Source organism: Scylla paramamosain, chromosome 5, assembly GCF_035594125.1.
Source record: "Scylla paramamosain isolate STU-SP2022 chromosome 5, ASM3559412v1, whole genome shotgun sequence".
Lineage (NCBI taxonomy): Eukaryota > Metazoa > Arthropoda > Malacostraca > Decapoda > Portunidae > Scylla > Scylla paramamosain.
This window is the reverse complement of record NC_087155.1, coordinates 20,134,811-20,206,899: the sequence shown is the minus strand read 5'-3', so window position 1 is coordinate 20,206,899 and position 72,089 is coordinate 20,134,811.

Below are 72,089 nucleotides of genomic sequence, written 5' to 3'. Positions count from 1 at the left end.
TTCATCATTTTGGAATGTAAAAATTTCTCTATATACACGAGTTTCTGCGTTTATTGCCTTGTGGTTCTTTTAAAACTATAAAACACTCATTATACACCTTTCCCGTAATGTCCTTTTGTTTCCTAATATAGAGTGCTTTACATCCATTTTTGCATTTTTTGTAGGTAACAAGCTATCTTTTTGGTAATGTTATTCTATTTTTTTCATATAGGATGGTTTGCATCCGCTTTAGCGTTTTTCTACGTAAAACACTGAAAAGAAATGTTTCTGGTAAAGTTGTTTAACTTCCCTATATTGGTGGCTTTGCATGCACTTTAGGTTTTGGTACATAACAATAAGAAAAAAAAAGCTATAATTAACTTTCATAATAATGTTCTTTTTTCCACATAAATTCCCTGAATTTTGGCAGAATTTAGGCAATTTGGTACCTATGAAGATGAAAAAAAAATTCCCTTTTTTTTATTTTTTTATTTATTAATTTTTTTTCTAAAAAGTGTTATTTGTGGGTTTTAGTTTTTTGGTACTAAAGGAACTTAAAAAAACACTCATAATACACGTTTCTTGTAATGTCCTTTTGTTTCCCAAATATAAGGTTCTTTGCATGTATTTAAGCATTTTTATAGATAACATGATCAAAAACACTCAAAATACATGTATTTGGTAATATTATTCTGTTTCTCCATAAAATGTATTTTGCATGCGTTTTAGCGTTTTGGTATGTAAGGACCTCAAAAACACTAAAAGGCAAGTTCTTGGTAAAATTTGGTTTTATTCTCATGTAATGTGATTGCCCTGGCTTTTAGTGCTTTATTGCGTAACACGCTCAAAAGACAACTGAAAAGACATGCAAACCCTCCTATATGAGGAAATTAGGAACCTTACCAGAAATCTGTCTTTTGAGTGTTTTTCAGCAGGTTAGCCACCAAAAAAATAAATAATAAGGAACTCACTCTATGTGGGAATCCAAAACAAAATTACTGAAAACGTGTCTTCTCAGTGTTTTACGTAGAAAAACGCTAAAACTGATAAAAACCAACCAATATCAAGAAGCAGAAAAACATTACCAAAAATGTATATTTTGAGTGTTTTTGAGCTTGTTACCTACAAAAAAGCGCGAAAATGGATACAAAGCACTGTATATTGGGAAACAAAGGGACATTGCGAGAAAGGTGTATAATGAATGTTTTATAATTAAAAAAAAACACAAGGTAAAAAACGCAAAAACTCTTGTATATGGTGAAACTCATGAATAACACTCTTAATTGAGAAACAGAGCAACCTTACTAAATGCGTATCAAAAACACTAAAAGGCAAGTTTTTTCGTAAAAGTTGGTTTTATTCCTATGTAATTCCTATGTAATTCCTATGTAATTCCTTGCTTTTTAGTGCTTTATTGCCTAGCACGCTTAAAAACACTCAAAGGCACTTTTCTGGGAATGTCATTTTTTTTCCCACATAAAGCTAGTTTCGCATGGAATTTATTGTTTTGGTAACTAAGAATGTAAAAAAAAACACTCAAAATACACGAATTTTTTTCTGGTTGTTCTGTTTCTTGATTAAGAGTGTTATTCATGAGTTTCAGAATTTTCGTATCTTAGAAACTTCTCCATACAGTCGGGTTTTTGCGTTTTTTGCCTTGTGATTCTGGTGAAACTATAAAACACTCATTATACACGTTTCTCGTTATGTCCTTTTTTTCCTTATATAGAGTGCTTTGGATCCATTTTCGCGTTTTTTTTTATGTAAGAAGATCAAAAACACACAAAATATACTTTTTTGGTAATGTTATTCTATTTCTTCATATTGGTTGGTTTCCATCCGTTTTAACGTTTTTCTACGAAAATCTTTTAAAAGACACGTTTCCAGTAATTTTATTTTGGATTTCCATATAGAGTGACTTTCATAATATTTATAGTTTTGGTGCCTAACATACTTTTTGGTGCCTTTTGCTTCCCAATATAGAGTGCTTTCCATCCATTTTCGCGTTTTTTGTAGGTAACAATTTCAAAAACACTCAAAATATACCTTTTTGGTAATGTTATTCTATTTCTTGTTTTGGGTTGGTTTGCATCCGCTTTAGCGTTTTCTACATAAAACACCGAAAAGACACGTTTTCAGTAATTTTGTTTTGGATTCCCATATAGATTGACTTCCTTGGGTTTTATCGTGTTGGTTCCTAACATGCTGAAAAACACTCATAAAGCAGTTTTCTGGCAAAGACGTTTAATTTCCCCATATAGGTGCCTTTGCATGCACTTTAGGAGTTTGGTACATAACAGTCCGAAAAAAAAAGCTAAATTTAACTTTTTTGATAATATTCTTATTTCATATAATTTCCTAATCTTTGTCCGAATTTTGGCACCTCGTTACCTGTGAAGATAAATAAGAATGAAAAAAAATAGTATTTTTTTATTTATTTATTTTTTCTCAATAAAGAGTGTAGTTTGTGGCTTTTAGCTTTTTCGTAGTTAATGAACTTAAAAACACTCATAATACACGTTTCTCGTAATGTCCTTTCGTTTCCCAAAAATAGGGTTCTTTGCATGTATTTAAGCGTTTTTATTGGTAACATGATCAAAAACACTCAAAATATATGTTTTTTGTAATGTTATTCTGTTTCACCATAAAGTGTATTTTGCATGCATTTTAGTGTTTTGGTATATAAGGAGCTCAAATACACTTAAAGGCAAGTTCTTGTTAAAATTTTTTTTTTTTTCAATGTAATGTGATTGCCCTGCTTTTTAGTGCTTTATTGCCTAACACGCTTTGGTAGTTTTTAAATTTATAATGTACCAAAACGATAAAACATGCAAAACTCCTTTCTTGCAGAAATATAAAAACATTACCAAAAACGAGCATTTTGGGCAATTTTTCAGCTTGTTTTGTACAAAAGCGTCAAAATGCATACAAAGTACCCTATATAAGAAAACGAAAAGACATTAAGAGAAACCAGCATTATGAGTTTTTTTTTTTTTAGCTTATTAGGTACCGAAACGATAAAACGCACAATTTGTCTTCTGTATGGAGAAAAAGTGCATTTTAAGTGTATTTAGCTTTGTTAGGTATCAAAACGCCAAAATGCATGCAAAGCACCCGATATGGGGAAAATAAACGACATTTCCAGAAATATGTCTTTTGAGAGTTTATGAGTGTGTTAGGCACAAAAAGCTCTTAAAAAGCATGGAAAGTGTCGTAAATGCGAAAACATTAAGTGTTTTGAGGTACTTACATACCAAACCACTAAAACGGTTGCAAAACACTCTTTATGGAGAAACTCAACAGCTTTACCAAAAACATGCATTTTGAGAGATTTTGCGCCTGTTACGTACAAAAACGATAAAATACATGCAAATAACCCTAAAATGGGAAAAGAAAACATTAAAAGAAACGTATATTTTGAGTGGTATTGAGCTTCATAGGTACCAGAACACTAAAACGTATGAATAATACTCTATATGGAGAAACGGAACAAGTTTAACCAACCCTTGTGTTTTAAGGCTTTTTTCACGTTATTAGGTACCGCAACGCGAAAATGCATGCAAAGCATACTATATGGGGAAAGGAAACATTTCCAGAAACATGTCCTTTCACTGTTTATGAGCATGTTAGGTGCCAAGAAGCTAAAAACCAAGGAAAGCACCATAGAGGAGAAAACAAAATATTACAAAAACTTTTAATTTCAGTGCTTATGAGTTACTTACATACAAAAACGCTTAAATGCATCCAAAACGCCTTGGAAAAACTGAATAACATTACCAAAAAAGCGTGTATTTTCAGTGTTTTGAGCTTGTTACGCAAAAAAAAAGTAACCAATGACATTATGAGAAACTTATATAAAGAGCGTTTTTGAGCTTCTCAGGTACCAAAACGCGAAAATGCATAAATAATACTCTCTTTAGAGAAACTCAAGAATATTAGATACCAAAACGCTAAAAACCAACGAAAGCTCCCTATTTGGAAAAGCAAAACATTACCAAAAGCGTGTCTTTTGAGAGTTTTTACAGCTACGTACGTACCAAAACGCTAAAATGCATGCAAAGCACATTTTATGAAGAAACAGAATAACATTACCAGAAATATGCATTTTGAGTTTTTTTTATCTTACGTATAAAAAAAGCAAAAATGCATGCAAAGTAACCTAAATGGCGATACGAAAAGATATAAAAAGACACTTCATTTATCAGTGTTTTTGATATTCTTAGGTAACAAAATGCACAAACGCATGTATAACATTATATATGAAGAAACAGAACATTACAGAAAACGAATATTTTGAGTGTTTTTTCACATTGTTACGTAACAAAAACGCCAAAATGCATGGAAATCACCCAATATGGATAAAATATAGGACATTACGAGAAAGATGCCTTTACTGTTTTTGAGCGTCTTAGGTACCAAACGCAAAAACTATTTAGTACCACTGTATATGGAGAAACAGAACATTACCAAAAACGTTTATTTTGTGTTTTTCACAATTTTATGTACCAAAACGTCAAAATGACTCCAGAGCACCATCTATGAGGATATGAAACGATATTTCCAGAAACATGTCTTTTGAGTGTCGAGTGTTGTTGTTAGGTACCAAAGTTATATAAAACATGGAAAGCTACCTATATGAAAGAACAAGTCAACCAAAAATTTATTTTTTGGGTATTTTCAGCTACTTACGTACCATAACGCTGATGCTGTATGCAAAACACCCTTTATTACAATTTTTTTTCTTTTTAAATATAAAAAGAAACATAAATGCATGCAAAATACTTTGCATAAGGAAACGAAAAGACATTAGAAGAAACTTTTATAATATTTTTTTTATTTTTTATTTCTTAGGTACCAAGACCTATTTGACGCATTGAAGAACATTCTATATGGATAAGAGAACAAGATTACCAAAAATGTGCTTTTTGTGTGTTTTTTCACATTGTTAGGTACGAAAACACTCTATAAAGAGTGTCATTTGTGGGTTTTAGCTTTCTCATACTTAACGAACTTAAAAAAAACTCATAATACACGTTTCTCGTAACGTTCTTTCATTTTCGAAATATAGGGTTCTATCCATGTATTTTAGCTTTTTTTTATAGTTAACATGATGAAAAACACTCAAAATACATGTTTTTTGGTAATATTATTCTGTTTCTCCGTAAAGGGTGTTTTGCATGCGTTTTAGCGTTTTGGTATGTAAGCTCAAAAACACAAGTTCTTGGTAAAAGTTCGTTTTATTACCATTTAATGTGATTCCCGTGCTTTTTACTGCTTTATTGCTTATCACGCTCAAAAACTTTTTGGTAATGTCATTTTTTTCCCACATAAAGCTAGTTTCGCATGCAATTTGGGGTTTTTGTAACTAAGAATGTGAAAAGCACTCAAAATACACGCATTTGGTAAAGCTGTTCTGTATTCTTAATTAAGAGTTTTATTCCTGAGTTTCAGCATTTTGGTATCTAAGAAAATTCTTTATATACACGAGTTTTTGCGTTTTTTGCCTTGTGGTTCTTGTGAAACTATAAAACACTCATTATACACATTTCACGTAATGTCCTTTTGTATCCAAATATAGAGTGCTTTCCATCCATTTTCGCATTTTTTTTAAGGTAATAAGCTCAAAAACATTAAAAATATACCTTTTTGGTAATATTATTCTATTTCTTCATATTCGCTGGTTTGCATCCTGTTTAGCGTTTTTCTACGTAAACGTAGAAAGACGTAAAACGTAAAAAGACACTTTTTTTCAGCAATTTTGTGATCGATTCCCATTTTCAGTGACTTCCATATTATTTATCGTTTTGGTGCCTAACATACTAAAAAACACTCGAAAGACAGGTTTCTGGTAAAATCGTTTAATTTCCCAATATAGGAGGCTTTGGATGCACTTTAAGGTTTGGTACATAACAGTCTGAAAAAAAGATAAAATTAACTTTTTTTCATAATGTTCTTTTTTCACGTAATTTCCCTGAATTTTTCCAGAAATTTGGCATCTCGGTACCTATTAAGATGAATAACAAAAAAAAAAAAAAATTCCTATTTCTTTTATTTATTTATTTATTTCTCTATAAAGAGTGTTATTTGTGGGTTTTAGCTTTTTGGTACTTGAGGAACTTAAAAACAATCATTATACACGTTTCTCGAAATGTTATTTCTTTTCTCAAACATAAGGTTCTTTGCATGTACTTAAGCGCTTTTATAGGTAACATGATCAAAAACACTCAAAATACATGTTTTTTGTAATGTTATGATGTTTCTCCATATTGGGTGTTTTGCATACTTTTTTTTAGCGTTTTGGTATATAAGGAGCTCAAAAACACTTAAAGGCAAGTTCTTGCTAAAAGTTTATTTTATTCCTATGTAATGTGATTACCCTGCTTTTTATTGTTTTATTGCCTATCATGCTAAAAAAAAAAAAAAACACTTAAAAGACACTTTTCTGGTTTGTCATTTTTTTCCCACATAAAGCTACTTTCACATGCAATTTGGGGTTTTGGTAACTAAGAATGTGAAAAACATTCAAAATACACGCATTTGGTAAGGTTGTTCTGTTTCTCAATTAAGAGTGTTATTCAGGAGTTTCAGCATTTTGGTATCTAAGAAACTTTTCTATATATACGAGTTTTTTACGTTTTTTGCCTTGTGGTTCTTCAGAATATATAAAACACTCATTACACACATTTCTCGTAATGTCCTTTTGTTAACGAATATAGAGAGCTTTGCATCCATTTTCGCGTTTTTTGTAAGTAAAGAGCTCAAAAACACTCAAAATGTACCTTTTTGGTAATGTTATTCTATTTCTTCATATTGCTTGGTTTGCATCCGTTTTAGCGGTTTTCTACGTAAAACACGGAAAAGACACGTTTTCAGTAATTTTGTTTTGGATTCCCACATAGAATGACTTCCATATTATTTATTGTTTTGGTCACTAACATGCTGAAAAACACTCACAACACAGGTATCTCATAAAGTCGTTTAATTTCCTCATATAGTTAGCTTTGTATGTACTTTGGGGTTTGGTACATAAGAGTCCGAAAAAAAAGCTGAAATTAACTTTTTTGATAATGTTCTTTTTTCACATAATTTCCCTGAATTTTGCCAGAATTGTAGCATCTCGGTACCTATGAAGAAGAATAACAAAAAAAAACAAAAACCTATTTTTTTATTAATTTTTTTTTCTTTCTCTATAAAGAGGTTTTAGCACGAGTTTTTTTGCGTTTTTTGCCTTGTGGTTCTTTTGAACTATAAAACATTCATTGTGCCATTTTCTCGCAATGTCCCTTTCTTTCCCAATATACAGTGCTCTGCATCAATTTTCGCGTTTTTTTGTAGGTAACAAGCACAAAAACACTCAAAATATACCTTTTTGGTAATGTTTTTCTGCTTCTTGAAGTTGGTTGGTTTGCATCCGTTTTAGCGTTTTTCTACGTAAAACACTGAGAAGATACGTTTTCAGTAATTTTGTTTTGGTTTGCCATATAGAGTGAGTTCCTTATTATTTATCGTTTTGGTGCCTAACATCCTGAAAACACTCAAAACACAGATTTCTGGTAAGGTCGTTTGATTTCTTCATATGGGAGGCTTTGCATGCACTTTAGTGGTAACAAAAAAAAAAAAATATTTTCTTTTCTTTTATTTATTTATTTATTTATTTTTTATTTTTTTTTCTTCATAAAAAGTGTTATTTATGGGTTTTAGCTTTTTGGTATTTAAGTAACTTAAAAACATTTATAATACATGTTTCTCGTAATGTCCTTTCGTTTCCCAAACATAGGATTCTTTGCATGTATTTAAGCGTTTTTATAGGTAACATGATCAAAAACACTCAAGATACATGTTTTTTGTAATGTTTTTGTTTTTCTCCATAAAGGATTTTTGCATTCGTTTTAGCGTTTTGGTATGTAATGAGCTCAAAAATATTTAACGGCAAGTTCTTGGTAAAATTTTTTTTTATTCACATGTAATGTGATTGCCCTTTTTTTAAGTACTTTATTGCCTAACACGCTCATAAACACTGAAAAAAAACATTTCTTTCAATATAATTTTTTCCACACATATACCTAGTTTCGCATGCAATTTCGTGTTTTGGTGACAAAGAATGTGAAAAACACTCAAAATACACGTATTTGGTAAGGTTGTTCTGTATCTCAATCAAGAGTGTTATTCATGAGTTTCAGCATTTTGGTATCTAAGAAACTTTTGCCTTGTGGATGTTGTGAAACTATAAAACACTCATTATACAGGTTTCTCGTAATGTCCTTTTGTTTCCCAATATAGAGTGCTTTGCATCCATTTTCGCGTTTTTTGTAGGTAACAGGCTCAAAAACACTCAAAATATACCTTTTTGGCAATGTTATTCTATTTCTTCATACTGGTTTGTTTGCATCCGTTTTAGCGTGTTTCTACGTAAAACGCTGAAAAGACAAGTGTTAAGTGATTTTGTTTTGGATTCCCATATAGAGTGACTTCCATATTATTTATTGTTTTGGTGCCTAACATGCTGAAAAACACTCAAAAGACAGGTTTCTGGTAAAGTCGTTTAATTTCCTATATAGGTGGCTTTGCATGCAATTTAGGTTTTGGTACATAACTGTCCGAAAAAAAAGCTAAAATTAACTTTTTTTTTATAATGTTCTTTTTTCCATATAATTTCCCTGAATTTTGCCAGAATTTTGGTATCTCGGTACCTATGAAGAAGTATAACAAAAAAAAAGGAAAATTCTTTTTTTTCTCTATTAAGAGTGTTATTTGTGGATTTTAGCTTTTTGGTGCTTAAGAAATTTAATAATATTCATAATAAACGTTTCACGTAATGTCCTTTCGTTTCCCAAACATAGGGTTCTTTCCATGTATTTAAGCGTTTTTATAGGTAACATGATCAAAAACACTCAAAATACATGTTTTTGGTAATGTTATTCTGTTTCTTCATAAAGGGTGTTTTGCATGCGTTTTAGTGTGTTGGTATGTTAGGAGCTCAAAAACACTTAAAGGCAAGTTCTTGGTAAAAGTTGGTTTTATTCCCATGTAATGTGATTGCCTTGCTTTTTAGTGCTTTATTGCCTAACACGCTCAAAAACACTGAAAAGACATTTTTCTGGAAATGTCTTTTTTTTTTTCTTTCCACATAAAGCTAGTTTCGTATGCAATTTGGGGTTTTGGTAACCAAGATTGTGAAAACAATCAAAATACACGCATTTAGTAAGGTTGTTCTGTTTCTCAATTAACAGTGTTATTCATGAATTTCAGGGTTTTGGTATCTAAGAATCTCAAAAACACTTATAATGCACGTTTTTCGTAATGTCCCTTTTTTTTCCTCATTTAGGGTGCTTTGCATGCACCCTAAATTTACTAACAACACTACTAATTCCACTATCCAAGTCATTGACATATATTACAAACAACATCGGCCCTAATACTAATAATCCCTTTGACACCCCACTAATTACTTGGATTTAGAGCCGTTTATTACAACACTCTGTCGCCTGCCGCTTTCCCATGACGTTATCCAGATTACTTATAACCTTTTTCCAATTCTTAAATACTGTGGAATATATTTCATCTGGTCCTGGTGACTTGAACTTTTCAGCTTATCTATCTCCTGTTCCACTATCTGTTTAGTTATGGTAATATCTGTCAGCTTCTCATTTTCTTCTACTCTAAATATCTTGTCACTATTCGGCAAATCCTGCATGTTTTCCTGGGCAAAGACAGTTAAAAAATACTCGTTCACAATTTTACTAATCTCCTCCCAACAACTAAGCAGGTCCCATTCTGCTGTCTTTAAAGAACTATTGTTTCTCTATTCTTCGTCTTATATGCCTGATAAAATCCCTTGGGGTCCATCTTCGCTTGGCTGGCTACCTTTAATTCATAACTATTTTCAGCTTTCCTTGTTAAACTCCTGACTTTTCTAATTCATTATATTATGGCCTTAAAACCACTTTCCCTGTCTTTAATCTCATATATACTTCTCTTTCGCCCTATGTAATGTTTTAACCTCTTTCATCCATTTATGATCATTTTTTCTGCGATCTTATTCTTGTGTAAGGGATATACCCTAACTGTCCTGAATGTAATTTATCAACGAAATATTTATTTCGCTTCTCTATAAAGGGTGTTTTGCTTGAGTTTTAGCGTTTCTGTACATAAGAACCTTTAAAACACGTTTTTAGTAATGTTATTTTGTGTTCCTTTATGGAGCGCTTTCCATGCTTTTTAGCGTTCTGGTGTCTAACACGTTGAAAAACACTCAAAAGACACGTTGATGAAAATGTCGTTTCGATTCCCGATAAAGGGGGCTTCCAATACATTTTGTCTTTTGGTACTTAACAATATGAAAACAAAAGTTTAAGTAAAAGTTTTCGGTTGAGTTATTTTTTCATATAAAGTTCTAATCATGTGTTTTTGAGTCTGGGTACCTAAAAAGCTCAAAATCTCTCATAATACACTTTTCTCGTAATGTCCTTTCTTTTCTCCATGAAGGATGCTTTACGTGTAATTTGGCACTTTTATACTTAACAAGCACAAAAACAATCAAAATACAAGTTTTTGGTAATGCTAATTTGTTTCTCCGTAAAGGTTGTTTTGCATGCTTTTCTGCGATATCGGATGTAAGAAGGTGAAAAACACTCTAAAGATACTTTCTTGGTAATGTTATTTTATATTGCCAAATAGGGTGCTTTCAATGTTTTTTAGCATTTTGATTCTTAACACTCAAGTAAACACTCAAAAGATACGTTTCCTGTAATATCGTTTTGTTTCTTCATATAGGGATCTGCATGCATTATGATGTTTTGCTACATAATGTGAAAAACGCTCAAAATAAAGATTTTAGGTAATGTTGTTCTTTTTCTCTATATAGGGTGCTATTCATCCTTTTTAGCGTTTTGGTACTTAGGAAGCTTACTTAGGAAGCTCAGAAACACAAATAAAACTTGTTTCTCCAAACCTCTTTCCATTTCCCCATAAAGATTGCTTTGTATGTATTTTGACGTTTTGGTACATAAAAAGGAAAAAATAAAACACAAAAACACGTTTTTGGTGATGTTCTGTTTCTCTATTAAGAGATATAGAATATATTTAATTTTCATTCAGGCGGTTTAGTGTTTGGTACCTAAGAGACTCAAAACTCTGATAATACACGTTTCTCGTAATGTCCTATCGTTTCCTCATACAGGGTGCTTTAAATGCATTTTTAAGATGATGTACGTAACAGACTCAAAAAGACTCAAAATACACGTTTTTGGTAAGGTTTTTTTTCTGTTTGGTAAGATTATTCGTGTTTGTTGCACGCGTTTTAGCGTTTTGGAACGTAAAAAGTTTAAAACACTTAAAAGACATGCTTATTATTTTGCATTTCTATATAAGGTGCTTTCCATGCTATTTAGTGTTTTCGTGCCTAACACGCGGAAAAACACATAAAAACACATTTGTTATATTGTTGTTTAATTTTCTCGTATAGCGAGCAAGCATTATGGTGTTTTGCTACCTGACAATGTGAAAACATTCAAATTACACGATTTCGGTAATGTTTTTTTCTTTCTCCATTTTTGCGTTTTGGTACCTGAGAAGCTAAAAAAAAAAATAAAACTCATAATACACGTTTTTTTGTCATGTCCTTTCGTTTCCTCATATACGCTGTTTTTGGTGCTTTGGTACCTAACAGGGTGTTTGCACGTATTTTGACATTTAAGTTCGTAAGAACCTAAAAAAACACTCTAAAGACACGTTTTAGTAAAGTTCTCTTGTATTCTCCTATGGGGTGATTTCGTTGCTTCTTACTGATTTGGTGCCTAACACGCCCAAAAAATAACAAAAGACAAGTTTGTAGTGATTTCGTTTCGTTTCTTCATATAGGTTGCTTTACATGGATGTTGGCGTTCTGGTAATTATCAATGTAAAAAAATACCCGTTTTTGGTAAGTTTGTTCTTTTTCTTCAGAGCACTATTGAAGTACTGATTTGGTACTTAAGAAAGTAATAAAAAAAAAAATAAAAAAAAAACGTTTCTCGTAATGTCCTTTTTATTTCCATATGCAGGGTGATTTGTTTGATGACAGGCGATTTTGTACATAATAAGCTCAAAAAAAAAAAAACACAAAATACACGTTTTTGGTTAATGTATTCTGTTTCTCTATATATGGTATTTTCATACGTTTTTAAAGTCGTTTCATATATCTATATATGGGTCTTTGCATGAATTTTGGCTTTTTGGTAACTAACAATGTCGTAACACTCAAAATGCACGTTTTTTTTTTTTTTTGGCAGTATTGTTCTGTTTCTCCATATAGAGTGTTTTCATGCGTTTTACCCTTTTGATACTAAGAAAATCAAAAACACTCATAATACACGTTTCTCGTTATGTCTTTTAATTTTTCCCATATAGGGTATTTCCGACTCATTTAGGCGTCTTTTTACGTAACAATCTTACAAAAGACTCAAAATACTTGTTTTGTATGCGTTTTAGCGTTTCCGTATGTAAGGAGCTTAAAAACACTTAAAGGCAAGTTATTGGTAAAAGATGGTTTTATTCCCATGTAATGTGATTGCCCTGCTTTTTAGTGCTTTATTGTCTAACACGCTCAAAAAAACCTCAAAAGACACTTTTCTGGTGATATTTTTTTTTTTCATACATAAAGCTAGTTTCGCATGCAATTTGGGGTTTTGGTAAGTAAGAATGTTAAAAAGATTAAAAATACACCCATTTGGTAAAGTTGTTGTTTCTCAATTGAGTGTTATTCATGAATTTCAGCATTTTGGTATAAAAGAAACATCTCCATATACACGAGTTTTTGCGTGTTTTGCCTTGTGGTTCTTGTGAAACTATAAAACACTCATTATATACGTTTCTCGTAATGTCCTTTTCTTTCCCAATATAGAGTGCTTTGCAACTATTTTCGCGTTTTCTGTAGGTAACAAGCTCAAAAACACTCAAAATATAACCTTTTAGTAATATTATTCTATTTCTTCATATTGGTTGGTTTGCATCCGTTTTAATGTTTTTCTACGTAAAACACTAAAAAGACACGTTTTCAGTAATTTTGTTTTGGATTCCCATATAGAGTGACTTCCATATTATTTATCGTTTTGGTGCCTAACTTGCTGAAAAAACACTGAAAAGACAGGTATCTGGTAAAGTCGTTTAATTTCCCCATATAGGTGGCTTTGCATACACTTTACGGTTTGGTACATAACAGTCCGAAAAAAAAAAGGATCTAAAATTAACTTTTTTCATAATATTATTTTTTTCACATAATTTCCCTGAATTTTGCCAGAATTTTGGCATCTCGGTACCTATGAAGATAAATAACAAAAAAAAATATCCTAGTTTTTATTTATTTATTTATTTTCTCTATAAAGAGTATTATTTGTGGGTTTTAACTCTTTTCGTACTTATGGAACTTGAAAACACTCATAATATACGTTTCTCGTAATGTCCTTTCGTTTCCCAAACATAGATTTCTTTGCATGTATTTAAGCGTTTTTATACGTAACAGATCAAAAACACTGAAAATTAATGTTTTTCGTAAGGTTATTTTGTTTCTCCATAAAGGGTGTTTTGCATGCATTTTAGTGTTTTGGTATGTAAGGAGCTGAAAAACACTTAAAGACAAGTTCTTGGTAAATGTTGGTTTTATTCCGATGTAATATCATTGCCCTGCTTTTTTGTGCTTTATTTCCTAACACGCTCAAAAACACTCAAAAGACACTTTTTTTTCTGGTAATGTCATTTATTTCCCACATAAAGCTAGTTTCGCATGTAATTTCGGGTTTTGGTAACTAAGAATGTGAAAAAAAACTCAAAATACACGCATTTGGTAAGGTTGTTCTGTTTCTCAATTAAAAGTGTTATTCATGAATTTCAGCGTTTTGGTAGCTAAGAAACATCTCCATATACACGAGTTTTTGCTTGTTTCTTCCTTGTGGTTCTTGTGAAACTATAAAACACATTATAAACGTTTCTCGTAATGTCCTTTTGTTTCCCAATATAGAGAGATTTGCATCCATTTTCGCTCAATAACAAAAAATAATACCTTTTTTGGTAATATTATTCTATTTCATGATATTGGTTGATTTGCATTCGTTTTAGCGTTTTTCTACATAAAACACTGAAAAGACACGTTTTCAGTAATTTTGCTTTGGATTTCCATACAGAGCGACTTCCATATTATTTATTGTTTTGGTGCCTAACATACTGAAAAACAGGCAAAAGACAGGTTTCAGGTAAAGTCGTTTAATTTCCCCATATAGGTAGCTTTGCATACACTTTAGGGTTTGGTACATAACAGTCAGAAAAAAAGCTAAAATTAACCTTTTTCATAATATTCTTTTTTCACGTAATTTTCCTGAATATCTACATGCAGTTTAGGGTTTGGTACATAACAGTTTGAAAATAAAAGCTAAAATTAAATTTTTTGATTTTTTTTTCACATAAATTCCCTGAATTTTGCCAGAATTTTGGCGTCTCGGTACCTATGAAGATTAATAAAAAAAAATGCTATTTTTTCATTTATTTATTTATTTTTGGTACTTAAGGAACGTATGAAAACTCATAATACTCGTTTCTCGTAATGTCCTTTTTTTTCTTAAAGATAAGGTTCTTTGCATGTATTTAAGCGTTTTTATAGGTAACATGATCAAAAACACTCAAAATATACCTTTTTCGTAATGTTATTCTATTTCTTCATATTGGTTGGTTTCCATCCGTTTTAGCGTTTTTCTACGTAAAACACAGAAAAGACACGTTTTCAGTAATTTTGTTTTGGATTCCCATATAGAGTGACTTCCATGTTATTTATCGTTTTGGTGCCTAACATGCTGAAAAAAAACAATCAAAAGACGGGTTTCTTGTAAAGTCGTTTAATTTCCCCATATAGGTAGCTTTGCATACACTTTAGGGTTTGGTACATAACAGTCAGAAAAAAAGCTAAAATTAACCTCTTTCATAATATTTTTTTTCACGTAATTTTCCTGAATTTTGCCAGAATTTTGGCTTCTTGGTACCTATGAAGATCAATAAAAAAAATGCTATTTTTTTTTTTTTCTATAAAGACTGTTATTTGTGGGCGTTTAGCTTTTTGGTACTTAGGGAACTTCTAAACACTCAAAATACACATTCCTCGCAATGTCTTTTCATTCCCAAACATAGGGTTCTTTGCATGTATTTAGGCGTTTTTATTGGTAACAAGCCCAAAAACACTCAAAATACATGTTTTTGAGAATGTTATTCTGTTTTTCCATAAAGGGTGTTTTGCATGGGTTTTAGCGTTTTGGTATGTAAGGAGCTCAAAAAAACTTAAAGGCAAGTTCTTGGTAAAAGTTGGTTATATTCCCATGTAATGTGATTGACCTGCTTTTTAGTGCTTTATTACCTATCACGCTGAAAATCACTAAAAAGACACTTTTCTAGTAATTTTTTTTCCACAGTTTCGCATGTAATTTGGGGTTGGACCACTAAGAATGTGAAAAAATAACTCAAAATACACTCATTTCCTAAGATTGTTCTGTTTCTCAATTAAGAGTATTATTCATGAGTTTCAGCATTTCGGTATCTAAGAAACTTCTCCATATATACGAGTTTTTGCGTTTTTTGCCTTATGGTTCTTCAAAACTATTAAAACATTCATTATACAATTTTCTTGTAATATCCTTTTTTTTTCTTTGTAATATCCTTTCATTTTTACGTTTTTTGTAGGTAACAAGCTCAAAAACACTCAACTTTTTTGTAATGTTATTCTATTTCTTCATATTGGTTGGTTTGCATCCGTTTTTAGGGTTCTACGCTAAAACTGAAAAGACACGTTTTCAGTAATATTGTTGAAATAGCTGAAAACAAAGACACGTTTCTTGTAAAGTCGTGTAATTTCCCCATATAGGTTGCTTTGCATGCACTTCCATGTTTCGTACATAACTCCGGAAAAAGCTTAAATTATTTTTTTTTTCACATTTTTTCCCTGAATTTTCTCAGAATTTTGGCATCTCGGTACCTATGAAGATGAATAACAAAAAAAAAAATATATTTTTTTATTTTTTATTTTTTTTCTCTATAAAGAGTGTTATTTGTGGGTTTTAGATTTTTGGTACTTAAGGAACTTAAACATACTCATAATACACGATTTTCGTAATGTCCTTTCGTTTCACAAATATAGCGTTCTTTGCATGTATTTAAGCGATTTTATAGGCAACATGATCAAAAATACTCAAAATACATGTTTATGGTAATGTTATTCTGTTTCTCCATGAAGGTTGTTTTGCATGTGTTTAGCGGTTTGGTATGTAAGGAGTTAAAAAACACTTAAAGGAAAGTTCTTCGTAAAATTTGGTTTTATTCCAATGTAATGTGATTGTTCTGCTTTTTAGTGTTTTGTTGCATATAACGCTCAAAAACACTGAAAAGACACTTTTCTGGTAATGTCATTTTTTTCCCACATAAAACTAGTTTCGCATATAATTTGGGATTTTCGTAACTAAGAATGTGAAAAACACTCAAAATACACACATTTGGTAAGGTAGTTCTGTTTTTCAATTAAAAGTGTTATTCATGAGTTTTAGCGTTTTGGTATGTAAGAAACTTCTCTATATACACGAATTTTTGCGTTTTTTGCCTTGTGGTTCTTGTGAAACTATAAAACACTCATTATACACGTTTCTCGTAACGTCTTTTGCTTCCCTATATAGAGTGCTTACCATCCATTTGCGCGTTTTTTGTAGGTAAAAAGCTCAAAAACACTTTTTGGTAATGTTATTCTATTTCTTCATATTTGTTGGTTTGCATCCGTTTTAGTGTTTTTCTACGTAAAACACTGAAAAGACACGTTTTCAGTAATTTTGTTTTGGATTCACATATTGACTGACTTCTATATTATTTATCGTTTTGGTGCCTAACATGCAGGAAAACACTGAAAATACAGGTTTCTGGTAAAGTTGTTTAACTTCCTTATATAGGTGGTATGTACTTTAGAGTTTGGAACATAAAAATCCGAAAAAGAGCTATAATTAACTTTTTTGATAATGTAAGAAAATAAAAAAATGGGATTTTTTTTTTGTTATTCATCTTCATAGGTACCGAGATGCCAAAATCCTTGAAAAATTCAGGGCTATTATATGATTAAAGAAAATTATTAAAAACGTTAATTTTATTTTATTTTTTTTTTTCGGACTGTTATGTACCAAACCCTAAAGAGGAAATTAAACGACCTCAACAGAAATCTGTTTTTTTGAGTGTTTTTCAGCATATAAAACGATAAATAGCACCAAAACGATAAATAATAAGGATCTCACTCTATATGTGAATCCAAAACAAAATTGCTGAAAACGTGTTTTTTTTTTTGTTTTACGTAGAAAAACGCTAAAACGGATGCAAACCAACCAATATCAAGAAATAAAAAACATTACCAAAAAGGTATATTTTGAATGTTTTTGAGCTTGTTACCAACAAAAAACGCGAAAATTGATGCAAAGCACTCTATATTAGAAAACAAAAGGACTTAGCAAGAAAAGTGTATAATGAGATTTTTTATAGTTCAAAAGAACCAAAAGGCAAAAAACACAAAATCTCGTGTATATGGAGAAGGTTCCTAGATACCAAAATGCTGAAACTCATGAATAACACTCTTAATTGAGAAACAGAACAACCCTACTAAATGCGTGTATTTTGAGTGCTTTTCACATTCTTAGTTACCAAAACCCCAAATTGCATGCGAAACAACCTTTATGTGAGAAAAAAATGACATTACCAAAAAAGTGTCTTTTAAGTGTTTTTGAGAGTGATAGGCGATAAAGCACTAAAAAGCAGGGTAATCATATTACATTGGAATAACACCAATTTATACCAAAAACTTGCTTTAAAAGTTTTTGAGCTCCTTATATCCCAAACCGCTAAAACGCATGCAAAACAAACTTAATGGAGAAACAGAATAACATTACGAAAAATATGTATTTTGAGTGTTTTTGATCATGTTACCTATAAAAACGCTTAAATACATGCAAAGAACCTTATGTTTGGGAAACATTACGAGACATTACAGGACATTACGAGAAATATGTATTATGAGTATTTTTTAGTTCCTTAAGTACCGAAAAGCTAAAAGCCACAAATAACACTCTTTATTTACAAAAAATAAATAAATAAAAAATAAAAAAATAGGATTTTTTTTTTTTTTTTTTTTGTTATTCATCTTCATAGGTACCGAGATGCCAAAATTCTGGGAAAATTCCGGGCTATTATATGATAAAAGAAAATTATAAAAAAAGTTTTTTTTTTGCTTTTTTTTCGGACTGTTATATACCAAACCCTAAAGTGCATGCAAAGTCTTTTATATGAGGAAATTAAACGACTTTACCAGAAATCTGTCTTTTGAGTGTTTTTCAGCATGTTAGGCACCAAAATGATAAATAATAAGGAACTCACTTTATATGGGAATCCAAAACAAAATTACTGAAAACGTGTCTTCCCAATGTTTTACGTAGAAAAACGTTAAAATGGATGCAAACCAACCAATATCAAGAAATAGAAAAAAACATTACCAAAAAGGTATATTTTGAGTTTTTTTGAGCTTGTTACCTACAAAAAAAACGCTAAAATTGATACAAAGGACTCTATTTTGGGAAACAAAGGGACATTGCGAGAAAAGTGTATAATGAGTGTATTATAGTTCAAAAGAACAACAAGGCAAAAAACGCAAAAACTCGTGTATATGGAGAAGTTTCCTAGATACCAAAATGCTGAAACTCATGTATAACACTCTTAATTGAGAAACAGAACAACTTTACTAAATGCGTGTATTTTGAGTGCTTTTCACATTCTTAGTTACCAAAATCCCAAATTGCATGCGAAACCAGATTTATGTGGAAAAAAAATGACATTACCAGAAAAGTGTCTTTTGAGTGTTTTTGAGCGAGATAGGCAATAAAGCACTAAAAAGCATGGGAATCACTCTACATGGCAATAAAATAATTTTTTACCAAGAACTTGCCTTTAAGTGTTTTGAGCTCCTTATATACCAAAACGCTAAAACGCCTGCAAAACACACTTAATGGAGAAAGAGAATAGCATTACCAAAAACATATATTTTGAGTGTTTTTGATCATGTTACCAATAAAAACGCTTAAATACATGCAAAGAACCCTATTTTTGGGAAACGAAAGGATATTACGAGAAACGTGTATTATGAGTGTTTTTAAGATCACTATTTACCAAAAAGCTAAAAGCCACAAATAACACTTTTTATTGAGAAAAAAAACAAAAAATAAATAAATACGATATTTTTTTCTTTCTTTTTTCATCTTCACAGGTACCTAGATGCCAGAATTTGGACAAAATTCAGGAAATTATGAGTCAATTATCAAAAAAGTTAATTTTAGCTTTTTTTCGTACTGTTATGTACCAAACACTAAAGTGCATGCAAAGCCACTTATATGGGGAAATCAAACGTCTTTGCCAGAAAACTGTCTTATGAGTGTTTTTCAGCTTGTTAAGCACCATAATGGTAAATAATATGCAAGTCACTCTCTATGGGAATGTAAAACAAAATTACTGAAAACGTGTCTTTTCGGTGTTTTACGTAGAAAAACGCTAAAACGGATGCAAACCAACCAATAAGAAGAAATAAAATAACATTACCAAAAAGGTACATTTTGAGTGTTTTTGAGCTTGTTACCTACAAAAAACGCGAAAATGGATGCAAAGCACTCCCTATTGGGAAACAAAAGGACATTACAAGAAACGTGTGTAATGAGTGTCTTATTATTTTTAAGCAAAAGAACTTGTGGTTCACAAGAACCAAAACGCAAAAAACGCAAAAACTCGTGTATATAAAGAAGTTTCTTAGATACCAAAATGCTAAAACTCATGAATAACAATATTAATTGAGAAACAGAACAACCTTACCATATGCGTGTATTTTGAGTGTTTTCACATTCTTAGTTAGCATAACTCGAAATAGCACGCAAAACTATGTTGGAAAAAAAATGACATTACCAGAAGTGTCTTTTGAGTGTTTTTGAGCGTGTTAGGCAATAAATCACACACACAAAAAAAAAACAGGGCAATCACATTACATGGGAATAAAACCAACTTTTACCAAGAACGTGCCTTGAAGTGTTTTTGAGCTCCTTAGAAACCAAAACGCTAAAACGCATGCAAAAAACTCCTTTATGGAGAAGCAGAATAACATTACTAAAAACATGTGTTTTAAGTGTTTTGATCATGTTACCTATAAAAACGCTTAAATACATGAAAAAAACCCTATGTTTGTGGAACGAAAGGACATTACGAGAAACGTGTATTAGGACCGTTTTTAAGTTCCTTAAGTACCAAAACGCTAAAACCCACAAATAACACTCTTTACAGAGAGAAAAAAAAAAAAATAAAATAAAATAAAATAAAAAAATAGCTTTTTTTTATATTGATTTACATATGTACCAAGATGCCAAAATTCTGCCAAATTCAGGGAATTTATGTGGAAAAAAGAACATTATCAAAAAAGTTAATTATAGCTCTTTTTCGGATTTTTATGTACCAAACTCTAAAGTACATGCCACCTATATAAGGCAGTTAAACGACTTTACCAGAAACCTGTATTTTCAGTGTTTTTAAGCATGTTAGGCACTAAAACGATAAATAATATGGAAGTCAGTCAATATGTGAATCCAAAACAAAATTACTGAAAACATGTCTTTTCAGTGTTTTACGTAGAAAAAGACTAAAACGGATGCAAACCAACAAATATGAAGAAATAGAATAACATTACCAAAAAGTGTTTTTGAGCTTTTTACTTACAAAAAACGCGCAAATGGATGGTAAGCACTCTATATAGAGAAGCAAAAGACGTTACGAGAAACGTGTATAATGAGTGTTTTATAGTTTCACAAGAACCACAAGGCAAAAAACGCAAAAATTCGTATATATAGAGAAGTTTCTTACCAAAACGCTAAAACTCATGAATAACACTTTTAATTCAAAAACAGAACTACCTTACCAAATGTGTGAATTTTGAGTGTTTTTCACATTCTTAGTTACGAAAATCCCAAATTACATGCGAAACTAGCTTTATGTGGGAAAAAAATGACATTACCAGAAAGTGTCTTTTCAGTGTTTTTGAGCGTTATATGCAACAAAACACTAAAAAGCAGAACAATCACATTACATTAGAATAAAACCAAATTTTACGAAGAACTTGCCTTTAAGTGTTTTTTAACTCCTTACATACCAAACCGCTAAACACATGCAAAACAACCTTTATGGAGAAACAGAATAACATTACCATAAACATGTATTTTGAGTGTTTTTGATCATGTTACCTATAAAATCGCTTAAATACATGCAAAGAACGCTATATTTGTGAAACGAAAGGACATTACGAAAATCGTGTATTATGAGTATGTTTAAGTTCCTTAAGTACCAAAAATCTAAAACCCACAAATAACACTCTTTATAGAGAAAAAAAATAAAAAAAATGGATTTTTTTTTTTGTTATTCATCTTCATAGGTACCGAAATGCCAAAATTCTGAGAAAATTCAGGGAACAAATGTGAAAAAAAAAAAAATTTAAGCTTTTTCCGGAGTTATGTACAAAACACGGAAGTGCATGCAAAGCAACCTATATGGGGAAATTACACGACTTTACAAGAAACGTGTCTTTGTTTTCAGCTATTTCAACAATATTACTGAAAACGTGTCTTTTCAGTTTTAGCGTAGAACCCTAAAACGGATGCAAACCAACCAATATGAAGAAAAAGAATAACATTACAAAAAAGTTGAGTGTTTTTGAGCTTGTTACCTACAAAAAACGTAAAAGTGATTGCAAAGCAGTCTGTATTGGGAAAAAAAAAATTACAAGAAAATTGTATAATGAATGTTTTAATAGTTTTGAAGAACCATAAGGCAAAAAACGCAAAAACTCGTATACATGGAGAAGTTTCTTAGATACCAAAATGCTGAAACTCATGAATAATACTCTTAATTGAGAAACAGAACAATCTTAGGAAATGAGTGTATTTTGAGTTTTTTTTCACATTCTTAGTGGTCCAACCCCAAATTACATGCAAAACTGTGGAAAAAAAATTACTGGAAAAGTGTCTTTTTAGTGATTTTCAGCGTGTTAGGTAATAAAGCACTAAAAAGCAGGTCAATCACATTACATGGGAATATAACCAACTTTTACCAAGAACTTGCCTTTAAGTTTTTTTGAGCCCCTTACATACCAAAACGCTAAAACCCATGCAAAACACCCTTTATGGAAAAACAGAATAACATTCTCAAAAACATGTACGAGTATTTTGAGTTTTTTTGGGCTTGTTACCAATGAAAACGCCTAAATACATGCAAAGAACCCTATGTTTGGGAATGAAAAGACATTGCGAGGAATGTGTATTATGAGTGTTTAGAAATTCCTTAAGTACCAAAAAGCTAAAACCCACAAATAACAGTCTTTATAGAAAAAAATATAAATAAAAAAAAGCATTTTTTTTATTGATCTTCATAGGTACCAAGATGCCAAAATTCTGGCAAAATTCAGGAAAATTACGTGAAAAAAGAATATTATGAAAAAGGTTAATTTTAGCTTTTTTCTGACTGTTATGTACCAAACCCTAAAGTTATACATATAGGTAGCAAAGCTACCTATATGCGGAAATTAAACGACTTTACAAGAAACCCGTCTTTTGATTGTTTTTTTCAGCATGTTAGGCACCAAAACGATAAATAACATGGAAGTCACTCTATATGGGAATCCAAAACAAAATTACTGAAAACGTGTCTTTTCTGTGTTTTACGTAGAAAAACGCTAAAACGGATGGAAACCAACCAATATGAAGAAATAGAATAACATTACGAAAAAGGTATATTTTGAGTGTTTTTGATCATGTTACCTATAAAAACGCTTAAATACATGCAAAGAACCTTATCTTTAGGAAACAAAAGGACATTACGAGAAACGAGTATTATGAGTTTTTATACGTTCCTTAAGTACCAAAAATAAATAAATAAATGAAAAAATAGCATTTTTTTTTATTATTCTTCATAGGTACCGAGACGCCAAAATTCTGGCAAAATTCAGGGAATTTATGTGAAAAAAAATCAAAAAAGTTAATTTTAGCTTTTTTTTCAGACTGTTATGTACCAAACCCTAAACTGCATGTAGATCCACCTATATGGGGAAATTAAACGACTTTACCTGAAACCTGTCTTTTGCCTGTTTTTCAGTATGTTAGGCACCAAAACAATCAATAATATGGAAGTCACTCTCTATGGAAATCCGAAGCAAAATTACTGAAAACGTGTCTTTTCAGTGTTTTACGTAGAAAAACGCTAAAACGAATGCAAATCAACCAATATCATGAAATAGAATAATATTACCAAAAAAGGTATTATTTTTTGTTATTGAGCGAAAATGGATGCAAATCTCTCTATATTGGGAAACAAAAGGACATTACGAGAAACGTTTATAATGTGTTTTATAGTTTCACAAGAACCACAAGGAAAGAACAAGCAAAAACTCGTGTATATGGAGATGTTTCTTAGATACCAAAACGCTGAAATTCATGAATAACACTCTTAATTGAGAAACAGAACAACCTTACCAAATGCGTGTATTTTGAGTTTTTTTTCACATTCTTAGTTACCAAAACCCGAAATTACATGCGAAACTAGTTTTATGTGGGAAATAAATGACATTACCAGAAAAAAAAAGTGTCTTTTGAGTGTTTTTGAGCGTGTTAGGAAATAAAGCACAAAAAAGCAGGGCAATGATATTACATCGGAATAAAACCAACATTTACCAAGAACTTGTCTTTAAGTGTTTTTCAGCTCCTTACATACTAAAACACTAAAATGCATGCAAAACACCCTTTATGGAGAAACAAAATAACATTACGAAAAAACATTAATTTTCAGTGTTTTTGATCTGTTACGTATAAAAACGCTTAAATACATGCAAAGAAATCTATGTTTGGGAAACGAAAGGACATTACGAGAAACATATATTATGAGTGTTTTCAAGTTCCATCAGTACGAAAAGAGTTAAAACCCACAAATAATACTCTTTATAGAGAAAATATGAATAAATAAAAACTAGGATATTTTTTTTTTGTTATTTATCTTCATAGGTACCGAGATGCCAAAATTCTGGCAAAATTCAGGGAAATTATGTGAAAAAAATAATATTATGAAAAAAGTTAATTTTAGCTTCTTTTTTTTTCGGACTGTTATGTACCAAAACCTAAAGTGTATGCAAAGCCACATATATGAGGAAATTAAACGACTTTACCAGATACCTGTCTTTTCAGTGTTTTTTCAGCAAGTCAGGCACCAAAACGATAAATAATATGGAAGTCACTCTATATGGGAATCCAAAACAAAATTACTGAAAACGTGTCTTTTTAGTGTTTTACTTAGAAAAACATTAAAACGGATGCAAACCAACCAATATGCAGAAATAGAATAATATTACTAAAAAGTTATATTTTGAGTGTTTTTGAGCTTGTTACCTACAGAAAACGCGAAAATAGTTGCAAAGCACTCTATATTGAGAAAGAAAAGGACATTACGAGAAACGTATATAATGAGTGTTTTATAGTTTCACAAGAACCACAAGGCAAAACACGCAAAAACTCGTGTATATGGAGATGTTTCTTTTATACCAAAATGATGAAATTCATGAATAACACTCAATTGAGAAACAGAACAACTTTACCAAATGGGTGTATTTTGAATCTTTTTAACATTCTTACTTACCAAAACCCCAAATTGTATTCGAAACTAGCTTTATGTGTGAAAAAAAAAAAAATATTACCAGAAAAGTGTCTTTTGAGTTTTTTTTTGAGCGTGTTAGGCAATAAAGCACTAAAAAGCAGGGCAATCACATTACATGGGAATAAAACCATCTTTTACCAATAACTTGCCTTTAAGTGTTTTTAAGCTCCTTACATACGAAAACGCTAAAACGCATGCAAAACAAGTATTTTGAGTCTTTTGTAAGATTGTTACGTAAAAAAAACGCCTAAATGAATCGGAAATACCCTATATGGGAAAAATTAAAAGACATTACGAGAAACGTGTATTATGAGTGTTTTTGATTTTCTTAGTATCAAAAGGGTAAAACGCAGGAAAACACTCTATATACATTTATGGTAATGTTTTTCTACTTCTTGATATTGGTTGGTTTCCATTCGTTTAGCGTTTTTCTACGTAAAACACTGAGAAGAAACGTTTTCAGTAATTTTGTTTTGGATTCCTATATAGAGTGAGTTACTTATTATTTATCGTTTTGGTGCCTAACATGCTAAAAAAAAACTCAAAAGACAGATTTCTGGTAAGGTCGTTTAATTTCCTCATATGGGAGGCTTTGCATGTCTTTTGAGTATTTTTAACCGTGTTAGGCAATAAAGCAATAAAAGGCAGGGCAATCACATTACATGGAAATAAAACCAAATTTTACCAAGAACTTGCCTTTAAGTGTTTTTGACATCCTTACATACCAAAACGCTAAAACGCATACAAAACAAATTTTGCATTACCAAAAACATGTATTTTGAGTGTTTTTGATCATGTTATCTATAAAAACGCTTAAAAACATGCAAAGAACCTTATGTTTGGGAAACGAAAGGACGTTACGAGAAACGTTTAATATGAATGTTTTTAAGTTCTTTCATTATCAAAAAGCTAAAACCCACAAATAACACTGCTTATTTACAAAAAATAAAATAAATAAATAAAAAACAATAAAGAAAGAGGAATTTTTTTTTATTTATCTTCATAGGTACCGAGATGCCAAAATTCTGCCAAAATTCGGGGAATTTATGTGGAAAAAAGAACATTATCAACAAAGTTAATTATAGCTTTTTTTTTCGGATTCCTATGTAACAAACCCTAAAGTGCATGCAAAGCCACCTATATAGGAAAGTTAAACTACTTTACCAGAAACCTGTATTTTCAGTTCTTTTCAGCATGTTAGGCACCAAAGGATAAATAATATGGAAGTCAGTCAATGTGAATCCAAAAAAAAAAATTACTGAAAACGTGTCTTTTCAGTGTTTTACGTAGAGAAACGCTAAAACGGATGCAAACCAACCAATATGAAGAAATAGAAAAACATTACCAAATATATATATTTTCAGTGTTTTGAGCTTGTTACCTTCAAAAATGCAAAAATGGATGGAAAGCATATTATATTAGGAAACAAAAGGACATTACGAGAAACGTGTGTAATGAGTGTTTTATAGTTTCACAAGAACAACAAGGAAATAAACGCAAAAACTCGGGTATATAGAGAAGTTTCTTACATACCAAAATGATGAAATGCATAAATAACACTTTTTCTTGAGAAATAGAACTACCTTACCAAATTGTGTACTTTGAATGTTTTTCACATTCTTAGTTACGAAAATGCCAAAGTATATGCGAAACTAGTTTTATCTGGGAAAAAAATGACATTACCAGAAAAATGTCTTTTCAGTGTTTTTGAGCGTGATATGCAACAAAGCACTAAAAAGCAGAACAATCACATTACATGGGAATAAAACCAACTTTTACGAAGAACTCTCCTTTAAGTGTTTTTTAACTCCTTACATACCAAAACGCTAAAACGCATGCAAAACACCATTTAAGGAGAAACAGAATAACATTACCAAAAAACATGTATTTTGAGTGTTTTTTATCATATTACCTATAAAAACGCTTAAATATATGTAAAGATCACTATGTTTGTATAAGTAAAGGATATAACGAAAATCGTGTATAATGAGTGTTTTTAAGTTCCTTAAGTACCAAAAAGCTAAAACCCACAAATAATACTCTTTATAGAGTAAAAAAAAAAAATTATTTATCTTCATAGGAACCAAGATGCCAAAATTCTGGCAAAATTCAGGGAAACTTTGTAAAAAGAATCATTATAAAAAAAAAATTTAGCTTTTTTTCCGTACTTATGTACGAAACTTTGAAGTACATGCAAAGCCATCTATATGGGGAAATTACACAACTTTACCAGAAACCTGTCTTTTGAGTGTTTTTCAGCAATTTCAACAATCTTACTGAAAAAGTGTCTTTTTACTGATTTACGTAGAAAAACGGTAAAACGATTGCAAACCAACCAATATGAAGAAACAGTATAACATTACCAAAAAGATATATTTTTGTGTTTTTAAACTTGTTACCTACAACAAATGCGAAAATGGATGGAAAGCACTCTATATTGAGAAAGAAAAGGACATTACGAGAAACGTGTATAATGAGTGTTTTATAGTTTCACAAGAACCACAAGGCAAAAATCTCAAAAACTCGTAAACATAGAGAAGTTTCTTACATACCAAAATGCTGAAACTCATGAATAACTTTTAATTGAGAAACAGAACTACCCTACCAAATGTGTGTATTAGAGAAGTTTCTTACACACCAAAATGCTGAAACTCATGAATAACACTTTTAATTAAGAAACAGAACAACCTTACTAAATGCGTGAATTTTGAGTGCTTTTCACATTCTTAGTTACGAAAACTCCAAATTGCATGCGAAACCAGCTTTGTGGGAAAAAAAATGACATTACCGGAAAAGTGTCTTTTGAGTGTTTTTGAGCGTGATAGGCAATAAAGCACTAAAAAGTAGGGCAATCACATTACATTGGAGTAAAACCATTAAGTGTTTTTGAGCTTCTTATATATGAAAACACTAAAACGCATGGAAAACACACTTTATGGTGAAACAGAATAACATTACCAAAATCATGTATTTTGAGCGTTTTTGATTATGTTACTAATAAAAACGCTGAAATACATGCAAGGAACCCTATTTTTGGTAAAGGAAAGGACACTACGAGAAACATGTATTATGAGTGTTTTTAATTTCATTAATTACCAAAAAGCTAAAAGCCTCAAATAACATTCTTTATTGAGAAACAATCAATAGATAAAAAAAATACGAAATTTTTTTTCTTTCTTATTCATCTTCACAGGTTCCGAGATGCAAAAATTCGGGGAAATTTCAGGAAATTATGTGAAATAAAAACATTATCAAAAAAGTTAAATTTACCTTTTTTTCTTTTGGACTGTTATGCACCAAACCTTTAAAGTGCATGGAAAGCCACCTATATGGGGAAATTAAACGTCTTTGCCAGAAAACTGTCTTATAAGTGTTTTTTTCATCATGTTAGGAACTAACAAGATAAATTACATGGAAGTCAATCTATATGGGAATCCAAAAAAAAATTACTGAAAACGTGGCTTTTCGGTGTTTTACGTAGAAAAACGCTAAAACGGATGCAAACCAACCAATATGGAAAATAGAATAACATTACCAAAAAGGTATATTTTCAGTGTTTTTGAAATTGTTACCTACAAAAAACGCGAAAATGGATGGAATGCACTCTATATTGGGAAGCAAAAGGACATTACGAGAAACGTGTATAACTGGTGTTTTATAGTTTCACAAGAACCACAAGGCAAAAAACGCAAAAACACGTGTATATAGAGAAGTTTCTTACATTCCAAAATACTGAAACTCTGGAATAACACTTTTAATTGAGAAACAGAACTATGATACCAAATGTGAGTATTTTGAGTGTTTTCCAAATTCTTAGTTACGAAAATCTCAAATTACATGCGAAACTAGCTTTATGTGAAAAAAAAAAACTACCAGAAAAGTGTCTTTTGAGTGTTTTTGAGCGTAATATGGAACAAAGCACCAAAAAGCAGAAGAATCATATTACATGGGAATAAAACCACCTTTTATCAAGAACTTGCCATTAAATGTTTTTTAACTCCTTACATACCAAAACGCTAAAACGCATGCAAAACACCCTTTATGGAGAAACAAAACATTACCAAAAAACAAGAATTTTGAGTGTTTTTGATCATGTTATCTATAAAAACGCTTAAATACATGCAAAGAACCCTATATTTGTGAAACGAAAGGACATTACGAAAGTTGTGTATTATGAGTGTTTTTAAGTTCCTTAAGTACCAAAAAGCTAAAACCCACAAATAACACTCTTTATCGAGAAAAAAAAAATAGAATTTTTTTTGTTATTCATCTTCATAAGTACCGAAATGCCAAAATTCTTGCAAAATTCAGGGAAATTAGAAAAAAAAAATGTTCAAAAAAAATAATTTTAGCTTTTTTCCGGAGTTATGTACCAAACCCTGAAGTGTATGCAAAGCCACCTATATGGGGAAATTACACGACTTTACCAGAAACCTGTCTCTTAAGTGTTTTTTCAGCAATTTCAACAATATTACTGAAAACGTGTCTTTTCAGAGATTTACGAAGAAAAACGCTAAAACGATGCAAACCAACCTATATGAAGAAATAGAATAACATTATCAAAAAGATAGATTTTGAATATTTTTGAGCTTGTTACCTACAAAAAATGCGAAAATGGATGGAAAGCACTCTATATTGGGAAACAAAAGGACATTACGAGAAACGTGTTTAATGAGTGTTTTATAGTTTAACAAGAACCACAAGGCAAGAAACGCAAAAACTCGTGTATAGAGAGAAGTTTCTTACATACCAAAATGCTGAAATGCATGAATAACACTTTTAATTGAGAAACAGAACTATCTTAACAAATGTGTGTATTTTAAGTGTTTTTCACATTCTTAGTTACGAAAATCCCAAATTAAATGCGAAACTAGCTTTATGTGGAAAAAAATGACATTATCAGAAAAGTGTCTTTTTGAATGTTTAAGCAACAAAGCACTAAAAAGCAGAACAATCACATTATATGGGAATAAAACCAACTTTTACGAAGAACTTACCTTTAAGTGCTTTAACTCCTTACATACCAAAACGCTAAAACGCATGCAAAACACACTTTATGGAGAAACAGAATAACATTACCAAAGACATGTATTTTTAATGTTTTTGATCATGTTATTTATAAAAACGCTTAAATACATGCAAAAAACATTATGTTTGGGAAACGAAAGGACATTACGAGAAACGTGTATTATGAGTGTTTTTAAGTTCCTTTTTGTACCAAATAACACTCTTTATAGAGAAAAAAAAAAAATATATATATATTTTTTTTTTTGTTATCCATCTTCATCGCTAAATCGGATGCAAACAAACCAATATGAAGAAATAGAATAACATTACGAAAAAACTATATTTTGTTTGTTTTTGAGCTTTTTACCTACAAAAAACGCGAAAATGGACGCAAAGCATTCTCTATTGGGAAACAAAAGGACATTACGAGAAAAGTGTATAATAAGTGTGTTATTATTTTCGGGCAAAAGAACTTGTGGTTCACAAGAACCACAAGGCAAAAAACGCAAAAACTCGTGTATATAAAGAAGTTTCTTAGATACCAAAATACTGAAACTCATGAATAACAATCTTAATTGAGAAACAGAAGAACCTTACCAAATGCGTGTATTTTGAGTTTTTTTCTCATTCTTAGCAAAACCCCAAATAGCATTCGAAACTAGCTTCATGTGGGAAAAAAAATGACATTACCGAAAGTGTTTTTTGAATGTTTTTGAGCGTGTTAGGCAATAAAGCACTAAGAAAGAGGGCATTCACATTACATAGGAATAAAACCAACTTTTACCAAGAACTTGCCTTAAAGTATTTTTGAGCTCCTTACATACCAAAACGCTAAAACGCATGCAAAACACTGTTTTATGGAAAAGCAGAATAACCACCAAAAAAATGTCTTTTGAGTGTTTTTCATCCTGTTACCTATAAAAACGCTTAAATATATGCAAAGGTCCCTATATTTGGGAAACGAAAGGACATTATGAGAAATGTGTATTATGAATATTTTTTTTTTAGTTCTTTAAGTACCAAAGCGTTAATAACACTCTTTATAGAGAAAAAAAAAATTAAAAAATAAATGAAAAAATAGCATTTTTTTTTTTGTTATTGATGTTCATAGGTACAAAGATGCCAAAATTGTGCCAAAATTCAGGGAAATTATGTAGAAAAAAAGAACATTATAGAAAAAGTTAATTTTAGTTTTTTTCGGAGTTATGTACCAATCCCTAAAGTGTATGCAAAGCCACGTATATGGGGAAATTAAACGACTTTACAAGAAACCTGTCTTTTGATTGTTTTTCCGCATGTTAGGCACCAAACGATAAATAATATGAAAGTCACTATCTATCGAAATCCAAAACAAAATTATAAAAAAAAGGTGTCTTTTCAAAGATTTACGTAGAAAAACGCTAAAACGGATGCAAACCAACTAATATGAAGAAATAGAATAACATTACCAAAAAGGTATATTTTGAGTGTTTTTGAGATTATTATATATAAAAAAAACGCAAAAATGGATGCAAAGCACTCTATATTAGGAAAAAAAGGACATAACGAAAAACGTGTATAATGAGTGTTTTATAGTTTTACAAGAATCACAAGGCAAAAAACGCAAAACGTCATGTGTATGGAGAAGTTTCTAAGATACCAAAATGCAGAAACTCATGAATAACTCTCTTAATTAAGAAACAGAACAACCTTACTAAATACGTGTATTTTGAGTGTTTATTATATTCTTAGTTACCAAAATCCCAAATTCCATGTGAAATTAGCTTTATGTGGGAAAAAAATAATATTACCAGAAAATGTCTTTGTGTGTTTTTGACCGTGTTAGTCACGCACTAAAAATATCCCTATATTTGGGAAACGAAACGGTATTACGAGAAATGTGTATTATGAATATTTTTAGGTTAAGTGTCAAAACTTTAATAACACTCTTTATAGAGAAAAAAAAAATAAGTAAAAATAAGTAAAAAATAGCATTTTTTTTTTTTTTGATGTTTATAGGTACTAAGATGCCAAAATTCTGCCAAAATTAAGGGAAATTATGTGGAAAAAAGAACATTATAAAATAAAACCAACTTTTACCAAGAACTTACCTTTAATGTTTTTGAGAAGCATTTAATAAGGTTGTTCTGTTTCTCAATTAAGAGTGTTATTCATGAGTTTCAGTATTTTTGTATCTAGGAATTTACTCCATATACACGAGTTTTTTGCGTTTTTTGCCTTTTGGTTCTTTTGAACTATAAAACATTCATTATACACTTTTCTCGAAATGTCCCTTTGTTTCCCAATATAGAGTGTTTTGTATTAATTTTAGCGTTTTTTTTTTTTTGTAGGTAACAAGCTCAAAAAAACTCAAAATATACATATTTGATAATGTTTTTCTACTTCTTGATATTTATTGGTTTGCATCCGTTTTAGCGTTTTTCTACGTAAAACACTGAGAGGACACGTTTTCAGTAATTTTGTTTTGGATTCCCATATAGAGTGAGTTCCTTATTATTTATCGTTTTGGTGCCTAACATGCTGAAAAAACATTCAAAAGACTGATTTCTGGTAAGGTCGTTTAATTTCCTCATATGCGAGGCTTTGCATGTCTTTTGAGTGTTTTTCAGCGTGTTAGGCAATAAAGCACTAAAAGGCAGGGCAATCACATTACATGGAAATAAAACCAAATTTTACCAAGAACTTACCTTTAAGTGTTTTTGACATCCTTACATACCAAAACGCTAAAACGCATGCAAAACACCTTTTGCATTACCAAAAACATGTATTTTGAGTGTTTTTGATCATGTTATCTTTAAAAATGCTTAAAAAAATGCAAAGAACCTTATGTTTGGGACACGAAAGGACATTACGAGAAACGTGTATTATGAGTGTTTTTAAGTTCCATTAGTATCAAAAAGCTGAAACCCACAAATAACACTATTTAGAAAAAAAAAAATTAATAAATAAAAAAAAAGGAATTTTTTTTTTTTATTCATCTTCATAGGTACCGAGATGGCAAAATTCTGCCAAGATTCAGGGAATTTATGTGGAAAAAAAAACATTATAAAAAAAGTTAATTATAGCTTTTTTTTCGGATTGTTATGTACCAAACCCTAAAGTGCATGCAAAATTACCTATATAGGGAAGTTAAACGACTTTACCAGAAACCTTTCTTTTCAGTGTTTTTCAGCAATGTTAGGTACCAAAGGATAAATAATATGGAAATCAGTCAATGTGAATCCAAAACAAAATTACTGAAAACGTGTCTTTTCAGTGTTTTTCGTAGAAAAACGCTAAAACGAATGCAAACCAACCAATATGAAGAAATAGAATAACATTATCAAAAAGAAATATTTCCAGTGTTTTTGAGCTTGTTACCTACAAAAAATGCATAAATGGATGGAAAGCACACTATATTAGGAAACAAAAGGACATTATGAGAAACGTGTATAATGAGTGTTTTATAGTTTCAGAAGAACCACAAGGCAAAAAAAGCAAAAATTCGGGTATATAGAGAAGTTTCTTAATACCAAAATGATGAAATGCATAAATAACACTTTTTATCGAGAAATAGAACTACCTTATCAAATTGTGTACTATGAATGTTTTTCACATTCTTAGTTACGAAAATGCCAAATTACATGCAAAACTAGCTTTATGTGGGAAAAAAAAATATATTACCAGAAAATGTCTTTTGAGTGTTTTTGAGCTTAATATGCAACAAAACACTAAAAAGCAGAACAATCACATTACCTGGGAATAAAACCAACTTTTACGAAGAACTTGCCTTTAAGTGTTTTTTAACTCCTTACATACCAAAACGTTTAAACGCATGCAAAACACCCTTTATGGAGAAACAGAATAACATTACCAAAAACATGTATTTTGAGTGTTTTTGATCATGTTACCTATAAAAACGCTTAAATACATCTGAAGAACACTATGTTTGTATTACAAAAGGACATTACGAAAATCGTGTATTATCAGTGTTTTTAAGTTCCTTAAGTACCAAATAGCTAAAACCCACAAATAACACTCTTTATAGAAAAAAAAAAAATTATTCATCTTCGTAGGTACCGAGATGCCAAAATTCTGGCAAAATTCAGGGAAATTTTGTAAAAAAAAATCATTATAAAAAAAAATAATTTTACCTTTTTTTCCGGACTTATGTACAAAACCCTGAAGTGCATGCAAAGCTACCTATATGGGGAAAGTACACGACTTTTCCAGAAACCTGTCTTTTGAGTGTTTTTCAGCAATTTCAAAAATATTACTGAAAAGTGTCTTTTTAGTGATTTACGTAGAAAAATGCTAAAACGGATGCAAACCAACCAATATGAAGAAACAGAATAACATTACAAAAAGATATATTTTTATGTTTTTGAGCTTGTTACCTACAAGAAATGCGAAAATGGATGGAAAGCACTCTATATTGAGAAAGAAAAGGACATTACGAGAAACGTGTATAATGAGTGTTTTATAGTTTCACAAGAACCACAAGGCAAAAAACTGAAAAACTCGTGTACCTAGAGAAGTTTCTTACATACCAAAATGCTGAAACTCATGAATAACTTTTAATTGAGAAACAGAACTACCTTACCAAATGTGTGTATTAGAGAAGTTTCTTACATACCAAAATGCTAAAACTCATGAATAACACTTTTTATTAAGAAACTGAACAACCTTACTAAAGGCCTGTATTTTGTGTGTTTTTCACATTCTTAGTTACCAAAACCCCAAATTGCATGCGAAACCAGCTTTGTGGGGAAAAAAAAAAAATGACATAACCAGAAAAGTGTCTTTTGGGTGTTTTTTAAGCGTGATAGGCAATTAAGCACTAAAAAGCAGGGCAATCACATTACATTGGAATAAAACCAATTTTTATCAAGAAAGTGCCTTTAAGTGTTTTTGAGCTCCTTATATACCAAACCGCTAAAACGCATGCAAAACACACTTTATGGAGAAACAGAATAACAATACGAAAAACATGTATTTTGAGTGTTTTTGATGTTGTCTATAAAAACGCTTAAATACATGCAAAGAACTTTATGTCCGGGAAACGAAAGGATATTACGAAAAACGTGTATTATGAGTATTTTTAAGTTCCTTAAGTACCAAAAAGCTAAAACCCACAAATAACACTCTTTATTTAGAAAAAAAAAATGGATAACAAAAATATAAAAATTATATATATATATATATATATATATATATATATATATATATATATATATATATATATATATATATATATATATATATATATATATATATATATATATATATATATATATATATATATATATATATATATCTTTTTTTTTTGTTATTCATCTTTATAGGTACCGAGATGACAAAATTCGGGCAAAATTCAGGAAATTATGTGAAATAAGAACATTATAAAAAAAGTAAATTTTAGCTTTTTTTTTCGGACTGTTTTGTACCAAACCCTAAAGTGCATGCAAAGCCACCTATATGGGGAATTTAAACGTCTTTGCTGGAAAACTGTCTTATGAGTGTTTTTCAGCATGTTAGGCACCAAAACGACAAATAACATGGAAGTCACTCTATATGGGAATCCAAAACAAAATTACTGTAAACGTGTCTTTTCGGTGTTTTACGTAGAAAAACGCTAAAACGGATGCAAACCAACCAATATGAAAAAATAAAATAACACTACCAAGAAGGTATATTTTGAGTGTTTTTGAGCTTGTTACCTACAAAAAACGCAAAAATTGATGCAAATCACTCCCTTTTGGGAAACAAAAGGACATTACGAGAAACGTGTATAATAGTATAGTATCTTATTTTTTGGGGGCAAAAGAACTTGTGGTTCACAAGAACCACAAGCCAAAAAACGCAAAAACTCGTGTATATAAAAAAGTTTCTTAGATACCAAAATGCTGAAACTCATGAATAACAATCTTAATTGAGAAACAGAAAAGCCTTACCAAATGCGTGCATTTTGAGTTTTTTTTTTCACATTCTTAGCAATACCCCAAATAGCATGTGAAACTAGCTTTATGTGGAAAAAAAATGACATTACCAGAAGTGTCTTTTCAGTGTTTTTGAGCGTGTTAGGAAATAAAGCACTAAAAAGCAGGGCAATCACATTAGATCGGAATAAAACCAACTTTTACCAAGAACTTGCCTTGAAGTATTTTTGACCTCCTTACATACCAAAACGCTAAAACGCATGCAAAACACTCCTTTAAGGGGAAGAAGAGTAACATTACCAAGAACATGTGTTTTTAGTGTTTTTTATCATGTTACCTATAAAAACGCTTAAATACATGCAAAGAACCTTATGTTTATGAAACAAAAGGACATAACGAGAAACGTGTATTATGTGTGTTATTAAGTTCCTTAAGTACCAAAACGTTAAAACCCACAAATAACTCTCTTTATGAAGAAAAAAATGAATAAATAAATAAATAGGAAAATAGCAAATTTTTTTTTGTTATTGATATTCATAGCTACCAAGATGCCAAAATTCTGCCAAAATTAAGGAAAATTATATGGAAAAAAGAACATCATCGAAAAAGTTAATTTTAGGTTTTAGTTAATTTTAGGTTTAGTTATGTACCAAACCCTAAAGTGTATGCAAATTAATTAAAGTGTATGGGGAAATTAAATGACTTTACAAGAAACCTTTCTTTTGAGTGTTTTTCTGCATGTTAGGCACCAAAACGATAAATAATATGAAAGCTTCCTATATGAGAAAATTAAAACACCTTATCAGAAATCTGTCTTTTGAGTGTTGTTCAGCATGTTAGGCACCAAAACGATATATAAAAAGGAACTCACTCTATATGGGAATTCAAAACAAAATTACTCAAAAAACGTGTCTTCTTAGTTTTTTACGTAGAAAAACGCTAAAACGGATGGAAACCAACCAATATAAAGAAATAGAAAAACATTACCAAAAAGGTATATTTTGAGTGTTTTTGAGCTTGTTGCCTATAAAAAACGCAAAAATTAATGCAAAGCCCTGTATAATGGGAAAGAAAAGGACATTGCAAGAAAAATGTATAATGAGTGTTTTATAGTTCAGAAGAACCACAAGGCAAAAAATGAAGAAGTTTCCTAGATACCAAGATGCTTAAACTCATGAACAACACTCTTAATTGAGAAACAGAATATCCTTACTAAATGCGTGTATTTTTAATGCTTTTCACATTCTTAGTTACTAAAATCCCAAATTGCATGCGAAACCAGCTTTATGTGGGAAAAAAATAACATTACCAGAAAAATGTCTTTTGAGAGTTTTTGAGTATGATAGGCAATAAAGCACTAAAAAGCAGGGCAATCTCATTACATTAGAATAAAACCATTTTTCACCAAGAAATTGCCTTTAAGTGTTTTTGAGCTCCTTATATACCAAAACACTAAAACGCATGCAAAATATACTTTATGGTGAAATAGAGTAAAATTACCAAAAACATGTATTTTGAGTGTTTCTGATCATGGTACCAATGAAAACGCTTAAATACATGCAAAGAACCCTATTTTTGGGAAACGAAAGGAAATTACGAGAAACGTGTATTATGAGTGTTTTTAAGTTCATTAAGTACGAAAAAGCTAAAAGACTCAAATAACATTCTTTATTGAGAAAAAAAAAATAAATAAACAATAAAAAATTACGATTTTTTTTTTTTTATTCTTATTCATCTTCACAGGTAACGAGATGTCAAAATTCAGTCAAAGTTCAGGAAATTATGGAAAATAAGAACATTATTAAAAAGTTAAATTTAGCTTTTTTTCCGAACTGTTATGTACCAAACCCCTAAAGTGCATGCAAAGCCACCTATATAGGGAAATTAAACGTCTTTACCAAAAAACTGTCTTATGATTGTTTTTTAGCATGTTAGAAACCAACATGATAAAACCCATGGAAGTCAATCTATATGGGTATCCAAAACAAAATTATGGAAACGTGTCTCTTCGGTGATTTACGTAGAAAAACGCTAAAACAAATGCAAACCAACCAATATGAAGAAATAGAATAACATTACCAAAAAGGTATGTTTTGAGTGTTTTTGAAATTGTTACCTACAAAAAACGCGAAAATGGATGGAAAGCACTCTAAATTGGGAAGCAAAACGAAATTACGAGAAACGTGTATAATGAGTGTTTTATAGTTTCACAAGAACCAGAAGGCAAAAAACGCAAAAACTCGTGTATATAGAGAAGTTTCTTACATTCCACAATGCTGAAACTCATGAATAACACTTTTAATTGAGAAACAGAACTATCTTACCAAATTTGAGTATTTTGAGTGTTTTTCACATTCTTAGTTACAAAAATCCTAAATTACATGCGAAACTAGTTTTATATGGGAAAAAATGACATTACCAGAAAAGTGTCTTTTGAGTTTTTTTGAGCGTGATATGCAACACAGCACTAAAAAGCAGAACAATAACATTACATGGCAATAAAACCAACTTTTACTAAAAACTTGTCTTCGTGTTTTTTATCTCCTTACATACCAAAACGCTAAAACTCATGCAAAACACCTTTTATGGATAAACAAAATAACATTACCAAAAACATGAATTTAAAGTGCTTTTTATCATGTTACCTATAAAAACGGTTAAATACATGCAAAGAACCCCAAGTTTTTGAAACGAAAGGATATTACTAAAATTGTGTATTATGAGATTTTATAATTTCCTTAAATACCACAAAGCTAAAACCCACAAATAAATCTCTTTATAGAGAAAAAAATAAATAAATACATATATCAATAAAAAATAAAAAAAATTTTTTATTCATCTTCATAGGTACCGAGATGCCAAAATTCTGGCAAAATTCAGGGAAATTAGGTAAAAAAAACATTATAAAAAAAAAAACAATTTTAGCTTTTTTCCGGAGTTATGTACCAAACCCTGAAGTGCATGCAAAGCCACCTATATGGGAAAATTACATGACTTTACCAGAAACGTGTCTTTTGAGTGTTTTTTTTTGCAGAAATTTCAACAATATTACTGAAAACGTGTCTTTTCAGAGATTTACGAAGAAAAACGCTAAAACGGATGCAAACCAACCAATATGAAGAAATAGAATAACATTACCAAAAAGATATATTTTAAGTGTTTTTAAGCTTATTACCTACAAAAAATGCAAAAATGGATGGAAAGCACTCTATATTAGGAAACAAAGGGACCTTACGAGAAACGTGTATAAAGAGTGTTTTATAGTTTCACAAGAACCACAAGGCAATAAACGCAAAAAACTCGTGTATATAGAGAAGTTTCTTACATATCAAAATGATGAAATGCATGAATAACACTTTTAATCGAGAAACAGAACTACCTTACCAAATTGTGTATTTTGAGTGTTTTTCACATTCTTATTTACGAAAATGCCAAATTACATGCGAAACTAGCTTTATGTGGGAAAAAATTGACATTACCAGAAAAATGTCTTTTGAATGTTTTTGAGCGTGATATGCAACAAAACACTAAAAAGCAAAACAATCACATTACATGGGAATAAAACTAACTTTTACGAAGAACTTGCCTTTAAGTGTTTTTATAACACCTTACATACCAAAACGCTAAAACGTATGCAAAACACCCTTTATGGAGAAACAGAATAATATTACCAAAAACATGTATTTTGAATGTTTCTGATCATGTTACCAATAAAAACGCTTAAATACATGAAAAGAACCCTATTTATGGGAAACGAAAGGATATTACGAGAAACGTGTATTTTGAGTGTTTTTAAGTTCATTAAGTATATAAAAGCTAAAAGCCTCAAATAACATTCTTTATCGAGAAAAAATAAATAAATAATAAAAAATTACGATATTTTTTTTCATTCTTATTCATCTTCACAGGTAACGAGATGTCAAAATTCGGGCAAAGATCAGGAAATTATGGGAAATAAGAACATTATAAAAAAGTTAAATTTAGCTTTTTTTTCGGACTGTTATGTACCAAACCCCTAAAGTGCATGCAAAGCCACCTATATGGGGAAATTAAATGTCTTTGCCAGAAAACTGTCTTATGAGTGTTTTTCAGCATGTTAAGAACCAACACGATAAAACCCATGGAAGTCAATTTATATGGGAATCCAGTTTAAAATTACTGAAAACGTGTCTTTTCGGTGTTTTACGTAGAAAAACGCTAAAACGGATGCAAACCAACCAATATGAAGAAATAGAATAACATAACCAAAAAGGTATATTTTGAGTATTTTTCAAATTGTTACCTACAAAAAACGCGAAAATGGATGGAAAGCACTATATATTGGGAAGCAAAAGGAAATTACGAGAAACGTGTATAAATAGTGTTTTATAGTTTCACAAGAACCACAAGGCAAAAAACACAAAAATTCGTGTATATAGAGAAGTTTCTTACATTCCAAAATGCTGAAACTCATGAATAACACTTTTAATTGAGAAACAGAACTATCTTACCAAATTTGAGTATTTTGAGCGTTTTTCACATTCTTAGTTACGAAAATCCTAAATTACATGCGAAACTAGTTTTATGTGGGAAAAAATGACATTACCAGAAAAGTGTCTTTTGAGTGTTTTTGAGCGTGATATGCAACACAGCACTAAAAAGCAGAACAATCACATTATATGGGAATAAAACCAACTTTTACGAAAAACTTGCCTTTGTGTTTTTTAATTCCTTACATACCAAAACGCTAAAACTCATGCAAAACACCCCTTATGGAGAAACAAAATAACATTACCAAAAACATGAATTTTAAGTGTTTTTGATCATGTTAAATATAAAAACGCTTCAATACATGGAAAGAACCCTAAGTTTTTGAAACGAAAGGATATTACGAAAATTATGTACGAGTATTATGAGAGTTTTTAAGTTCCTTAAATACCAAAAAGCTAAAACCCACAAATAACTCTCTTTATAGAGAAAAAATAAATAAATATATCAATAAAAAAAAATTGTTATTCATCTTCATAGGTACTGAGATGTCAAAATTCTGGCAAAATTCAGGGAAATTAGGTAAAAAAAAATATCAAAAAAACAATCTTAGCTTTTTTCCGGAGTTATGTACCAAACCCTGAAGTGCATGCAAAGCCACCTATATGGGAAAATTACATGTCTTTACCAGAAACCTGTCTTTTGACTGTTTTTCAGAAATTTGACAATATTACTGAAAACGTGTCTTTTCAGAGATTTACGAAGAAAAACGCTAAAACGGATGCAAACCAACCAATATGAAGAAATAGAATAACATTACCAAAAAAATATATTTTAAGTGTTTTAAGCTTATTACCTACAAAAAAAGCAAAAAATGGATGGATAGCACTCTATATTAGGAAACAAAGGAACATTACGAGAAACGTGTATAATCAGTGTTTTATAGTTTCACAAGAACCACAAGGCAATAAACGGAAAAACTCGTGTATATAGAGAAGTTTCTTACATACCAAAATGATGAAATGCATGAATAACACTTTTAATCGAGAAATAGAACTACATTACCAAATTGTGTATTTTGAGTGTTTTGCACATTTTTAGTTATGAAAATGCCAAATTACATGCGAAACTAGCTTTATGTGGGAAAAAAAATGACATTACCAGAAAAGTGTCTTTTGAGTGTTTTTGAGCGTGATATGCAACAAAGCACTAAAAAGCAGAACAATCACATTACATTGGAATAAAACCAAATTTTACGAAGAACTTGCCTTTAATTGTTTTTTAACTCCTTACATACCAAAACGCTAAAACGCACGCAAAACACCCTTTATGGAGAAAAAGAATAACATTACTAAAAAACATGTATTTTGAGTGTTTTTGATCATGTTAACTATATAAACGATTAAATACATGTAAAGAACCCTATGTTTGTATAACAAAAGGACATTACGAAAATCGTGTATTATGAGTGTCTTTAAGTTTCTTAAGTATCAAAAAGCTAAAACTCAAAAATAACACTTTATAGAGAAATTTTTTTTGTTGTTATTTATCTTCATAGGTACCGAGATACCAAAATTCTGGAAAAATTCAGGGAAATTTTCTAAAAAAAATCATTAAAAAAAATTTACCTCTTTTCCGGAGTTATGTACCAAACCCTGATGTGCAGGCAAAACTACCCATATGGCAAAATTACACGACTTTACCAGAAACCTGTCTTTTGAGTGTTTTTTTCAGCAATTTCAACAATATTACTGAAAACGTGTCTTTTCAGTGATTTACGTAGAAAAATGCTAAAACGGATGCAAACCAACCAATATGAAGAAATAGGATAACATTAACAAAAAGATATATTTTGATGTGTTTTTGAGCTTGTTACCTACAAAAAATGCAAAAATGGATGGAAAGCACTATTTATTGGGAAAGAAAAGGACATTACGTGTATAATGAGTGTTTTATAGTTTCACAAGAACCACAAGGCAAAAAAACTAAAAAACTCGTGTACATAGAGAAGTTTCTTACATACCAAAATGCTGAAACTCATGAATAACACTTTTAATTGAGAAGCAAAACTATCTTACCAAATGTGTGTATTAGAGAAGTTTCTTGCATACCGAAATGCTGAAACTCATGAATAACATTTTTTTTAATTAAGAAACAGAACAACCTTATTAAATGCCTGTATTTTGAGTGTTTTTCACATTCTTAGTTAGCAAAACCCCAAATTCCATTCGAAACTAGCTTTATGTGGGAAAAAAATATTATCTGAAAAGTGTCTTTCGAGTGTTTTTGAACGTGTTAGGCAATAAAGCGCTAAAAAGCAGGGCAATCACATTACATTGGAATAAAACCAACTTTTACGAAGAACTTGCCTTTAGGTGTTTTTGAGCTCATTACATACCAAAACGCTAAAACGTATGCAAAACATCTTTTATAGACAAACAGAATAACTTTACCAAAAACATGTATTTTGAGTGTTTTTGATCGTTATCTATAAAAACGCTTAAATACACTTAAAGAACCTTATGCTTGGGAAACGAAAGGACATTACGAGAAACGTGTATTATGAGTGTTTTTAAGTTCCTTAAGTACCAAAAAGCTAAAACCCCATAAATAACACTCTTTATTTAAAAAAAATAAATAAATAGAAAATAAAAAAATAGGTACCGAGATCCTAAAATTCTGGGAAAATTCAGGGCTATTATATGATAAAAGAAAATTATCAAAAAATTTAATTTTACTTTTTTTTTACGGACTGTTATGTACAAAACCCTAAAGTGCATGCAAAGCCTTCTATATGAGGAAATTAAACAACCTTACCAGAAATCATTCTTTTGATTGTTTTTCAGCATGTTAGGCACCAAAACGATAATTAATAAGGAACTCACTCTATATGGGTATCCAAAATAAAATTACAGAAAACGTGTGTTCTCAGTGTTTTACGTAGAATAACGCTAAAACGGATGCAAACCAACCAATATAAACAAAATAGAAAAACATTACCAAAAAGGTATATTTTGAGTGTTTTTCAGCTTGTTACCTACAGAAAACGTGAAAATTGATGTAAAACACTCTATATTAAGAAAAAAAAGGACATTACAAGAAAAGTTTATAATGAGTGTTTTATAGTTCAAAAGAACTAAAAGGCAAAAAACGCAAAAACTCTTGTATATGGAGAAGTTTCCTAGATACCAAAATGCTGAAACTCATGAATAACACTCTTAATTGAGAAACCGAATAACCTTACAAAATGTGTGTATCTTGAGTGCTTTTCACATTCTTTGTTACCAAAACCCCAAATTGCATACAAAACCAGCTTGATGTGAGAAAAAAAAGATTTAACAGAAAAAATGTCTTTTGAGTGTTTTTGAGCGTGATAGGCAATAAAGCACTAAAAAGCAAGACAATCACATTACATAGGAATAAAATAAATTTTTACCAAGAACTTGCCTTTAAGTGTTTTTAAGCTCCTTACATACCAAAACGCTAAAACGCATGCAAAACACTTCTTTATTGAGAAGTAGAATAACATTACCAACAACATGTGTTTTAAGTGTTTTTGATCATGTTACCTATAAAAACGCTTAAATACATGCAAAGAACCCTATGTTTATGAAACGAAAGGACATAACGTGAATCGTGTATTATGTGTGTTTTTAAGTTCCTTAAGTACCAAAACGTTAAAACACAAAAAATAACACCTTTTATAGAGAGACAAAAAAATAAATAAATAAAAAATGCAATTTTTTATTTATTTATTTTTTTGTTATTGATGCTCATAGTTACCGAAATGATAAAATTCTGCCAAAATTCAGGGAAATTATGTAGTAAAAAGAACATTATTAAAAAAGTTAATTTTAGTCATGTACCAAACCCGAAAGTGTATGCAAAGTCATCTATATGAGGAAATTAAGCGATTTTACAAGAAACCTGTCTTTGGAGTGCTTTTCCGCATGTTAGGCACCAAAACGATAAATAATATGAAAGTCACTCTATATGGAAATCGAAAACAAAATTACTGAAAACGTGTCTTTTCAAAGTTTAACGAAGAAAAACGCTAAAACGGATGCAACCAAACCAATATGAAGAAATAGAATAACATTACCAAAAAGGTATATTTTGAGTGTTTTTGAGCTTGTTACATAAAAAAAAATGCGAAAACGGATGCAAAGCACTATATATTAAGAAAAAAAAGAAAGTACATAACGAGAAACGTGTATAATTAGTGTTTCATAGTTTCACAAGAATCACAAGTGAAAAAAACGCAAAAACTCGTGTGTATGGAAAAGTTTCTAAGATAACAAAATGCTGAAACTCATGAATAACACTCTTAATTAAGAAACAGAACAACCTTACTAAATGCGTGTGTTTTGAGAGTTTTTCACATACTTAGTTACCAAAATCCCAAATCCTATGCGATGTGATGTGTGATGTGTGAAAAAAATGACATTACCAGAAAAGTCACTTTTGAGGGGTTTTGAGCGTGTTAGGCAATAAAGCACTAAAAAGCAAAGGAATCATATTACATGGGAATAAAACCAACTTTTACCAAAATTTTGCCTTTGTGTTTTTGAGCTCCTTACATACGGAAATACTAAAACGCAGGAAAACATATTTTATGGAGAAACACAATAACATTACCAAAAACGTATTTTCAGTGTTTTTGATCATGTTATCTATAAAAACGCTTAAATACACGCAAAGAACCTTATGTTTGGGAAAGGAAAGGACATTACGAGAAACTTGTATAGTGAGTGTTTTTAACTTCCTTAAGTACTCGTACCAAAAAGCTAAAACCCACAAATAACACTCTTTATTAAGAAAATAAATAAATAAATAAATAAATACAAAAATTTAGGATTTTTTTTTTTTTTTTTTTGTTCTTCATCTTCATAGGTACTAAGATGCCAAAATTCTGAGAAAATTCAGGGCAATTATATGATAAAAGATTATTATAAAAAAATCTGTCTTTTGAGTGTTTTTCAGCATGTTAGGCACCAAAACGATAAATAATAAGGAACTCACTCTATATGGGAATCCAAAACAAAATTATTGAAAACATATCTTAGTGTTTTACGTAGAAAAACGCAAAAACTCGTGTATATAAAGAAGTTTCTTAGATACCAAAATGGGGAAACTCATGAATAACAATCTTAATTGAGGAACAGAACAACCTTACCAAATACGTGTATTTTAAGTGTTTTTCACATTCTTAGCAAAACCCCAAATAGCATACGAAACTAGCTTTATGAGGGGAAAAAATGACATTACCAGAAGTGTCTTTTAAGTGTTTTTAAGCGTGTTAGGCAATAAAGTACTAAAAAGCAGGGCAATCACATTACATGGGAATAAAACCAACTTTTACCAAGAACTTTCCATTATTTGTTTTTGAACTCCTTACATAACAAACTGCTAAAACGACTGCAAAACAAACTTTATGGAGAAACAGAATACCATTACCAAAAACATGTATTTTGAGTGTTTTTGATAAAGTTATCTATAAAAACGCTTAAATACATGCAAAGAACCTTATGTTTTGGAAACGTAAGGACATTACGAGAAACGTGTATTATGAGTGTTTTTAAGTTCCTTAAGTACCAAAAAGCTAAAACCCACAATTAACAATTTTTATTTACAAAAAAAAAAAATAATTTATTTTTTATTCATTTTATATTTTTTTTGTTATTCACCTTCATAGGTACTGAGATGCCAAAATTCTGGGAAAATTCAGGGTAATTATATGATAAGAGAATATTATCAAAAAAAGTTAATTTTAGCTTTTTTTCGGACTGTTATGTACCAAACCCTAAAATGCATGCAAAGCCTTCCATATGAGGAAATTAAACGACCTTGCCAGAAATCTGTGTTTTGAGTGTATTTTTCAGCATGTTAGGCAGAAAAACGATAAATAATAAGGAACTCACTCTATATGGGAAACCAAAACAAAATTACTGAAAAACATGTCTTCTCAGTGTTTTACGTAGAAAAACGCTAAAACGGATGCAAACCAACCAATATCAAGAAGTAGAAAAACGTTATTAAAAAATGTATATTTTGAGTGTTTTTGAGCTTCTTACCTACAAAAAAAAAAGCGAAAATTGATACAAAGCACTCTATATTGGGAAACAAAGGGACATTGCGAGAAAAGTGTATAATGAATGTTTTATAGTTCAAAAGAACCACAAGGCAAAAAACGGAAAAACTCGTGTATATGGAGAAGTTTCCTAGATACGAAAATGCTGAAACTCATGAATAACACTCTTAATTAAGAAACAGAACAACCTTACTAAATGCATGTATTTTGAGTGCTTTTCACATTCTTAGTTCCCAAAAACCCAAATTGCATGCGAAACCTGCTTTATGTGGGGAAAAAAAATGACATCACCAGAAAAGTGTGTTTTGAGTGTTTTTGAGCGTGATAGGCAATAAAGCACTAAAAAGCAAGGGAATCACTTTACATGGGAATAAAATAAATTTTTTACCAAGAATTTGCTTTTAAGTGTTTTGAGCTCCTTATATACCAAAACGCTAAAACGCATGCAAAACACACTTTATGGAGAAAGAGAATAACATTACCAAAAACATATATTTTGAGTGTTTTTGATCATGTTACCAATAAAAATGCTTAAATACATGCAATGAACCCTTTTTTTGGGAAATGAAAGGACATTACGAGAAACGTGTATTTTGAGTGTTTTTAAGTTCATTAAGTACCAAAAAGCTAAAAACCACAAATAAATAAATAAATAAAATAAATAAATAAATAAAAAAATACGATATTTTTTTTCTTTCTTATTCATCTTTACAGGTACCGAGATGCCAGAATTCGGGCAAAATTTAGGAAATTATGAGTCAATTTAAAAAAAAAAAGTTAATTTGTAGTTTTTTTTTTCGGACTTTTATGTACCAAACCCTAAAGTGCATGCAAAGCCACCTATATGGGGAAATTAAACGTCCTTGCCAGAAAACTGTCTTATGAATGTTTTTCAGCATGTTAGGCACCATAACGATAAATAACATGCAAGTCACTCTATATGGGAATCCAAAACAAAATCACTGAAAACGTGTCTTTTCAGTGTTTTACGTAGAAAAACGCTAAAACGGATTCAAACCAACCAATAAGAAGAAATAAAATAACATTACCAAAAAGGTATATTTTGAGTGTTTTTGAGCTTGTTACCTACAAACAACGCGAAAATGGATACAAAGCACTCCCTATTGGGAAACAAAAGGACATTACGAGAAACGTGTATAATGAGTGTCTTATTATTTTCCAGCGAAAGAAATTGTGGTTCACAAGAACCACGAGGCAAAAAACGCAAAAACTCGTGTATATAAAAAAGTTTCTTAGATACCAAAATGCTGAAACTCATGAATAACAATATTAATTGAGAAACAGAACAACCTTACCAAATGCGTGTATTTTGAGTTCTTTTCACATTCTTAGTTAGCAAAACCCCAAATAGCACACGAAACTAGCTTTATGTGGGAAAAAAATGACATTACCAGAAGTGTCTTTTGAGTGTTTTTGAGCGTGTTAGGAAATAAAGCACTAAAAAGCAGTCCAATTACATTAAATGGGAATAAAACCAACTTTTACCAAGAACTTGCCTTGAAGTGTTTTTGACCTCCTTACATACCAAAACGTTAAAACGCATGCAAAAATACTCCTTTATGGAGAAGCAGAGTAACATTACTAAAAACATGTGTTTCTGATCATGTTACCTATGAAAACGCTTAAATACATGCAAAGAACCCTATGTTTGAGAAACGAAAGAACATTACGAGAAACGTGTATTATGACTGTTTTTAAGTTCCTTAAGTACTAAAACGTTAAAACACACAAATAACACTTTGTATAGAGGAAAAAAAATAGAAAAAAATAGCATTTATTTTTGTATTTTTTTGGTATTAATTTTCATAGGTACTAAGATGCCAAAATTCTTCCAAAATTCAGGGAGTTTATGTGGAAAAAAGAACATTATCAAAAAAGTTAATTATAGCTTTTTTTTGGATTTTTATGTTCCAAACCCTAAAGTGCATGCCACTTATATAATGAAGTTAAACGACTTTCTTTTCAGTTTTTTTTTCAGCATGAGAGGCACTAAAACGATAAATAATATGGAAGTCGGTCAATATATGAATCCAAAACAAAATTACTGAAAACGTGTCTTTTCAGTGTTTTACGTAAAAAAACGCTAAAACGGAAGCAAACCAACAAATATGAAGAAATAGAATAACATTACTAAAACGTGTTTTTGAGCTTTTTACCTACAAAAAACGCGAAAATGGATGGAAAGCATTCTATATTGGGAAGCAAAAGGACATTACGAGAAACGTGTATAATGAGTGTTTTATAGTTTAACAAGAACCACAAGGCAAAAAACTCAAATTCTCGTGTATATAGAGAAGATTCTTACATACCAAAATGCTAAAACTCATGAATAACACTTTTAATTAATTAATTAATTAATTAACCTTACCAAATGTGTGTATTTTGAGTGTTTTCACATTCTCAGTTATGAAAATCCCAAATTACATGTGAAACTAGCTTTATGTGGGAAAAAAATGACATTACCAGAAAAAGTGTCTTTTGAGTGTTTTTGAGCATTATATGCAACAAAGCACTAAAAAGCAGAGCAATCACATTACATTGGAATAAAACCAAATTTTACGAAGAACTTGCCTTTAAGTGTTTTTTTTAACTCCTTACATACCAAAACGCTAAAAGGGTTGCAAAACACCCTTTATGGAGAAACAGAATAACATTACCAAAAACATGTATTTTGAGTGTTACTGATCATATTACCTATAAAAACGCTTAAATACATGAAAAGAACCCTATGTTTGTGAAACGAAAGGACATTAAGAAAATCGTGTATTATGAGTATTTTTAAGTTCCTTAAGTACCAAAAAGCTAAAACCCACAAATAACACTCTTTATAGAGAAAAAAAAAATATTTTTTTTTTGTTATTCGTCTTCATAGGTACCAAGATGCCAAAATTCTGAGAAAATTAAGGGAAATTATGTGAAAAAAAACATTATAAAAAAAATTATTTTAGCTTTTTCCGGAGTTGTTTACGAAACCCTGAAGTGCATGGAAAGCAGCCTATATGGGGAAATTACACGACTTTACAAGAAACCTGTCTTTAGGTGTTTTCAGCAATTTCAATAATATTACTGAAAACGTGTCTTTTCAGTGATTTACGTAGAACGCTAAAACTGATGCAAACCAACCAATATCAAGAAATAGAATAACATTACCAAAAAGTTGAGTGTTTTTGAGCTTGTTACCTACAAAAAAAAAAACGCAAAAATGAATGCAAAGCACTCTATATTGGGAAACAAAAGGATATTACAAAAAAACTTGTATAATGAATGTTTTATTAGTTTTCAAGAACCATAAGGCAAAAAACGCAAAAACTCGTGTATATTGAGAAGTTTCTTAGATACCAAAATGCTGGAACTCATGAATAACACTCCTAACTGAGAAACAGAACAACCGTACGAAATGAGTGTATTTTGAGTGTTTTTTTTCACATTCTTACCAAAACCCCAAATTACATGCGAAACTAGCTTTATGTGGAAGAAAAATGAAATTACTAGAAAAGTGTCTTATTAGTGTTTTTGAGCGTGTTAGGTAATACAGCACTGAAAAGCAGGGCAATCACATTACATGGGAATAAAACCAACTTTTACCAATAACTTGCCTTTAAGTGTTTTTGAGCTCCTTACAAACCAAAACGCTAAAATCAATGCAAAACACTCTTTATGGAGAAACAGAATAACATTATCAAAAACATATATTTTGAGTGTTTTTGAGCTTGTTACCAATAAAAACGTTTAAATACATGCAAAGAACCCTATGTTTGGGAATGAAAGGACATTACGATGAATGTGTATTATGAGTTTTTATAAGTTCCTTAAGTACCAAAAAGCTAAAAGCCACAAATAACACTCTTTATAGAGAAAAAAATAATAAATAAATAAATAAATGGCAATTTTTTTTTATTATTAATCTTCATAGGTACCGAGATGCCAAAATTCTGGCAAAATTCTCGAAAATTATTTGAAAAATGAAACTTATGAAAAAAATTAATTTTAGCTTTTTTTTCGAACTGTTATGTACCAAACCCTAAAGTGTATGGAAAGCCACCTATATGGGAAAATTAAACGACTTTAAAAGAAACCTGTCTTTTAAGTGTTCTTCAGCATGTTCGGCACCAAAACGATAAATAACATGGAAGTCACTATATATGGGAATCCAAAACAAAAATTACTGAAAACGTGTCTTTTCAGTGTTTTACGTAGAAAAACGCTAAAACGGATCGAAACCAACCAATATGAAGAAATAGAGTAACTTTACCAAAAAAGTATATTTTGAGTGTTTTTGATCATGTTGGAAACAAAAGGACATTACGAGAAACGTGTATTATGAGTGTTTTTACGTTCCTTAAGTACCAAAAAGCTTAAACCGAGAAATAACACTCTTTATAGAGAAAAAAATAAATAAATAAATGAAAAAATAGCATTTTTTTTTTTTTTGTTATTGATCTTCATAGGTAACGATATGCCAAAATTCTGGCAAAATTCAGGGAGATTATGTGAAAAAAGAATGTCAAAAAAGTTAATTTTAGCTTTTTTTCAGACTGTTATGTACCAAACCCTAAAGTGCATGTAGAGCCACCTATATGAGGTCTTTTGCGTGTTTTTCAGTATGTTAGGCACCAAAACAATAAATAATATTGAAGTCACTCTGTATGGGAATACAACACAAAATTACTGAAAACGTGTCTTTTCAGTATTTTATGTAGAAAAATGGTAAAACGAATGCAAATCGGCCAATATCATGAAATAGAATAACATTACCAAAAATGTATTTTTTGAGTGTTTTTGAGCGAAAATGGATGGAAATCTCTCCATACTGGAAAACAAAAGGACATTATGAGAAACGTGTATAATGTGTGTTTTATAGTTTCACAAGAACCAAAAGGTAAAAAACGCAAAAACTCGTATATATGGAGAAGTTTCTGAGATACCAAAATACTGAAACTCATGAAGAACACTCTTAATTCAGGAACAGAAAAACTTTACCAAATGCGTGTATTTTGAGTGTTTTTCACATTCTTAATTACCAAAACCCGAAATTACATGCGAAACTAGCTTTATGTGGGAAATGAATGACATTACCAGAAAAAAAGTGTCTTTTGAGTGTTTTTGAGGGTGTTAGGCAATAAAGAACAAAAAAGCAGGGCAATGACATTACATGCTAATAAAACCAACATTTATAAAGAACTTGTCTTTAAGTGTTTTTGATCTCCTTACATAACCAAAACGCTAAAATGCATGCAAAACTCCCTTTATGGAAAAACAAAATAATATTACGAAAAACATGAATTTTCAGTGTTTTGATCTGTTACGTGTAAAAACGCTTAAATACATGCAAAGAACCCTATGTTTGGGAAACGAAAGGACATTACGAGAAACGTGTATTATGAATGTTTTTAAGTTCCATAAGTACCAAAAGAGTTAAAACCCACAAATAACACTCTTTATAGAGAAAATAAATAAAAACTAGGATTTTTTTTTGTTATTTATCTTCATAGGTACCGAGATGCCAAAATTCTGGCAAAATTCAGGGAAATTATGTGAAAAAATAACATTATGAAAAAAGTTAATTTTAGCTTTTTTTTTTCGGACTGTTATGTACCAAAACCTAAAATGTATGCAAAGCCACCTACATGGGGAAATTAAACCACTTTACCAGACACCTTTCATTTGAGCTTTTTTCAGCAAGTTAGGCGCCAAAACGATAAAGAATATGGAAGTCACTCTATATGGGAATCCAAAACAAAATTATTGAAAGCGTGTCTTTTTAGTGTTTTACTTAGAAAAACGTTAATACGGATGCAAACCAATTAATATGAAGAAATAGAATAATATTAGTAAAAGTTATATTTTGAGTGTTTTTGAGCTTGTTACCTACAGAAAACGCGAAAATAGTTGCAAAATATTGGGAAAGAAAAGGACATGTATAATGAGTGTTTTATAGTTTCACAAGAACCACAAGGCAAAACACTCAAAAACTCGTGTATATGGAGATGTTTCTTAGATACCAAAATGCTGAAATTCATGAATAACACTCTTAATTGAGAAACAGAACAACCTTCCCAAATGCGTGTATTTTGAATCTTTTTTCACATTCTTACTTACCAAAACCCCAAATTGCATGCGAAACCAGCTTTATGTGTGATAAAAAATAGTACCAGAAAAGTGTCTGTTGAGTGTTTTTGAGCGTGTTAGGCAATAAAGCACTAAAAAGCAGGGCAATCACATTACATGGGAATAAAACCAACTTTTACCAATAATTTGCCTTTAAGTGTTTTTAAGCTCCTTACATACCAAAACTCTAAAACACATACAAAACAAGTATTTTGAGTGTTTTGTAAGATTGTTACGTAAAAAAACGCCTAAATGAATCGGAAATACCTTATATTGGAAAAATCAAAAGACATTACGAGAAACGTGTATTATGAGTGTTTTTGACCTTCTTAGCATCAAAAGGGTAAAAGGCATGTAAAACACTCTATATGGAGAAACAGAACAATATTGCCAAAAAAACGTGCATTTTGAGTGTTGTGACATTGTTAGTTATCAAAAATCCAAAATTCATGCAAAGACCCATATATAGATATATGAAACGACTTTAAAAACGTATGAAAATACCATATATAGAGAAACAGAATACATTTACCAAAAACGTGTATTTTGTGTTTGTTTGTTTTTTAGCTTATTATGTACAAAATCGCCTATCATTAAACAAATCACCCTGCATATGGAAATAAAAAGGACATTACGAGAAACATTTGTTATGTTTTTTTTTTTTTATTACTTTTTAAGTACCAAATCAGTAAAAAGCTTCAATAGTGCTCTGAAGAAAAAGAACAAACTTACCAAAAACGTGCATTTTTTTTACATTGATCATTACCAAAACGCCAACATGCATGTAAAGCAACCTATATGAAGAAACGAAACGAAATCACTAGAAACTTGTCTTTTTCTTATTTTTGAGCGTGTTAGGCACCAAATCAGTAAAAAGCAACGAAATCACCCCATAGGGGAATACAAAACAACTTTACTAAAACGTGTCTTAGAGTGTTTTTTTAGGTTCTTACGAACTAAAATGTCAAAATACATGCAAACACTCTGTTAGGTACCAAAGCACCAAAAAGACCCTATATGAAGAAACGAAAGGACATGACAAAAAACGTGTATTATGAGTTTTTTTTTTTTTTAGCTTCTTAGGTACCAAAACGCAAAAATAAATGAGTAGCACACTGTATAGAGAAAGAAAAAAAACATTACCAAAATCATGTAATTTGAATGTTTTTCACATTGTCAAGTAGCAAAACACCATAATGCTTGCTCGCTATACGAGAAAATTAAACAACAATGTAAGAAATGTATTTTTATGTGTTTTTCAGCGTGTTAGGCACGAAAACGCTAAATAGCATGGAAAGCACCTTATATAGAAATGCAAAATAATAAGCATGTCTTTTAAGTGTTTTAAACTCTTTACGTTCCAAAACGCTAAAACACGTGCAACAAACACGAATAATCTTACCAAATAGAAAAAAAACCTTACCAGAAACGTTTATTTTGATTCTTTTTTAGTCTGTTACGTACATCATCTTAAAAATGCATGAAAAGCACCCTGTATGAGGAAACGATAGGACATTACGAGAAACGTTCATTATCAGAGTTTTAAGTCTCTTAGGTACCAAACACTAAACTGCCTGAATGAAAATTAAATATATTCTATTTCTCTTAATAGAGAAACAGAACATCACCAAAAACGTGTTTTTGAGTGTTTTTTTTTTTCCTTTTTTTTGGACCAAAACGTCAAAATACATACGAAGCATCCTATATAAGGAAATGGAAAGACATTTGGAGAAACAAGTTTTATTAGCGTTTTTGAGCTTCCTAAGTAAGCTTCCTAAGTACCAAAACCCTAAACAGGATGAATAGCACCCTATATAGAGAAAAAGAACAACATTACCTAAACTCTTTATTTTGAGCGTTTTTCACATTATGTAGCAAAACATCATAATGCATGCAGATCCCTATATGAAGAAGCAAAACGATATTACAGGAAACGTGTCTTTTGACTGTTTACTTGAGTGTTAGGAATCAAAAAGCTAAAAAGCATTGAAAGCACCCTATTTGGCAATATAAAATAACATTACCAAGAAAGTATCTTTAGAGTGTTTTTCACCTTCTTACATCCGAAATCGGTGAAAAGCATGCAAAACAACCTGTATGGAGAAACAGAATAACATTACCAAAAACTTGTATTTTAATGGCTTTTGTGCTTGTTAAGTATAAAAGAGCCAAATTACACGCAAAGCATCCAACATGGGGAAAAGAAAGGACATTACGAGAAAAGTGTATTATGAGAGATTTTGAGTTTTTTAGGTACCAAGACTCAAAAACACATGATTAGAACTTTATATGGAAAAATAACTCTACCGAAAACTTTTACTTAAACTTTTTTTCATATTGTTAAGTACCAAAAGACAAAATGCATTGGAAGCCCCCTTTATCGGAAACGAAACGACATTATCATCAACGTGTCTTTTGAGTGTTTTTCAACGTGTTAGACACCAAAAACGCTGAAAAGAAAGGTTAGTGCTCCATAAAGGAATACAAAATAGCATTACTAAAAACGTGTTTTAAAGGTTCTTATGTACAAAAACGCTAAAACCCAAGCAAAACACCCTTTATACAGAAGCGAAATAAATATTTCGTTGATAAATTACATTCAGAACAGTTAGGGAACATCCCTTACAGAAGATTAAGATCGCAGAAGAATGATCCTAAATGGATGACTGAGGTTAAAACACTACATAGGGCGAAAGAGAAGTATATATGAGATTAAAGACAGGGAAAGTGGTTTTAAGGCCATAATATAATGAATTAGAAAAGTCAGGAGTTTAACAAGGAAAGCTAAAAATAGTTATGAATTAAATGTAGCCAGCCAAGCGAAGATGGACCCCAAGAGATTTTATCAGGCATAGAAGACGAAGAATAGAGAAACAATAGTTCCTTAAAGACAGCAGAGTGGGACCTGCTTAGTTGTTGGAAGGAGATTAGTAAAATTGTGAACGAGTATTTTTTAACTGTCTTTGCCCAAGAAAACATACAGGATTTGCCGAATAGTGAGAAGATATTTAGAGTAGAAGAGAATGAGAAGCTGACAGATATTACCATAAATAAAGAGATAGTGGAACAGGAGATAGATAAGCTGAAAAGTTCAAGTCACCAGGACCAGATGAAATATATTCCAGAGTATTTAAGGAATGGAAAAAGGTTATAAGTAATCTGTTAGTTTCTCTCCTTAGGAAATCACTTTAGTCATGTGAGGTATCGGTAATGTGGAGGCAAATATAGTACCTACCTTTAAGAAAGGAGAAAAAAAATTTAACGTCTAATTATAGACCTGTCAGCTTAACTTCTGTTGAATATAAAATAATGGAGTCAATAATAGCGAAGAACATTTAGAAGCATTTAGACAAACATAACTTGATAAATCAGTTACAGCATAGCTTCACGAACGGGGTCTTACCTGACAAACTTGGTAAGTTTATACAATAAGGTTTACAAGGCGGAAGATAATGGTGATAGTTATGGCATCCTACATCAGGACTTTAGTAAAGTGTTTGACAAGGTACCCCATCAGAGGCTACTGAGAAAGATTAGGGCGCACGAGAGAGATGAGGTGTTTAGATTGGATAAGGTCATGGCTAAGCGGCAGGCGACAGAGTGTTGTAATAAACGGCTCTAAATCCGAGTGGGGTCAAGTAATTAGTGGGGTGACAAAGGGATTATTAGTATTAGGGCCGATGTTGTTTGTAATATATGTCAATGACTAGGATAGTGGAATTAGTAGTGTTGTTAGTAAATTTGCGTATGACACGAGAATATGTAGATTAATTAGGTCAGAATCGCATACCATCGCCTTGCAGGCAGATTTGGATAGGATGAACGAATGGACAGACAGATGGCAAATGCAGTTTAATATCAACAAATGCAAACCACACAGTAGTTACACAATGAACAACTAAGTTCTGGTAGGTTCAGGGTAAGAAAAAGATTTGAGATTTAAAGTTAGCTCTGAACTCCGTCTAAGAAAGCAATGCAAAGAGGCCAGAAACAAAGCAAATAGTGTATTATGATTCATTTTCAGGAGTGCTAAAAGTAAAACTCCCGAAGTAATATTAAAGTTACATTTGGCGCTAGTCAGACTTCATCTAGACTACGCTGTCCAATTCTGGTCACCACATCACAGGAAGGATAAAGGTCTATTAGAATGAGTACAAAGGAGAATGACTAAAAGGATACAGGGGATGAGGAGTATTCCTTACGAAGCGAGATTCAAGCTGTTAAATTTACATTCTATAAAAAGACGTAGGTTAAGAGTTGGAGCTGATAGAAGTCTTTAAGTGGTACATGGGTTATAATAAGGGGAACATAAGGAAAATTCTTAGAATCCTTAACCATGATAGAACAAGAAAAACGGTTCAAGCCTGAAAACTTGATGTTCAAAAAGGAGACAGAAAGGAATTGGTTCTCAAATAGAGTAGTAGATGATTGGAACGGACGTAGTAATCAAGTTGTTAGTGCTGAGGCATTTGGGAACTGTAAGAAAAAATTACACATTTATGGATGAAGATGATAGGTGGAAATAGGTGGGCATATTTCATACAAGTACTGCCACGTGTAGGCCTGATGCCTTCTTGCAGATTTACTTATTTCTTATGTTCTTATTACCAAAAGCGTGTATTTTCAGTGTTTTTTTTTAGCTATTACGTGAAAAAAAATGCCAAAATACATGCAAAGCACCCCATATGAGGAAAAAAAAAGGGTCATTACGAGAAACGTGCAATATGAGAGTTTTTGAGATTCTTAGATACCAAAACGCTGAAACTCATGAATAACACTCTTAATTGAGAAACAGAACAACCTTACCAAATGCGTGTATTTTGAGTGTTTTTCACATTCTTGGTTACCAAAACCCCAAATTTCATGCGAAAACAGCTTTATATGAAAAAAAAAAATGACATTACCAGAAAAGTGTCTTGAGTATTTTTGAGCGTGTTAGGCAATAAAGCACTATAAAGAAGGGCAATCACATTACATGTGAATAAAACCAACTTTTACCAAGAACTTGCCTTTAAGTGTTTTTGAGTTCCTTACATACCAAAACACTAAAACGCATGTAAAACACCCTTTATGGAGAAACACAATAACATTACCAAAAACATGTATTTTGAGTGTTTTTTGATCATGTTACCTATAAAAACGCTTAAATACATGCAAAGAACCCTATGATTGGGAAACGAAAGGACATTACGAGAAACGTATATTATGAGTGTTTTTAAGTTCCTTAAGTACAAAAAAGCTAAAACCCACAAATAACACTCTTTATAAAGAAACCCCCCCAAAAAAAAAGTAAAATAAAGAAAAAAAATACCAATTTTTTTTTCTATCTTCATAGGTACCGAAATGCCAAAATTCTGTTAAAATTCAGTGAAATTATGTGGAAAAAAAGAACATTATCGAAAAAGTTAATTTAAGCTTTTTTTTCGGACTGTTATGTACCAAACCCTAAATTGCCTGCAAAGCTATCTATATGGGGAAATTAAACGACCTTCCAAGAAAATTGTCTTTTGAGTGTTTTTCAGCATGTTAGGCACCAAAACGATAAATAATATGATATAATAATATGATAAATAATAAGTCTCTCTACATGGGAATCTAAAACAGAATTACTGAAAACGTGTCTTTTCAGTGTTTTACGATGAAAAACGCTAAAACGGATGCAAACCAAACAATATCAAGAAATAGAAAAACATTACCAAAAAGGTATATTTTGAGTTTTTTTGAGCTTGTTACCTACAAAAAACACGAAAATGGATGCTAAGCACTTTATATTGGGAAACAAAAGGATATTACGAGAAACGTGTATAATGAGTGTTTTATAGTTTGACAAGAACCATAAGGCAAAAAACGCAAAAAACTCGTGTGTATGGAGAAGTTTCTTAGATACCAAAGTGCTGAAACTCATGAATAACACTCTTGATTGAGAAACAGAACAACCTTACCAAATGCGTGTATTTTGAGTGCTTTTCACATTCTTAGTTACCAAAACCCCAAATTGCATGCGAAACTAGCTTTATGTGGGAAAAAAATGACATTACCAGAAAAGTGTCTTTTGAGTGTTTTTGAGCGTGATAGGTAATAAAGCACTAAAAAGCAGGGCAATCACATTAAAAGGGAATAAAACCAACTTTTACCGAGAACTTGCCTTTAAGTGTTTTTAAGCTCCTCACATACCAAAACGCTAAAACGCATACAAAACGCCCTTTATTGAGAAACAGAAAAACATTACCAAAAACGTGTGCTTAAAGTGTTTTCCAGCTTGTTATATTTAAAATTTTCGAAATATATGTAAAGGACCCTATTTCGGGTAACGAAAAAAAAATATGGAAAATACTCTATATAGGAAAACTACAACTTAATGAAAAAAAAAATCTTTTTTTGTGTGTTTTGAGCTTATTACGTACCGAAACTCTAAAATGCGTCGAAACCACCCATTATTAAAGAAACATAAGAAAGTTAGCAAAAAGGTGTGTTTTGATTTTTTTCTTGAGCTTATTAGGTAATAAAACGCCAAAGTTTATGCAAAATACCTTATATAGGGAAACGAAACGATATTAACGATATTCCCCATGTCAGGTACCAAAACAAGAAAATGTATACAAAGAACCCTAAATGAAGAAACAGAACAACATTACCAATATCTTGTGTTATGAAAATTTTGGAGCTTAGGTACCAAAACGACAAAGTGCAAGCAAAGCACCCTATATGGGAAAGAAAAGATAAAATTTTTTTTTTTGTATTTCTTATGTACAAACACGTTAAAACGCATACAAAATAACGTGTAATGGAGAAACAGGACAACATTGCCAAAAAACGTGTATTTTGAGTGTTTTTGAACTTCATAAGTACCAAAATGCCAAAATACATGCAAAGAACCCTCGATGCAGTAACGGAACGACATTACCAGGATATTGTCATATGGGTTGTTTTGGAGTATATTAAGCACCATATCGCTGAAAAAAAAAATTTAGCTTCTTACGTACCAAAACGCTCAAACGCGTGAAAAATAACTTTTTATGGAGAAACAACATTTGTATTGAATATTTTTCAGCTTTTTTAGATCGCAAAACACCAAAATGAATGCATATTACCCGATATTAGGAAACGAAACGGTATTAACAGAGAAGTGCATTATGAGATTTTCACCAAAACTCAATAATATATGAATAACACTCTATATAAAGAAAATGAACAATGTTACGAAAAACGTGTATTATAAATTTTTTTTTCGCAATATTAGATAATAAAACTCCAAAATGCATACAAATCACCCTATCGAATAAACAGAACATTACCAAACACGTGTATTAAGAATGTTTTTCCCTGTGTTAGGTACTAAAACGCCACAATGCATATAAAGTAGCCAACATGAAGAAACAGAACAAATTTATTAGAAAAAAATATTATGTTTTTGTGCTTGTTAGGTACCAAAACGCTTAAGTGCATGCAAAGCACGCTGTATGGGAAAAATAAAGAACATTCTTTTGATTGTTTTTTTTTTCTGCTTACGTACTAAAACGTTAAAATGCATGCAAAACGCCATTCATGGGCAAGTAGAACAACATAACGAACACGTGTTTTAAGCGTTTTCCATCTTGTTAGGTACAAAGACGACAAAATGCATGCAAAATATCCTATTTGGGGTAATAAAACGATTTTACCAGAAACGTGTCATTTGGGTGTTTTTTTTTTTTTTAACATCAAAACGCTGATGAGAATGGAAAACACTATACATGGGAAAATAAAACATTATCAAAAACGTGTCTTTTGCGTGTTTTTGAGCTTATTACATACCAAATCGCTAAAACGCTCCAAAACAATCTTTATGGAGGAAGAGAACATTACCAAAAACGGGTGTTTTGAGTGTTTTTGAGCTTGAAAGTTACCAAAACGCCAAAATGCATGCAAATTACCCGATATTTTGAAATAAAACGATATTAACAGAAAAGTCTATTAAGAGTGTTTTTTTGAGCTTGTTATTTACCAAAACGATAATGTGCATGCAAAGCACTCTATTTGAGAAAAGCAAACAACATTGCAAAAAAAAAAACTTGTCTTTTAACAACGCGTGCAAAACACCTCTTATTGAGAAACCTAACAACATTACCGAAAACGTGTGTGTTTAATATTTTCCAGCTAGTTAGATACTAGAACGACATTTACAGAAAACGCGCCATTTGAATGTTTTTGAGCATATTAAGCACCAAAACTTTAAAACACATGAAAAATACTTTACATGGGAAAACAAAATAACATTATCATCGTGTGTATTTTGAGGGTTTATCTTATGTACCAAAACGCTAAAACGCGCGAATATTTATTTATATATATGGAGAAACAGAATAACATTACCAAAAACCTACTGTGAGTGTTTTTCTTTGTGTTTAGGTACCAAAACTCCAAAATGCATACAAAGCACTCATACAGATTGCTTTATATGCATTTTCGATACAAAAACGTGCGTTATGATTTTTTTTTTTTTTTTAAGCTCATAACATACCAAAAAGTTCAAACATGCGAAACGCTCTTTATGGAGAAACAGAGCAACGTTGCCAAAAACATGTTTTGATTTTTTTTTTTTTCAGCATGCTGGGTACCAAAATAACAAAACACATGCAAAGCATCCTATTTGAGTTAACGAAACGGCATTCCCAGAGATGTGTCATTTCTGTGTTTTTGAGCATATTAGCCACAAAAAAAGCTATAAAAACATTGAAAACACTCTATATGGGAAAATAAAACATTATCAAAAACACGTCTTTTGAGTGTTTTTGAGCTTCTTCCGTACCAAAAGGCTAAAACTGTTTATAGAAAAACAGAACAACATTACCAAAAAATGTGTTTCTTCATTGTTTTTGAGCTTGTAAGGTAACAAAACACCAAAGTCCATGATAATCACCCGATATGGGGAAACGAAACGATATTAACAGAAACGTGTGTTATAATTGTTTTTTAACTTCTTCTGTACCAAAACGCTAAAAACACGTGAATATCACTATATTGAGAAACAGAACAGCATCATCAAAACCTTGTATTATGAGTGCTTTTCTCAATGTTAGGTACCAAAATGCTAAAATGCATATAAAGCACCCTATAAAAAGAAACAGAATAATATTACAAAAACATGTATTATGAGTGTTTTTACCAAAACGCTAAAGTGCATGCAAACAAAACAAAAACAAAAACAAAAACGTGTCTTTTGAACGTTTTTCAGCTTCTTAGTACCAAAACGCGGAAACGCATACAAAACGTTGTTCATGGAGAAACAAGTACATAACCGAGAATTTGTCTTTTCATTGTTTTCCAACTTGTTGGGTACCAAAACGTGAAAATGCATGCAAAGCACCCTATTTGGGTAGCGAATCGACATCACCAGAAACGTGTAATTTGTGTGATTTGAGCATATTAGGCACGAAAACGCTAGAAAGCAGAGGGAAACAAAGCAACATTATCAACAACGTGTCTTTTAAGAAATCTTAAGCTTCTTACGTACCAAAACGCTGAAACATATGTAAAACACCCTTTAAGGTGAAACAAAACTATATTAAGAAAAACGTGTGTTTTGAGTGTTTTTGAGCTATTTAGGTAACAAACGCCAAAATGCATCCAAAGTATCCGTTACTGGGAAACGAAACGATATTAACAGAAACGTGTGTTATAAGTGTCATTCAACATTATTGATACTAAAACACTAAATTACGTGAATCGCTCTCTATATGGAAAAATAGAACAACACTACCAAAAACGTGTATTATGAGTGTTTTCACTATGTTACGTACTAAAACGTCAAATGCACACAAGCACCCTATATGACAAAAAAAAAAAAAAAAGATTACTAAAATGGTGTAAAATGAGTGTTATTAAGATTGTTAGGTACTAAAACGCCAAAAGGCACGCAAATTACCCTATATGTGAATAGCAAACAGCAATACCAAAAACATCTTTTCAGTATTTCCAGCTTATTATGTAACAACCCTCCAAAATATATGCAAATCACCCTATCCGGGGTTAGAAGACGACATTCTCAGAAAGGGTGTTTTTTTGATGATATTAGGCACCAAACGGTAAAAAGAAAGAAAAACATTCACTATAAAATATCAAAACTGTGTATTTTGTGTGTGTTTTTTTTTTTTAGGCTTCTTACGTACCAAAACGCTAAAACACGTGTTAAATACCATTTACAGAGAAAATGAACAACATTACCAAAAACGTATGATTTGTGTGTTTTCCAGATTGTTAGGTTTAGGTATTAAAACGCCAAAATGAATGATTTGATATGTGTAAAGGAAACAATATTAACAGAAACGTGTATTGTGAGCGTTTTTTTTAGCTTCTTATGTACCAAAACGCTAAAACACATGAATAGGAATCTATATGGAGAAACAAAACAACATTATAACTATGTTAAGTGCCAAAACGCCAAAATGCATACAAAACACCCTACATAGAAAAATCAGAACATTATCTAAAATGTGTAATATAAGTGTTTTGATCTTGTTATTTACCAAAACGCTAAAAGTGCATACAAAAAATCCTTCTTGGAGAAAGAAAAAAAAAGAAAAAAAAGACCATATTGAGTGTTGTTGAGCTTCTTAGCTATGAAAACTGCAAAATAAATGAAATCACCATTTTAGTAGCCGAACGAGATTACCAAAAAAACAGCTCTTTTTGAGTGTTTTTGAAAATCTTATGTACAAAAACTCTCTATATTGCAAAAGCAAACAATATAACCAAAAACATGTATTTTAGTGTTTTTTCAGCTTCTTCTTCCTTTATAGAGAAAAAGAAAAACATTGTATAAAACGTGTTTATTGAGTGTTATTGAGCTTCTTATCTACCAAAACTGCAAAATGCATGCAAAGCACGGAGCGACATTACCAGAAAGATATTTTTTGAATGTTTTTGAGCTTCTTATGTACCAAAACGCTAAAGCGCGTGGAAAACACGTTTTATTGGGATACATTACAAAAAAGAAAAAAATGTGATTTGAGCGTTTTCCAGCTTGTTAGGAACCAAAACGTGAAATTAAATGGAAATATCACGATATTGGATACTAAAGGATATTAAAAGAGTATTATGAGTATTTTCAGCTTCTTAGGTTTAAAAAAAAAACGCTAAAAAACGTCAATAACACACTATATCTAGAAACAGAACATTACCAAAAACGTCTTTTATATGTTTTTGAGCTTCTTAGGTGCTAAATCACGAAAGTGCATGCAAAGCACCCTGTATGGAAAAAAAAAAATATACTCGTATATATATATATATATATATATATATATATATATATATATATATATATATATATATATATATATATATATATATATATATATATATATATATATATATATATATATATATATATATATATATATATATATATATTAAAAAAATGTGTCGAGTGTTTTTCAGCTTACGTACTAAAACGGTAAAACGCATGGAAAACACTGTTTGTGGAGAAAAAAAAATACCAATAATGTGTATTTTGAGAGTTATCAGCGTAATAAGTAGTAAAACGCCAAAATGCATGCAAAGCACCCTATATAGAGTAACGAAACGACATTTCCAAAAGAGTGTCATTTAGGTGTTTTTTTTTTTCTAGGGTATTAGGCACCAAAACGCTAGAAAAAACAAAAACATGGAAAATACCCTATATAGGAAAATGAAACAACTTCAACAAAATCGTGTCCTTTGTTTGCTTTTGAGCTTCTTACGTACCAAAACGATAACTAAACTAAACAGTTTATGAAAAAACAGAACAATATTAGCAAAAAACGAGTGTTTTTAAGCTTGTTAGATAACTAATCGCCAAAATGCATGCAAAGTTTCAGATATGGGGAAAAGAAAAGATATTAACACTGTTTTTCAGCTTCTTATATAACGAAACGCTAAAACACGTAAATAGCATTCTATATGAAGAAACAGAACATCATTACGAAAAACGTGTATTTTGGGTGCTTTTCCCCATGTTACAGACCAAAACGCCAAAATACATATAAAGCTGTGAACTTATCATTAAACCCAGCTGTGACTTCACTGAACGTTTCCCTTTGTGTCTCACAACACAAGGGGGCAGTCACAGCCTGCCCTCTAAAGACAACTCTCTTCCTCCTCACAAAACTACAAGCACCTAATAACACACACACCCTTCACCCAAAAATTTTAAAATCATCATGGCGACTCCTACACCAGCCTCGGAGTCTCCATCTGGGGAGGGGACCATAAATGTCCCCAGGTCGGACTGCCTTTCTGTTGAAGACCCTAAGTGTCTTGACACCCCCCTCAACTTTTTCTTCATTAACTTCTGCAACATTCGCGGTCTAAGATCTAATTTTCAATCTGTAGAACACCACCTCTCCTCTTCTAAACCTCATCTTCTTTTCCTCACTGAAACTCAGGTGTCTGAGGCAACTGACAGTAGCCCCTTTTCTGTTCCCTCCTACTTTCTCTATCCTCATTTTCGATCCAAAGCTGGATGCTGCGTTTATGTGCGCAATGACTTAACCTGCTCTCGTGCCCACGTTCTTGAATCTTCCGAGTTTTCCACCATCTGGCTACGACTACAGAGTCACTCTCGTACTAAATTTATCTGTGCTGTATACCTCTCACCTAACTCCTCTGACTATAAGAAATTCTTTGACTACATAACTTCCAAAGTGGAGCACATTCTGACCCTCTTCCCTTTTGCAGAGAATTGGAGAATTCAATGTTCACCACCAGCTTTGGCTTTCCTCTCCCTTCACTGACCATCCTGGTGAACTAGCCTACAACTTTGCTATCCTCCATGACCTAGAGCAATTGGTGCAACACCCTACTCGTATTCCTGACCATCTTGGAGATACGCCCAACATTCTTGACCTTTTCCTGACCTCTAATCCTTCTGCTTATGCTGTCACCCTTTCTTCTCCGTTGGGCTCCTCCGATCACAATCTCATATCTTTATCTTGTCCTATCACTCCAATCCCTCCTCAGGATCCCCCTAAGCGAAGGTGCCTCTGGCGTTTTGCCTCTGCTAGTTGGGGGGACCTGAGGAGGTATTTTGCTGATTTTCCTTGGAATGACTACTGCTTCCGTGTCAGAGACCCATCTTTGTGTGCTGAGCGCATAACAGAGGTGATAATGTCTGGCATGGAGGCGTACATTCCTCACTCTTTTTCTCGTCCTAAACCTTCTAAACCTTGGTTTAACACAGCATGTTCACGTGCTATACATGATAGAGAGGTGGCCCACAAAAGGTACTTAAGCCTTCCATCACCAGAATCTCATGCACTTTATATTTCTGCCCGGACCCATGCCAGGTCTGTTCTCCAACTAGCCAAAAACTCCTTCGTTAACAGAAAATGTCAAAACCTTTCAAGATCTAACTCCCCTCGTGATTTCTGGCATCTAGCCAAAAATATCTCCAATAACTTTGCTTCTTTTTTCCCTCCTCTACTTCAACCAGATGGCACCACTGCTATCACATCTATTTCTAAAGCTGAACTCTGCTCAAACCTTTGCTAAAAATTCTACCTTGGACGATTCTGGGCTTGTTCCTCCCTCTCCTCCACCCTCTGACTACTTCATGCCACGTATTAAAATTCTTCGTAATGATGTTTTCCATGCCCTCGCTCGCCTAAACCCTGGGAAGACTTATGGACCTGATGGGGTCCCTCCTATTGTACTCCGAAACTGTGGCTCCGTGCTTGCACCTTGCCTAGTCAAGTTCTTTCAGCTCTGTCTGTCAACATCTACCTTTCCTTCTTGCTGGAAGTTAGCCTACATTCAACCTGTTCCTAAAAAGGGTGACCACTCTAATCCCTCAAACTACCGTCCTATTGCTTTAATTTCCTGCTTATCTAAAGTTTTTGAATCTATCCTCAACAGGAAGATTCTTAAACATCTATCACTTCACAACCGTCTATCTGATCGCCAGTATGGGTTCCGTCAAGGCCGCTCTACTGGTGATCTTCTGGCTTTCCTTACTGAGTCTTGGTCATCCTCTTTTAGAGACTTTGGTGAAACTTTTGCTGTTGCCTTGGACATATCAAAAGCCTTTGATAGAGTCTGGCACAAAGCTTTGATTTCCAAACTACCCTCCTACGGTTTTTATCCTTCTCTCTGTAACTTCATCTCAAGTTTCCTTTCTGACCGTTCTATTGCTGCTGTGGTAGACGGTCACTGTTCTTCTCCTAAATCTATTAACAGTGGTGTTCCTCAGCGTTCTGTCCTGTCACCCACTCTCTTCTTATTATTCATTAATGATCTTCTAAACCAAACTTCTTGTCCTATCCACTCCTATGCTGATGATACCACCCTGCACTTTTCCACGTCTTTTCATAGACGTCCAACCCTTCAGGAGGTAAACATATCACGCAGGGAAGCCACAGAACGCCTGACTTCTGATCTTTCTAAAATTTCTGATTGGGGCAGAGCAAACTTGGTATTGTTCAATGCCTCAAAAACTCAATTCCTCCATCTATCAACTCGACACAACCTTCCAGACAACTATCCCCTCTTCTTCAATGACACTCAACTGTCCCCCTCTTCTACACTGAACATCCTCGGTCTGTCCTTTACTTATAATCTGAACTGGAAACTTCACATCTCATCTCTAGCTAAAACAGCTTCTATGAAGTTAGGTGTTCTGAGACGTCTCCGCCAGTTTTTCTCACCCCCCCAGCTGCTAACTCTGTACAAGGGCCTTATCCGTCCATGTATGGAGTATGCTTCACATGTCTGGAGGGGTTCCACTCATACTGCTCTTCTAGACAGGGTGGAATCAAAAGCTTTTCGTCTCATCAACTCCTCTCCTCTAACTGACTGTCTTCAGCCCCTCTCTCACCGCCGCAATGTTGCATATCTAGCTGTCTTCTACCGCTATTTTCATGCCAACTGCTCTTCTGATCTTGCTAACTGCATGCCTCTTCTCCTTCCGTGGCCTCGCTGCACAAGACTTTCTTCTTTCTCTCACCCCTATTCTGTCCACCTCTCTAACGCAAGAGTTAACCAGTATTCTCAATCATTCATCCCTTTCTCTGGTAAACTCTGGAACTCCCTGCCTGCTTCTGTATTTCCACCTTCCTATGACTTGAATTCCTTCAAGAGGGAGGTTTCAAGACACTTATCCACCAATTATTGACCACTGCTTTGACCCTTTTATGGGACTGGCATTTCAGTGGGCATTTTTATTATTAGATTATTGTTGCCCTTGGCCAGTATCCTTCCTACATGAAAAAAAAAAAAAAAGGTTCAGGGTAAGAAAAATATTTGAGATTTAAAGTTAGCTCTGAACTCCGTCTAAGAAAGCAATGCAAAGAGGCCAGAAACAAAGCAAATAGTGTATTACGATTCATTTTCAGGAGTGCTGAAAGTAAAACTCCCGAAGTAATATTAAAGTTACATTTGGCGCTGGTCAGACTTCATCTAGACTACGCTGTCCAATTCTGGTCACCTCATCACAGGAAGGATAAAGGTCTATTAGAATCAGTTCAAATGAGAATGACTAAAAGGATACAGGGGATGAGGAGTATTCCTTACGAAGCGAGATTCAAGCTGTTAAATTTACATTCTTTAGAGAGACGTAGGTTAAGAGTGGACCTGATAGAAGTCTTTAAGTGGTATATGGGTTATAACAAGGGGAACATAAGGAAAATTCTTAGAATCTGTAACCATGATAGAACAAGAAAAATGGAGCATCAAGTTTTCAGGCTTGAGCCTGAAAACTGTTCAAAAAGGATGTTCAAAAAGGAAACAGGAAGGAATTGGTTCTCAAATACAGTAGTAGATGATTGGAACGGACTTAGTAATCAAGCTGTTAGTGCTCAGGCATTTGGCAACTGTAAGAGAAATTTACACATTTATGGATGGGGATGATAGGTGGAAATAGGTGGGCATATTTCATACAAGTACTGCCACGTGTAGGCCTGATGGTTTCTTGCAGATTTACTTATTTCCTATGTTCTTATGTTCTTATAACCAGAAGCGTGTATTTTCATTGTTTTTCAGCTATTCCGTGAAAAAAAAAATGCAAAAATGCTTGCAAAGCACCCTAAATGAGGAAAAAAAGGGACATTACGAGAAACGTGCATTATGAGTGTTTTTGAGATTCTTAGATACCAAAACGCTGAAACTCATGAATAACACTCTTAATTGAGAAACAGAACAACCTTACCAAATTCGTGTATTTTTAATGTTTTTCACATTCTTGGTTACCAAAACCCCAAATTGCATGCGAAACTAGCTTTATGTGGAAAGAAAAAAAAATACATTTCCAGAAAAGTGTCTTTTGAGTGTTTTTGAGCGTGTTAGGCAATAAAGCACTAAAAAGCAGGGCAATCACATTACATGGGAATAAAACCAACTTTTACCAAGAATTTGCCTTGAAGTGTTTTTGAGCTCCTTACATACCAAAACGCTAAAACGCATGCAAAACACTCTTTATGAAGAAACAGAATAACAATACCAAAAACATGTATTTTGAGTGTTTTTGATCATGTTACCTATAAAAACGCTTAAATACATGCAAAGAACCCTATGTTTGGGAAACGAAAGGACATTACGAGAAACGTGTATTTTGAATGTTATTAAGTTCCTTAAGCACCAAAAACCTAAAACCCACAAATAACACTCTTTATAGAGAAACAAAAAAAAAAAAAGTAATTTTCTTTTTTTCTTTTTTGTTATTCTTCTTCATAGGTACCGAGATGTAAAAATTCTGGCAAAATTCAGGAAAATTATATGGAAAAAAAGAACATTATCAAAAAAGTTAATTTTAGCTTTTTTTTTCGGACAGTTATGTACCAAAACCTAAATTGCATGCAAAACCACCTATATGGGGAAATTAAACGACTTTACCAGAAACCTGTCTTTTGATTGTTTTTCAGCATGTTAGGCACCAAAACAATAAATAATATGAAAGTCACTCTATATGGGAATCGAAAACAAAATTACTTAACACTTGTCTTTTCAGTGTTTTACGTAGAAAAACGCTAAAATGAATGCAAACAAACCAATATGAAGAAATAGAATAACATTGCCAAAAAGGTATATTTTGAGTGTTTTTGAGCCTGTTACCTACAAAAAACGCGAAAATGGAAGAAAAGCACTCTACTCGTATATTGGGAAACAAAAGGACTATAAGAGAAACGTGAATAATGAGTGTTTTATAGTTTCACAACAACCACAAGGCAAAAGTTTCTTAGATACCAAAATGCTGAAACTCATGAATAACACTCTTGATTGAGATACAGAACAACCTTACTAAATGCGTCTATTTTGAGTGTTTTTCACATTCTTAGTTACCAAAACACGAAATTGCATGCGAAACTAGGTTTATGTGTGGAAAAAATTATATTACCAGAAAATGTCTTTTGAGAGTTTTTGAGCGTGTTAGGCAATAAAGTACTTAAAAGAAGGGCAATCACATTACATGTGAATTAAAAAAACTTTTACCAAGAACTTGCCGTTAAATATTTTTGAGCTCCTTACATACCAAAACGCTAAAACGAATGCAAAACACCCTTTATGGAGAAACACAATAACATTACAAAAAACATGTATTTTGAGCGTTTTTTGATCATGTTACCTATAAAAACGCTTAAATACATGCAAAGAATCCTATGTTTAGGAAACGAAAGGACATTACGAGAAACGTGTATTATAAGTGTTTTTTTAGTTACTTAAATACCAAAAAGCTAAAACTCATCAATAACAACACTCTTTATAAAGAAACCAAAAAATAAATAAAAATAAATGAAATAAATGAAAATAATATACGAGTATATATATATATATATATATATATATATATATATATATATATATATATATATATATATATATATATATATATATATATATATATATATATATATATATATATATATATATATATATATATATGTTTTTTTTTTTGTTTTTTTTTTATTCATCTTCATAGGTACCGAGATGCCAAAATTCTGTTAAAATTCAGGGAAATTATGTGGATAAAAGAACATTATCGAAAAAGTTAATTTTAGCTTTTTTTTTCGGACTGTTATGTACCAAAACCCTAAAGTGCATGGAAAGCCATCTATATGGGGAAATTAAACGACTTTACAAGAAAACTGTCTTTTGAGTGTTTTTCAGCATGTTAGGCACCAAAACGATAAATAATATGGAAGTCACTCTATATGGGAATCCAAAACAAAATTACCTTAAACGTGTCTTTTTCGTGTTTTACGTAGAAAAACGCTAAAACGGATGCAAACCAACCAATATGAAGAAATAGAATAAGATTACCAAAAAGGTATATTTTGAGTGTTTTTTGAGCTTTTTACTTACAAAAAACGCGAAAATGGATGCAAAGCTCTCTATATTGGTTAACAAAAGGACATTACGAGAAACGTGCATAATGAGTGTTTTATAGATTCTCAAGAAGCACAAGGCAAAAAACGCAAAAACTCGTATATATGGAGAAGTTTCTTAGATACCAAAATGCTGAAACTTCTGAATAACACTCTTAATTGAGAAACAGAACAACCTTACGAAATGTGTGTATTTTGAGTGTTTTTCACATTCTTAGTTACCAAAACCCCAAATTGCATGTGAAAGTACCTTTATGTGGGAAAAAAAATGACATTACCAGAAAAGTGTCTTTTAAGTGTTTTTTTTTTTTTTTTAGCATGATATGCAATAAAGCACTAAAAAGCAGGGCAATCACATTACATGGGAATAAAACCAACTTTTATCAAGAACTTGCCTTTAAGTGTTTTTGAGCTCCTTATATACTAAAACGCTAAAACGCATGCAAAACGCCGTTCATTTAGAAACAGAATAACTTTACCAATAACATGTATTTTGAGTGTTTTTGATAATGTTACCTATAAAAACGCTTAAATACATGTTTGGGAAACGAAAGGACATTTCGTGAAACGTGTATTATGAGTGTTTTTAAGTTCTTTAAGTACCAAAAAGCTAAAACCCACAAATAACACTCTTTATAGACAAAAAAAAAAAAAATACAATAAATAAAAATAGATAAATAAATAAAAAAATACAAAAATAGGATTTTTTTTTTTTTGTTATTCATCTTCAAAGGTAACGAGATGCCAAAATTCTGCCAAAATTCAGGGAAACTATGTGAAAAAAGAACATTATGAAAAAAAGTGAATTTTAACTTTTTTTTCGGACTGTTATGTACCAGACCCTAAAGTGCATGCAAAGCCACCTATATGGGGAAATTGAACGACCTTACCAGAAACCTGTCTTTTCAGTTTTTTTTCAGCATGTTAGGCACCAAAACGATAAATAATATGGAAGTCACTCAATATGGGAATCCATCACAAAATTACTGAAAAAGTGTCTTTTCAGTGTTTTACGTAGAAAAACGCTAAAACGGATGCAAACCAACGAATATGAAGAAATAGAATAACATTGCCAACAAGGTTTATTTTGAGTGTTTTTGAGCTTCTTACCCACAAAAAAAAAAAACGCGAAAATGGATGGAAAGCACTCTATTTTGGGATACAAAAGGACATTACGAGAAACGTGTATGATGAGTGTTTTATAGTTTCACAACAGCCACAAGGCAAAAATCGCAAAAACTCTGTGTATATGGATAAGTTTCTTAGATACCAAAATGGTGAAACTCAGGAATAACACTCTTAATTGAGAATACAGAACAACCTTACCAAATGCGTGTATTTTGACTGCTTTTCACATTCTTAGTTACCAAAACCAAAAAATGCATGCGAAACTAGCTTTATGTGGGAAAAAAATGA